This window comes from Monodon monoceros, unplaced genomic scaffold (assembly GCF_005190385.1).
Source record: "Monodon monoceros isolate NGI ecotype Baffin Bay Population unplaced genomic scaffold, NGI_Narwhal_1 Super_Scaffold_20, whole genome shotgun sequence".
NCBI classification, from domain to species: domain Eukaryota; kingdom Metazoa; phylum Chordata; class Mammalia; order Artiodactyla; family Monodontidae; genus Monodon; species Monodon monoceros.
The window spans coordinates 63,776,081-63,848,169 of NW_021703777.1; the positions used below are offsets into that span (position 1 = coordinate 63,776,081).

Below are 72,089 nucleotides of genomic sequence, written 5' to 3' on the forward strand. Positions count from 1 at the left end.
GCAGCAAGAGAAGCCACCGCAATGAGAAGCCTGTGCACCACAATGAAGAGTAGCCCCTGCTCAATTCAACTAGAGAAAGCCCGCGCACAACAACAAAGACCCAATGCAGCCAAAAATAAATAAATAAAATACATAAATTTAAAAAAAAGTGCTAATCATCAGTGTGGATTGAGAAGATTAACTTCTTTTTGGGAATTATACCTATGAGTAAAGACTAAGTAAGACATTTTATTTGTTTTCCCAGAGAACCAAGAAATTTGAATTTCTCCAGACAATTTAAAATGCTCCTGATGCAATTTAAAATTCTTCCTCTCACCTAGGAAGATGGTACTCATGGCTGACACCAAACATTTCTGCTCTTAAGGCCATGTTCTCTAATACCACATCTACCCTATCCAAATATTAATAAATTAGGCTCTAGAACATACAAAATCATATGTTAGTTTTATTGTCCCTATCACTCTTCTTAGATAGTAACAGAGATAGAGTAATAAGAAGAAAAATAGCTGGGGCTTCCCTGGTGGCGCAGTGGTTAAGCATACGCCTGCCAATGCAGGGGACATGGATTCCAGCCCTGGTCCAGGAAGATCCCACATGCCGCGGAGCAACTAAGCCCGTGCACCACAACTACTGAGCCCGTGTGACACAACTACTGAAGCCTGCGTGCCTGGAGCCTGTGCTCCGTAAGCCACCGCAATGAGAAGCCCCCTGCAACTAGAGAAAGCCCGTGCACAGCCACGGAAGACACAACGCAGCCAATAAATAAATAAATAAATAAAATCTATTTAAAAAAGAAAAGAAAAATAGCTAACATCTTCTGTGAGGTTCCAGGCACTGTATGCTAGATCCCAACCCATTTGCCTTTTTTGAAAATCATATGCTAGAAATGATTCCTCCCTCAACTAATGTCTTAGGTCAGCCATTCCTGTATTACAAGTTTGGTGTAAATTTGGATATGGCAGTTAAGCAAGGTGTAGGCCTGGGCCTTTGATTTTTCACCAGAGATCTTTATCTCCTCAGCCCAGAATTCCATGAGAAAAGTTTTCCATGTTGCTTCCTTTGCCCATGGGCAGAGTTTTTCTGGTTTCTGTCTTGCTGCCCTTCCTTGTTAGATGCCATGGTCCTGCCTTGAACCTGCCCAGGGCCAGGTCTCCTATCACAGCATATTGAAACTCCTACCTTTAGCTGCTGGGACCTGCTTCTGGTCCAGTAATTCCCCCTAACCCTTCCCCTCCCAGCCCCATGATGTAGTCTGTGAGTCTATCACTCAAGCTTAAAGCTTCATCTTTGCTTCTGGCACTAAAAAGCTTTCTCTGTCTCTCTTTTAAATTCAGTATTTACTATATTACTAATTTTTAAAACTTAGGCTTTATTTTTTAAGAGATGTTTTAGACTTTAAGGAAAATTGAGAAGATAATACAGAATGTTCCCTACACTACTGCATGCAAATTTTCTCTGTTATTAACATGTTACAGTATGTTTGCTAAAATTAATGAACCAACATCGATACATTATTATTAATGAAAGTCCACAGTTTATTCAGATTTTCTTAGTTTTTACCTAAGTTCCGTTTTCTGTTCCAAAATCCCATCCAGGATGCCACATTACCTTTAGCTGTTATGTCTTCTTAGGCTCCTCTTGGCTGTGACAGTTTCTCAGAGTTTCCTTGTTCTTGATGACCTAGGCAGTCTTCAGGAGTACTGTTAAGGTATTTTGTAGGATGCATCACTACTGGAATTTGTCTAATGTTTTTCTTATGATTAGAATGGGCTTATGGGTTTTGGGGAGGAAGATCAGAAAGGTTAAGTGCCATTGTCATCATATCATAACAAAGGTACATACTATCAACATAATTTATGGTCAGCATGATGTTGACTTTGATTAGCTGGCTGCAGTGTTTGTCAGGTGTCACCACTGTAAAGTTAGTCTTCCCCCCTTTGCTTTGGAAGGAAGTCTCTATGTATGGTCCACACTTAAGGAGTGGGGAGTTATGCTCCCCTTTATTACTGTTTTTTTTTAATGGTTATATTTAATCAAGGGGTTCTGTGTTGTCTCTATCAAATTGCTGGTTGTAGAAATTGAGTCCTTCCTCAGGATTTGCTGTTCTCCTTAATACAGTGGACACTGGTTTCTTACATTATCTCTGCAGCATCTCACATGAGCAGCTACTACCTCCTTCTTTTACTTTTTCTCTCCCTTTACTTGTAACACCACACTCTCTGAGTTTGCCTCTCACCACTTTGACTAGTTTCTCTCAATTTCCTTTTTCAGTCCTTCCTCCTGTCTCCATCTCTACTCACTGTAATTCCTTCACCCTACATCGTCTTATCTTCTCACTCTCTCCCGGGGACCTCACCTCTTGGCTTTTGAGCCATCTAGGGCACTTCTATGGCTACCTTTACCATCTATGAGTTGATGGGTCCCAAATGTTTTTATTTCCTGCCAAGACTTATCTTTTGAGCCTCTCCCTCTCCTTATTCTCTCTTCTCCCTGTCTTATCTATTTATTCATTCATCTACCCACATATCTATCCATCTGTCTGTCTAATATCCCTGTCTATCTAACTATGTTCTACTGGGCATCTCCACTGGGTGTCCACTAAATCCATTATTCTCTCCTACAAACCAGGGAAATTTTTAGGGGTAGCTGAACTCAGGGGACTCAGGACATGGTCATCAGGAAAAGTCATGTCTGCTTCATTCCTTGGTTCTGCTTCCCCCAGTGTTGGCATCATTCTTAGACTGTTTCTACTACTGTAAGAGCAACATGGTTCCTAGTAGATTCATAGAAAAAGAGATCCCTCTCTTCCCAATAGTTATGTTAAAAGTTCTGGTATTGAATCTCATTGGTTCTGTCTGAATCATGTATCTGTTCAAACCAATCACTCTGCCCCAAGGTATCCCATGCTCTCTGACTTGACACCCTAGGTCATATGCACACTCTTGGAATTGGGGATGTGTCCAGCTTAACCCAATCATCTGTACTGAGAGTAGGGGAGATATGGTTTACCACAAACTGTCCAGGGAGGGAAGGATGAGTGCTGTTTCCAAAAGAAGTAGGGTATACATGCTGGGTAAGTTGGACTACTGGTCTCCCATTTGTGGATTTTAAAATGCACATCTGATAATGTCATGGCTTGGCTTCACATCCTCAGTGTATCTTCCTTACTTTTAGGATGAACTTCTGGCTCTTTATCAAGGCCTTCAAGTTTCTCTCAACCTCTTTTATCCCATTGCATTTTGGCTCTGCCTTCCTTGCTATGGTTCAACCACACTTTGGTTTTTACCTGATTTGGGTCATGTGCTTTTCTGCCTCAGAGTCTTTAAGTATTGCTATAGACGGAATGTTTGTGTTCTCCTCAAATTCCTATGTTGAAATCTTACCCCCCAATGTGATGGTATCAGGAGGTGGGGCCTTTGGTAGACGATTAGGTCATGAGGGCGGATGAATAAATCTCTGTTGTTCATAAGCCACCTAGTCTGTGGTATTCTGTGACAGCAGCCCAAACTAAGACAAACATGCCATTTTCACTGCCTTAGAACTTTCTCCTCTTTTCTATTTCCCCACCCTCATACTTTTGCTTAGCTCATTATCTTAAATGTCATTTCCCCAGAGGAGAATTCCTGATTTCTCAGGATAAGTTAGGTCCATTAGCTCCCATGGTCCCCTGTACTTCTCCACAGGATTGATCACAACTCTGATAGTTAATTATTTTTATAGTTGTCTGTCACCCTTCCCCCATGGACTTTATGCTTCATGAAGGCAGGGACTGTGTTTCATTCACTACCTTATTGCTAAATCCTAGTTCCTGGTGCAGAGTATGGCACACGGGAGTAATTCAGTGCATATTTGTTTAATGAATGAATGAGTGAACAAATGAGGGTTTACATGCTCTCTTAGCTCGGGCTGCTGTAACAAAATACCATAGACTGGTTGGCTTAAACAACAGAAATGTATTTCTCACAAGTTCTGGAGACACTGGAAGTCTGCAGAAAGATCAAAGTGCTCGCCAGTTTGGTTCCTGGTGAGAACCAGCTGCCTGGCTTGCAGGTGGAAGTCTTCCTTCTGTGTCCTCACACCAAGGCAAGGGTGGTGGGGAGAGTAAGCTCTCTGGTGACTTCTTACAAGGACACTAATCCTGTCCTGAGGACCCCAGCCTCATGATCTCATCTAAACCTAATTACCTCCCAAAGACCCTATCTCCAAATACCGTCCCCTTGGGGGTTAGGGCTTCTGTATATAAATTTTGGGGAGACACGATTCACCTCATAGCACATGCATTATCTCATTTGACCCTTGATAACCCCATGACATAGGTCCCATTTCAGGATGAAGAAAAGGAAGCTTAGAAAGTTGAAACTACCCAAGGCCACTCAGCTAGGTAATGACAGAACTTGGAAGTTTTCAAATCTAGGGATATTTGCCTTAAAAGCAACTGTAGATTTGCTGCCTCATGAGGCCTCTGAGGCATCTTCCTGTTTGGTTTTGAGCCTTTTGGTGTGAGGGTACATGTGAAAGTGTGTGAAGCAGGAATGTAAAGGGGAGCTCAAATGGAGGGGAGTCCATACTGCAGAGCGCAGGAGGGCACCTGAAAGCTGAGGGAAAAGATACTGAGAAGGGAGATTTGTCCCCAGGAAGAGACTGGAAAAGGAGTGTGACAGAAAGCTGGACCCTGGAGGGCTGGAAATGGAGTTTGGGATTATGATGTCAACCATCATCAGGGAAATGTTCGACTCATCTTCCCTTTACCCTCTCGGCCTTGTTCCCAGGTCCTACACCCTTTTGCTGGCTGTGACAGGGTTTTCAGAACAGGAAAAAGAAGCGTGAAATAGGAGGAGCAAAAATAAGGTAGCCCCCGCCTTACACTGAGGCAGTGGGAGTTACAAAGTTCTCTCTGTCGGATAGATCTTAGAATAAGAACATTTCTCCCACACAGAACCAGTGTTAAGATAAGGGTGAGATTCGCACAGTCCTCAAAAGCCTAATTAACTCATGATGTTCTGGAAATAGCACCAGTAACAATATATCTCAATTCAGAAAGCATTTATTGAGCTCCTTCTCTGAAGCAGGAGCTATGGAAAGTGCTGGAGATTTAAAGGGCCGTGGGTGACTTCCCCTGCCCTTGTGTGATGATTTAGAAACTTTGGGGCACCAGCCCCTTATCTTTGCCATTATTTCTACAGAAAGGTGAATTCTCAGTCACGGCACACAGGGTGTGGGCCATGTCTGGAACATACTGACCTCTCTTCCTCTGGTTCCCTTTTCTCACCCTCCCATCTGCAGCCATTCCTTTAACTGAGCGCAGCCACTTGGCCTCCTAGTTCCTGCCAAGAAAGAAATTCAGGAGCTTGGCCTACCCAGTGCACTGAATTGAAGCCCTGTGTTTGACTCTTAGATAGCCATTTGGCTGTAGGGCGGTCACATAGCATCTCTGAAACTCAGGAATCAATTACATCCTAGATTACCTCACAGAGTTCTTGGGGAATATTAAATGATATGTATGTGCTTCATAAACAGTAAAGCATTACATAATGCAAAACAGTTGTGCTGATCCTCATAGAGTTGATTAGTCGGATGGGGCCTTAGAGATCTCCTATTGCCACTCAATATTTACTGTGTGCCAGGCTTTCTTCTACGCACTTCACATGTAGTAGTCTGTTTAATCTGCAGAGCAGCTCAGTGGGGTAGTACTATTATTATCCTCAACTTACACATGAGGAACAGAGAAGTTAAATGACTTGTCCAGTGTCACATTGTAAGTAGCAGAGCTGAGATTCAAAGACAGGCCGTCAGGCAGGCAGTTAATCACCAAACCAAGCTGCCTCCTGTGTGCTCTATTACCGCCCTCTGATACTCCTCTGGGAGCACTCGACAGGATTATGATTGCTTGCCTTAGTGATAAATAAGCTACTGGAAGGCAGGAACTGTACCTCATTACACACACACACACACACACACACACACACACACACACACACACACCCCACAGTGCCTGCCACATGGTTGGAGCTCAGTAAATGTTTGTCGAATGCATAAATGTACTCAGGAGAGATACATAGCAAGTCTGATACTATCTACTATGTTTTTCCTTCATCTTTTCTTGGCTAACTATGCTCATTTTCTTCAGCCATTACCAGTAGGAGGTTCTTTGGCATTTCTCACTCACTGTCCTAATTGCCCTCCCCTGCACTTTCTCAACTTGAACAATGACCCACCTAAACTGGTAGAAGTGAACACTGTACTTGGAGAATATTCTCACCGGCACTGGGTATGACTACCCTTTCCTGCCCGCACAGTGTATGTTCCTTGTCCTGGACTCTCTCAGGAGCCTACTCCTGCCCCTGAACTATTTGCCTGGGCAGGTTCTTGACCATGAAGCCAAGTGCCCAATGTGAACCTTAAGCCTTTACTGGTAGTCTAGACTGGTAAGGGGAATCCATTAAACGGTACCTCCCCTCTCCTTCCTTCACTTTTCCTTTCCTGGGAGGAGCTTAAGAACTTAGGGATTTCCTAAGTTCTTAAGGGAGAAAAGAGGTTATAGCTGGTGAGGAAGCTGGGGCAGGAAAATGCTTCTTCTAATCTGGAATCCAGAGAATTTGTCAATTTTGCTTCATGGCATGACTAAAATGAGTTTTCTTGTAGGAAAAAAAAATCAGCATAATTGACCTCATCTACTGGACTATATTTAAAGGGATAATGGGAAAAGATGTTTGATTTTAGATATGTTTTGAAAAATCCTGTATTGTAGTGGACAAAAAATATTTGCAGTGTGTCTGTTGGGTTCCTCAAATTGGAAAAGTACAGACTCTGGTTCTCATCACAGACTAAAAAAACTGACGAAAAGTGAGATTCGATTGTTAGATAAACTGGCAACCACATACACAATAATTCTCTATTCCAACCAGGGTTTTTATTTTTTGTTGTTTCGGTTAGACATTACTCTGGGGAACTAAGTGCCCCACTGGACACTCAGAGATCTGTTCTTTGAGTCGGGTCAACGCCACCAGCTCCCAGAGACACTCCCCTCTGTGGGTCCGCGACCCCTCTGCTGGGGGGCGGTGCCGCGCCTGCGGGATCGCGCGTCCGAGGAGCCGTCGGCGAGTGGAAGTGGAGGAACGAAAGCGACCTGGGGGAGCTAGCGAGGCCTCACGTGCGCGCTCCCGCCATCCAGCCCGCGTGCTCGCGCGCCCGCTCGCCCGCCCGCCCTCCCGGGAAGTCTCGCGATGCCGTAGCCCGGTGCTCCCGCTGCAGGAGGCGCAGGCTGTTGCTGTGGTTGCCTGAGTTGCTGCTGCGGCGGCGGCGACGGCGGCGGAGGCGGTGGCGGCGGCGGCGCTGGTGGAGGTGTCGGCTCTTGGGCGGATGTTGACATTGTGTTGTTATTGCTGACGGTAATGGCGGCGGCGATGGCCGGGACCCCATCTCCTCTGTAGCCGACGCCGAGACAGCCCGGAGTGAACTCCGCGGCCTCGGAGCCCGCGGCAGCGACTCCCTTCAGCCTCCGCCGCCTTGCCAGCCCGTATCCCGGCCTCAGCCCCTGGACAGGCCCCTTCGGGCAGGGGGCCTCGGAGGCTCAGGATGGCGGATTTCGACGAGATCTATGAGGAGGAGGAGGACGAGGAGCGGGCCTTGGAGGAGCAGCTGCTCAAGTACTCGCCGGACCCGGTGGTGGTCCGCGGCTCCGGTCACGTCACCGTGTAAGGCCCGGAGGAGGGCGAGGGCGAGGACGGGAGGTGCAGGGCTGGGGCGGGCCCCTTACTCCGCGGGGGCCCTCTCGCCCCGCTGTGCGTCTGGTGTCGGAGGCCTGCGGGAGGAGTAGGCGACCAGGAAGTGAAAACTTGCTTTATTTTCATTGGTTTCGGTCTCTGAAGTGGGGACAGACGCTGCCCTCCCTCCCCCCGCACCCCTCTTAGTAGGCCCTTCGGGCCTGGGCGCCTTGACGGATCCCAGAAGGAAGGTTATTCTTCAGGGTCTGCCCTTCCGGCCACCCCTTCAGCTTTGGGGTGGAAATACGCATTTCTGAGGTGTCTCCCCCTGTTTTCTCATCCAGTTACCCTGTGCTTCTGTCTCCTCGTCTGTGCCTTTGAGCCTAGTGACATATGGCTCAGAGGCCAGATCAGGGCCGGGTGAGATCCCAGTGACGATCGGTAATGAGTGGTTCTCTGTCCTTGTGTATTTCACACACCCACAGGTCTTCCCAGTTTCTTGCAGAGTCAGTTTCTGCGGAACTAGTGCAAGTTCCTGTAATTGTATATGATAAAAAGTATAGATGAACATATATATTTAAGATGCAGAACGATGTATGCTTACACATAATTAAAAAAAAAAATCTATGTGGTGGGCACACACCGCTCAGGTTACTGAGGGTTCTCAGTAATCTAAGTCCCTCCTTTGGGCATGAACTCTGGGATGGCTTCTTCATTTGATAAGGGTTCCTGTAAGTCCAACTGGCAACATTTTAAAAGCGCAATATTATTCAAACAATAAGGAAGGAGAGCTTTCTGAAAGGTCATGACTAATAAAGGAATGTGAAGACTTGAACCAAATAATGAGCTGTCCGGAAGCAGGAAGTTTTGTAATGTTTCTCTGAGAAGTCCAGAGTTTTGTACAACTTGAAGTATTTATACTGTTTTTCATTTTAGATCTCTGTTCAAATCCTAGGTCAAACTTCATGCTTGTCAGATATCTCCCCACTTCACCCTTTTAGTAAAATAGAAGGGCCAGCAAGCCTGAGACTGTCTGGAACACTTTTCATTATATTTTTGGTTTAGGGTGAGTGGGTCTTGCAGTGAATAACTTTCAGTGAAACAGTAAGACTTTTCATATAAGATCGTCAGCAAAACCCTTTCATTTCTCAATACATGATGTGACCAGCCATATTGTTGTTTGGGTGTGCTTATGTAATGCTTTGATTTCTTTAGCACCTGTTAGTTTATATTCAGGTGACTTAACTAGGGTGAAAACGCTGCCTAAGTGCTGTCACAGTGCCATGAGAAGACAATGGAATTTATCACCACAATGACAGTTACTTAGTATTTTAACTGTTATCACCAGCAGAATTAAGGAATATAACCAAATATAGTGGGATATTAAATCTTTTTTTTAACACATATCACAGAAATTTTTAAATCTTCAGAGCCTGCCATTTAAGTTTTGTTTGACTATTAGGACCTTTTTACATTCTTTTAAACCTAAGGAGTGCTTAAAGAAGAGTTTTCAAACTTTATCATGTTGTCTGCCCACCCTGCCCCTTACATTCCTCTTGTCAAAAAAAAAAGCTGGCAATATTTTATTTAAAAAGGTGCAACTATAGTTATAATGTTTCCTCTTAAAAGGAAAGAAAAGCTAAGTACTTTCTTGGGCATGATGGAAAATATAATAGGCGAAGTGCTCAGAACCAAATAGGTGATTAGTAAATTTGATTTTAGTTGGCTGCTTAGAGAGGTTAACAGAGTGGAGAGAATTAGTAGTGGTTCTCAACGTTAGTTGCCCATTAGAATCACCTGGGGAGCTTTAAAAAAAAAAAGCCTTGTCTTTGCCCCAGTTGAAAGCCAGTTATCTGAGTGAGTGTCCCAGGCTTGCATAGCTTGTTTAAAAAGTTGCACAGGTGATTCAAATATGTACCCAGGATTGAAAACCACTATTCCAGAGTATAAGAGGAACTATATGCCACCAGTAAACAGTATGCCTTTCTACGAGGGGAGTTAATTTTTCTGTGGTCTCCCTCAGCAACTTCCCTTTCTTTCCTGTTACCTTGGTTCCAGGCTCTGGGTTCAGATCTATCCTCTGCCATTTTTTGGGTAAATTATTTACATCTAAGACTCTTCATTTAAGATGGGGATAGTTATAGTCCCTCACTGTTAAAATTATTAAGGATTAATTGAGAAAATACATGCAAAGAATTCATCACATTGTATGGTAATGTGCTCAATAGATATTAGCCTTTATTATCAGTCACACACACAGTGTTCCACTTTGAGAAACATAGGAGTAAAGCACAGTACTAAGAAATCCGAACTGCCGTTTTCAAACCTAATAGTGATTCACTTTAGTCTTGTTTTTCCATTTCTAGACAATTTGTATGAGGTTAAATTATTGTGTGAAATATTTCAGTGAGGATTAATAAGAATCTTTCTGCATTGAAAACCTAATCCTGTTTTGTGGTGCCATATATAAATATAGTAACAGTAATGCAAAACTTTTTTTACATGACTCTGTCATATATAATTCACAGGCTTACTGTGCCAATAGGAACCCAGTTGACACCTATAAAGGTTTCTGAAATTGGTGTTTATGGGTTGCTATACCTGTTGAGCATATTCAGTTTTTCTTGCCTTTAAGTACAAATGGGGGGACTTCTCTGGCGGTCCAGTGGTTAAGACTTCGCCGTCCAATGCAGGGGGTGTGGGTTCGATCCCTGGTTGGGGAGCTAAGATCCTATATGCCTTGCGGCCAAAAAACCAAAATATAAAATAGAAGCAATATTGTGACAAATTCAATAAAGACTTGAACAATGGTCCACATCAAAAAAAAAATCTTAAGTATAAATGGGAAGAGCTATTAAAATAGTTATAATAAGACTGGTTAAGCTTATCACTGCAGCTGCCCTACCCCCTACCCATTTATTTAAACTAAGGAACTGTTCAGAGCCCTTTTCCCTTGAAAGGCAATTATAGTGTAATGTATAGAATCATCTGTAATACAGATCAATCTGAAAAGATATAGAGCCATCCATATGTGTTTTTCACAGATTTCACTTTTGAGTAGACCCTTATAGTTGAATATTTCTACTCTTTTTTCCCCCTATGATTTACTACATCGTATTATAATATTACTCTCATTTTAGACATCACTATATTCTCATATGATGTAATTTGGCACGTCATTATAGTGACGTGAGAATTTAAGTCACCTTCCATTTTCTACTACACAGGCAGGTCTTGGTTAGTTTTGTGGCATAATCAGATTTTGGGAACATAAGTATTTAAAATGTATAATTTGCCTAAACAAAGCCGCTTTAATGTAGTTTCTAATAAAATATTTTCATGTTGACCCCAAATCAGGCTTAAACTGTGTACCTCCATTAAGATCAGTATTCTTTCTTGATATTCTTCTACATGAGTATAATAATTTCCTTCATTTTTGGATTTGCATGTAGCAATATGAAACAGGGTGGCAGCTCCAACAGGAAGAAATCTTGTGCAGAAGCATATTTTGAGGAAAGTGGCATTTGAAGGAAGAGAGGGAAATGATAAGTTCCTGTTATTGCATAATGTTTATGTACATGTAATTTAAAAGGCTTGAACTCCCACTTCAATTAAAAGTAGATTTCCTGTGTGTGTGTGTGTATGTGTGTTTGTGTGTGTGTGTGTGTGTGTGTATTATTATGTAATGAAGGTGAGGGGAAAAAACTGATTAACTTATTAGGTGGTATTGGCCAAATTTGTTAATATTTTAAAATTATGGCGTTCTTTGCCCCTTAGAATAAATTTGTGTAAAATATAATGATCATTTGTTGAAGAGTTTGATTTTTCACAATGATGATAGTGATGTGTTAATATAAAAATTAGAATTTAAAACTGGTTTTAGGCCAGTATTTCCTATCTAAACTATTATTATAACTGACATTAGTTCCTGTCTCATTTCATGCCCTCCCATATCAGAATCAAACTTGGAGCTTTCATAGGGCATGTATAGTCTTTGACTTCTAACATAAGCCCAGTCATAGAGCCAACTTATTTTACTGGGGTTTGTTTCTAATTTCACTAAATTATTGTGTCTTCGGGTACTTTCTTCTGAGATATAATCTTCCTGTCATGTCCACAAATAATTCCTCATCCTTTACCAGTTTTTATCAATGGCTGTGGGACATCACTCTCTTTGTCTTCATCTCAGTTAAGCTGTGAAAATTGAAAGATTTAGAAATGTGACTTGAAAAAATATGGGAACACTTTGGGATACAATAGGATCTTTGCATAGGAGACATCACAGGAACGCTTTAGTGTATACTGACCTTTCAGATGGTAGAGTTAAAAAAAAAATTGTCTTGAAATGTATTGGACCAAGACTGCTTCTAGATGCTGTGGTTAGCAACAAGAGACCTGAACATGATTTGCCCAAATAACAGATTCACTTTAGTTTAACAGTTTGTTTTAAACTTTATAACTCCCACCTCCTTTCTTCCACCCGACATAATTATTCCATTTTTAAAGATTAAATTTTTTGTTTGGAGATTTTTGAAGATCTTATTGATATTTCTGCACAAAGCTGGATAGTTCTTTGAGGGCAGGAATTATGCTTCTTGGTTTTTATTTCTCCATTGCTTCATATAGTGTCTGGAATGTTATAGGTCCTGAAATGTTCTCTAAATAAATGAGGTGATTGCATACATCTTTGGATCTTGTTAGAATTGTCAAAGGAATAACTGTTTTCTTCTTCTTTCTGTACCTACCAATGAAGGCAAACAATATTTTACAATAGAACTCTTATGAAATCACATTTATAAGATAAGTGGCCAGTCTTATTTCATTGATTTATTTATTGGCCGTGCTGTGCGGCTTGCAGGAGCTTAGTTCCCTGACCAGGGATTGAACCCGTGCCCTCGGCAGTGAAAGCACAGAGTCTTAACCACTGGACCGCCAGGAAATTCTCTGGCTTCTGTTTTTTTTTTTTTTGTAATGTATATATTCGTTTATTAAAAATCCATGCACAAACATATTCATTTTTGTAAAAACACATACAAATGAAAAGATGCATGTTAAATACATTTAATTGATTGCCTAAGAGGAGAGGAAGAAAATACAAGCAATGTAAATAGGAATAAAAGGAAATTAATTCCCATGTCATATACCTATCATTTTAAAATAACAATAAAATAAGAATGCCAGGGAATTGAGAAGCCAGGATACCAAAGGCAGAGAAGAATAGGGGTTGATGCCCAAGTCTGGGCTTCTATTTGCTCCACATGATTCACAGGGCAGGCTGATTCTTTTCTTAAAAAACAAAGTTTGGTGAATGTGAGGAAATTGTCAACTTAAAGTAGATACTTTTTTCCTAGAGAATTTTCTTACTCCGTATAATTTGAGAGGAAATTAGTTTGATTTAGAACATAGCATTGAATGTATCTCTGATAATATGAAGAAAAAAAAATGCTAAATGTTTTAACTGGATTAACTGCCAAAAATTCTCAATGGGTAAACTTTCTTGAAGAAATGAGAAATATGGTAGTAAACTGAAGTTTCAAAATTTTACTGTATTTGAATTTGAAATTCACATGATATTCCAATCCAAACAGTTCAATGTGGAATTTCTGCCTGCCAACAGATGTGAAATTAACCAGTACTTAAGATTTTATGTGTCTAGCTAAGTGGAATATAGGAACTAAATGGTGGGACATAAATGATATGAAATTATTTACGATGGTATGATTATTCTAAATAACATTACTCTAAAAATGTTATATGAGAGCTGCTCTTGAATTCCAACTTGAGTTTATATTCCTAGCAGGTTAAACACCTAGCATATTAGACTAACTATATACTCAGAAGGGAATCTTTTAAGTCTCTCTAGTATCTATGTCTGGCTTAGCTTTCAAATCTGTTATAAAGCTACTTAAGATTTCATTCACAATAAAATTAAGCTTTAAAATATAACAGCAACAGATGCTGTTAGGTATCCTTACTCCAGTACCTTCTGTGTAAGATTTGTTGGTGACTTTTCATAATTTGTTTCAGAATCCACTTGTAAAATCAGATCTTTTATCAGTGTTTCCGTGTTCATACAGTCTAGCTTAATCCCAGTACAATATTTTTTAAACTTGCCTGATTATCAGAATTACTAAGGACATTTAAAAAAATATACATTTTGAGTTCTTACCCAAGACATCCCCAATCAGAATCTTTAGGGGAAGACTAGGAATTTTTATTTTTAATAAGACCTTGGGTGATTCTTATATCAGATGCATTTGGAAAACAATAGATGGTACTGTGGAAAGAGTGTGGTCTTGGATGTCAGGCAGATTGATTTCAGTTCTCAGAAACTTCCTAACTGTAACCATTAACCTTTCTGAACTTTAGTTTTCTCATCTGCAAAAGGGATATCTACCTCAGAGATGAGGTGTGACAGTCAGAAATAATTTATCTGATTACCTGGACCCATAGTAGGCATTCAGCAAATGGTCACCATATATTTTGATATTTATCCCTTCATGCATATTTTTTGGTTAATCTTTACCGTTTTCTTGGAAATCAGTCTAAAATGTGACATATGCTTTCCTGCTTTAAAGCAAGATCCTGAGCATAAATCAGAATTATCTGATTGAGTAGGGGAAACATTTAATCAAAAGAAGATACTAACAGATTGGTACACAGTGATGTTCTTCGAGGCTGTTGAGGTATTTTGGGGTTTGAGGATCTTCTCTAAATGGCACTTTCTTTTGAATTTCACATGTGAGAGATTTTGCTTTCTGTTTACATTCTTCTTTTCTTTCTAATTGATCAGCTGTAGGTTGGAAATGAGACAACCAACCTTATTAGAGCTATGTGTAAAAGTAAGAGAAGTTGGTTCTGAGTGCTAGACTTAGATGCTTGAATTTTAATACTTGGGTTTTAAGATACTTGTTTGCTCAGAGTATTTTTGACTAATCATTATCAACTGTCTTATTGAGGTTTCCTGATAAGTAATTTAACAAGTATTTATTAAATTTTATGCTAAATGTCATGTGAGGCTCTGGGTATATAGTTACGAATGAAACATGCATAGTTCCTCTGCCCTCCTGGAGCTTACAACTAATAGACAAATTATGTCTGAGAAAATTGCTGTGAAGGAGACCATTAGAGTCTCTGATAGAAAATAATGTGATTAGGGAGAACCCCTCTGAGAAGGAAACATTTAGGAAGGGTGAAAGAGTCCTGTGAAGAGCATTGCAAGTCTGGAGAACAGCAAAATAAGTTCAGCTTCCCTGAGGAACTGAAAGGATACTACTGTATTGTGGCTCGAATGTAGGAAACAAAGGAGATAGTGCCTTGAAATGAGATTGGCGAGCTCAGGTAGGGGCCAGAAAGGATTGCAGAGAGATTAGAGTGAAACTAGGAAGAGTAGTTAGGAGCTCTTGGAACAGTAAAGATGAAATGATAGTGGCCTGGTCTAGGGTGATGGACTTTAGATAAAGGAGGTATTTCAGTTCTAACTGTAAACCATCAAATTTAGCAACTTTCCTATGAGGTATGGCAGAACTCGCATTGGCCACTTTTGCCATCTCATTCCCCAATTGTGGTATTTTTTGTTTTGTTTTTGGTTTTTGTTCTGGCTTTGTGGAGGGTGAGGTCAAAGAACTGTGGCTGCCCTTACTGTTGACTGGAGACTGTCTTGATGACATACCTACATTTCCTGTTCTGCTGCCACATGGCAGCTAGTATGCCAAGAGAACAGCATGTTGCAGAAGTGGAGAGGGGCTTTCCCACAAGATCGTTGGTTTTGAAGCTACAAGATGTGTGATGTTTGACAATGATCTGTTCATTAGGAGGAAAACACTGTGCTTTTTACATGCTTACACTTAAAACTGAATTGTCTACATAAGGATTGAAATTTTCTCAAAGATCTGGAAAAATGATTTTCTTCTTCTTGAGCTTTTTTCCATCCTACATCTAGTAAGTGAAGTTTACTTAGGGTAGAGTTGGTTGGACTTTGTGTTAACTTACCTTTGTTCTTTTGATTGATAAGAAGTGAATGTTTATGTGTATCTCTGTTTGTCTGTCTTGTCTGTCTGTATGCTTCCTGCAAGAGCATCTTGTTTTATTCTCTTTGATCTTGCATTGTATTGATAATTACAATGGAGTCCTTGATTAGTGCAGTGAAGGAGTTCCTGTGTATCCAGCCTTCTTTCTCTGCCCTTTCTAAACTATTCAATTATAAATGTTACTTGAAATTGATATGTTGGTAGTCTGTACTATAAATCAATTCAACTATTTATTATTTCTTAAATGAACATAATTTATCATTGTATTGCTCATAGTATTTATATAAATATGAAGAATATTCTACAATATATATAAATTAGATATATAAGGTCTTTTTTCCTTGGTCTGGTACAGGTAATGTAAAGTAGTTGAGTTGGATTAGTTGAATCTCTAAATCATCAGACGTTAATACCATGAAGTTTAATCAGTATACATTTACATAACTTTATTGCTTTATATGTAATCGTCTCTTAATACTTGAAAATACCTTAATAATTGAAAATTAGTAAAATTCTAATGCTAGAATATTATAGAACTGTGTATAATTATGAGGTTATGATAGACTGATTGTAATACATGATTTAAATAAATTTTTGATTTCACTAGTTTATGGATGAGATTATACTTTCACAGAGCTGGTTGAACCCAAATGTACAGAATTTGGTCACACAGTTAAAATTTTTAGAGTTATATTATGAGACCATATATATGTCTCCAACTCCAGGGGTTCTGTATCTTCTGGGTAAATATAGTACACTTTCAGTTCTGTCCTTCCATGAGCCACATTGATATTCAGATGTGTATTAAGGCAGCCAGATGAATTTAAACTGTGATTTTTATGCATTGAAATCTGTTAATTTCTTCTATGGTTATGGCTTCATCTCCCAAAATAGCGAAAAAGCTGATTCCATTGAGCTCAGAGTTCAGCATTAGGAAATAAGTGTTGTCTTCACTTGCCATTTGCATAACCCATGTGTTCAGGTTGAATCTGAAATTTCTAGTTCATATGTGTTGTCATATCGACAGGAAGATAAAATTCTCTTAGTCTATAGATTTGTACAGGTCAAGTGTCTCAGAGTTCAAAATATCCAAAACTGAATTTATAATCTTCCCCCCAAATCAGCTTCAAGTGCAGCCTTCCCATTTTCAGTTGATGACAGACCTGGCATCCTATTTGCTTAGACTAAAAAATCTGTGACACATTCTTGATGTCCCCGTTTCTCTTTCACTGCCTCTAATCTGTCAAGAAATCAATCTCTTGGCTCCGTCTTCAAAATATATCCAAAATCTGACCACTTTTTACCATCTGTACTGCTGCTGTGAGTTATCATTTTCTCTCTTCTGCCTTGTACTCAATACTTTTCTTCCCCCTGCTCCCACCTTTGCCTCTCAACCTTTACAGTCTCTTTGGTACATCTGCCACAGTGATTCTTTTAAAACATAAGTCAGATCACATCTCTTTTCTGTATCAAGACTCCCTGAAGCTCCCCATCTTCAGAATTAAAGTTCCTTTTAATGGCCTGTAAGACCCTACCTGATCTGGCCCATTTCTCTGCCTTCTACCATTCTTTCACTTGTTTACCCCAGTCTAGGCACACAAGCCTCCTTTCCATTCCCCGAGTTATTCTAGGCACACTTCTGGTTAGGGCTTTGCACTGGCTGGTTCCACTTTCTGGAATATTCCCCTCCAGATACCCAAATGGCTAATTCCTTCACCTTCAGATCTTTCACAATTATCTTAATGCATCCTACCCTACTTTCTACTTAACATTAAAACTCCTCTACTTCCTCTTACTCTGTGCTTTCTCTTTTTTCATAGTGCTTCCTCTGTCAGAACGTGAGGTGAGCCAGGCTTGATAGAGTACAAACTTCAGACAACCTTCTCTTGCAAAGAGGAAAACTCTCAAACTTTTTTGACAAGAATAAATGTTTAAAACTTTCTTGCTTTTTTACAGCAGCTGTTCCACCTATAAAATGTGAACCTAGAAAATATTGCCTTTTTTTTTTTTTTTCTTCAAAACTTTGAGACTGCATTTGACTTTTGGGCCATAAATGATCCTCAGAAGCATGTTGTCTTACCTGAGGCAAATAAAACCAAAAGGTAGATTTGCTTTGTTGAGATAATATACCTAGTTCATACCTGAACCAGGGTTAGAATTCAGGCATTCTGTCTCTCCATTGTGTTGCTCTTATATTTTCACCACAGTAACTTCTTTGTGCTTTTCAAACTTTGTCTTACCTGCCTGGATTCCTGGCCTCATGCTTGCCCATGATGGCTACAACTGTTTAATTTTGCCTGGCTTTCCTGAACCCAGCACCTCTCTATGTACCCTGTTTCCTCCACATTACCCCTGACCTTGAAGAGGTTGGCAGAAAGTTGGAATATCTTTGACAGTTAACAGTAGCCAGTTTTATCATCAGCTATTCTATTTGCTAAGCTATTTGAAGAGGATATTTGTGAAGTCATTGAGATCTGGACATTCTCTAATTTAGTGTTATCTGTAGTGGACATTAAATGATAATATTGTCAACTTTATTAGAAGGATGATAACCATAATAAAAACTAAGCATACATTTACATTGTTTTATAATAATGAAAGCAGTTAAACATACAGAGTTTATACTGTGCACTGTTGGTGCTTTATGTATATGAACTCATTTAATGAGTTAGGGGTGATTATTATCCCTGGTATATAAATAGGGAAACTGAGGCTCAGAAAAGGTAAACTTGCTCAAAGTGACACATCTAGAAAAGGCAGTATCAAGATTTCTATCAAGGCAGTCTGGCTCCAGGGTACTGTTTACTTAATTGCTTTTATTTTATTGAACCAGAGCAACAAACTTAAGCATTCTCTATATTATTCATCAACAGAAACACTTATAACAAAATCCTATACATTTTGGGATTTTAGATACAAATGTGAAAAGCTCAAAAACAGATTTTTTCCCCTAGATCCGTATGAGAATTTTAACATTTGTTATGTGTTAGTTTTATAATTTCTGTTTGATGGAAAAAGTTTTTTCCCTCCAATTCTCAAATAATTTCTCAATTTAGAGTTTCCAGTTCAAGGAGATAAACATTTTCTATGCTTACAGAGAAAGTTATTAGAGGCATTGTCCTGTAGTAGAAATTGCCCCGGGCTTGGGTTCAGGAGAATAAGGCTCTAGCCTAGATCCTACGTATTAATTAGCTATGAGACCCAAGCTGTTTGCCTTTTATGCATCAATTTCTTCATCTGTAAAATTAAATGTTTGGATAAATGATAGTTGTGGTCCTTTCTAGCTCTCAGATTCTGAGATTCTGTTGTGGAATTAGGAATTATTTTTTTCTATTTAATTTTAAAATTCTTTACAGTATACTTAATATATATTTAAATATACTTTAAAAATCCTTAAAATATACTCTAAAATATACAACTAGTAGAATTATCTTGAAATCTAGGCATGTCAATTGCACATATATTTCCTTAGGCTGAGTTAAAAGTAAAAACAAAACTCCTTTAATCATCTACTTTTTCTTCAGGTTTAATGCTTTTTCTAATTATAATGAAAAACATAAAGATTATTAAAAATTGGAAAGTAGTACTTCCCAGTGAAGCAGAAAATAAACCATCTGTAATCACCAAGAGGAAAAGGTCATTTAATATTTTGGTGTGTTTGTTCCTAGTCCTTATTAAAATATTTTGTTTAGTTTAAAATACTAATATATGTAATTTTTGAAAATTTGGAAAACATGAAATTATGAAAATGAAATGTCACCCGTAATATTTTTGCCTAGGGTTAGCCACTATTAATATTTTGATGGATAAACTTTTTCTGTTTTTCTGTGTATATATAAATATTTTTATTAAAAATTGAGACCATACTTATAAAGTATTTTGTACTCTGCATTTTTTCATTTAACATATTGGGAACATTTGCCAATATTATTACAGGTTCTTACATAGTCTGAAACATTAGGCTCTGTTAGATTTCGAAGAACAGAACCACCCAGGGGGCCTTAAGCAGTGCACGTTTTTTGTAAGAATGCATGGAGACTAAAGAAGACAGGAAACTTTGCCATTGTATAGCCAGACTTCAAGGAGACTGGAATATTACTATTTTGGATAATTGAGTGCAGCTCTGGCGATGAAGTTATTCTGTTATTTTTCTCAGCAGCAAGTGTCCTTTGGTCTAGTGGTCTGTCACAGCGACTTACCTTCTTTCAGTTCTAGCTTCTGCTGTTGCAGTCGTGAACTGGCAGACTCCTTTTTGCCTCTGTCTCATAGTTTCTGCTTACTGTTGGCTTCAGCTTATTCTTTTTTTTTTAAATTCTTTTTAACCTCTACTTATTCATGACTTTACTATATCTCCGCTTCCGCTTAAGCTTCATGTTACCAGCTATTGTCTCTTATTCAGATACCTCAAGAAAGAGGATCACATTGAGTTAATGTTGTCCAAGTTGGGTAGGCCCTGCCATCCCGTATGCTGCTAGCCAGCCCAGGAATTAGCTGTTCTTAAAGCAGATGCCTGTTTGTGGTCTAATTCACCAGAGCTTAGGGAGCTCCTAGTCAGGCACGCAGAGTAACAGGCTACTCTCTAGTGTACATGGTTTTGAGCTGTGTAGTATCTTTCAAATTGGTATATCATAATTAATTTCATACAGTTTTAGTCTTTCTATTGTTTTAAAACGTTCACTGTTAAAAATAGCACTGCAACTCAGAAACAAGGAAAATAAACATAGCACAAAACAAAGTTGAAGAAATCAGGTTCTTGTACTTCTGTATTTAAAAGACAAAATTCGAAATAACAATGCGTTAGTGAATTCTGAGAGACATTAATATGAGGAGATACAAGGAACACAGAAAAATTAAAAATCGAAGTTAAAAAAAAAAGGTCTGGGGATTACGTAGACTAGAACTACAGAAAAGGTTGAAATGCATTCAGGAAAGCTATTGATTAGTGAACCCCAAACTTGTTTACTTATGATAACATACCTAGTTAATGCCAAATAAAAGATTCAAGTAGAAAAAAAATTATATTGATGTTATTGTATATTATAAAATGTGTTTGCATAGCAATTACTGTACATCTGAAAAACAGTCCTATTTTAACAAACAACAAATGAAACAAAATGTCTTTAATACTCCCTCACCAAAATAGCACTGCAGAATACTTGATTATTCGTGAACATATCTGTGCCACTGTAATTATTTTCTTCTAATACATTTCTAGAAGTAGAATTATTAGGTCAAAAGGTATGAACTTTTGTTAAGACTCTTTTTACATACTATCAAATTGTGCGCTTGAAGGGTCTTTCATTTTATAAGTTTTTTTCCTTTACCTTCTAGATCATATGTTACATGTATGTTTTTGTATTTTCTTTTTATTTAACAGTATATTATATGTACTTTCCATGTTATTAGTTTGCAAACTTCATTTTTAATAGTTGTCTAATATTCTGTTATGCTGAGATACTGTAATTTACTTAACATTCCCATTATTTTATTCTTCTCTATTATGAATAAAGTTTCAGGGAGCTTGTTTATGCATATATTTTTATTCACATTTCAGATTATTTTTTAGGCAGGATCCCTAAAGGAGAAATTACTGTGACAAAGGTATAAATATTTTTAATGCCAAATTGATTTCTGGAATGGTTGTAATAATTTATAGTTCCACCGACAGTACATGATATTTTCCATCTTAAGACCTTCTTGCCAACATAAAGTGTTTTTTTTAAAATTTCATTTATTAGTCTTTGTAGATAACTAAGATGCCACCCGTCTTGAATTATATCTTTTAAAATTATTAAGTGCTACTTCTAGTTTTTTGGGTTAACAGAATGTTAGGTTATTAGGTTTGAAGGGAGTTCAGCTTCCTACCCATTACTCTTCTTTCCAGCATATCGAATTATTATTTTAAGAAATTTGGCCTTTCCATTACTGTCCAGGGCCAACTGTACTTTGACTTAGAATAAACTAAATTATTATTATTATATTTTAAAACTTTAAACTTGAAGGAACATAATGGATAAAAGGAGTAATTTATAATGCTGTCCAGTTAAACTGAAACATACCTCTCATTTTCATTGCTAACAAACCCCACCTCCCGCCAAACTTAAAAAAGCAAAACCAGCACCACCACCCCCCAAACCGGAACTAAGGTAGTATCAAAATTAAGTAACTTATGTCACATCAAAACCATCAAAGATGATATTTTGTAGTTATATTAACAAACATGAAGTGTGTGGCTTTTCTTATCCATTTAATAAAAAAGGATGGTTTTGTTAAAACTTTATCTGACAGTATTGTTTGGTTGGCACAGCAAAGGAGGTATTTGCTGTAGCCAATAACAAGTAAAAGATTTGCCACTCTGGTACTAAAGCTCTTTGCTAGGAGAAAGCATGCTATATTAAGTGGGACTCACTGAAGAGAGTGTTTTCAGCTGTTCTGTTGAGAGCAGTCTCATCTGTAAAGAAATGTGAATTAAACCCTGGATTGTAGTGGTTTGAATAATGAATGGGAGGTGAGATAAAGAGGTGAATGTGGAAGACTCTTTCAAGACACTGGATGAGGAAGGAGAAGAGATGGATGCCATCATACCTTGAGGGAGAAGAAAATAGGTGTTCAGATTCTCAGGCTGGGTAGACTTATGCAGGATTGTAAGCTATGTGTAAGGAGCCAGAGAGAGGGAGAAACGAGTGGATTGCAGAGGAGACGGAAGGAGATGCAACCAGGAGCAAATGATTAGTTTGCCTCCATTGAGAAAGATGGTAAAGATACTGAAAACATAGGTAAATCTAAAAATGAAAGGGAGAGAAGGCAAAGCAGTTTATGGTCTTGATCTTTTTTCCTCTGGTTGGAGGAACCATGGTTATCTGCAAAAAAGTGGGTTGGGAGGATAAGGCTGAGCACATAGAGGAGCAGTTGTGAAGTATGGAAAAGGGAGTTAATTAGGAATGAATAAAGATTGCTATAGCATTAATCTAACTGAAGTTAGAAATAATTTGTATGATTTTTTTCTATTGTAGCTCCAGGCAGTGGGAATTGAAGTGAAGAAAGTAAACATTTCAATTAAATTGGATTGACAAGAGACACTCTAGAGGTGCAGAAAATAAAGGGTTTTGTTGGAGTATGGTTAAATGATTGATTGTGTAGTTCTGGCAGATAAAGGAGGAAGTGGAGTCATAGGGAGCAGATTTGGAGTAGAAAAGCAAGGAGGAGTGGTAAGGAGTAGGTTACAACCAGAGACAAAAAAGCAAATTTGATAAGGGTGGGAGAAATGAAATGATTGATGGTAGTGGTAAGAGGAGAAATTTACAGTTCAGAATTTCAGAGGAGATACAGTTCCAGATGATGGCGTGGGTTGCTGAATTAGAGGTGAATTTCCTCAGAATAGGTGAGGTCAGTTAATCAGTTAGGTTTTGGTGCTGAGTACTGAATTATTTGGGATGAAGACAAGAGTTCTTGTAGAAAGAAAAAACTGTGATGTGAATGTCTGTGTCATTAGAGAGTGTGAAGTTGTGCCAAAAAGAGCACAGCAGACTTGAGACTGCTATCCTTAAAAAGCCTTGCTTGCTGTGTCGGCTTTTGGTTGGTTGTCTGAGAACTTGGACTTTGGAAGCATTCCCAGTATGCCCAGAATTGATAAGAATGGCTCACTGTGCCTAAACTGTTTGTACAAACAGTATGGTGTATACTGAACACCTGCTTTCCTTCTGGGAGTCTGGAATTTTGGTACATGCTAAGTAGAGGGGGCCTACGTGACTAGTCCATGGTAAAAGCTTTGGCACTGACTCTGTAATGACCTTTCCTGGTAGAAAACATTATACACATGTTGTGAAAACTAGTTGCAGGAGGAATTAAGCACATCCTGTGTTCTTCACTGAGAAGAGACTCTTGCACGCTTGCTTCTGGTTTCCTCTGGATTTCACCCCATATGCCTTATCCCATTGCTGATTTTGCTTTGTATCCTTTTGCTGTAGTAAATCTAGCTGTGAGTATAGATTTACACTCACAGGACTGTATGCTGAGCCCTGTGAGTCCTCCTAATGAATCATCAAACCTGAGGGTGGCCTTGGGGACACCAGCACAGAGGGAGCGACCTGGAAGGCTGAAAATGACGGTTGGGCTTGGAACAATGTGGAAATCATGTGCATCAGAGGAAGAGAGAGCAGTGGTGTGGAATTTTGCAATGAGGAGGTAGTGGAATGTAGACATTTCTTCTTGCTTGGAAATTATTTAGCAAATATTTCATGAATATTTATCAGGCATTGGACCAGACATTTAGGATATAAAGATTATTAAGATATCGTGCCTACCTATAACCAACTCATTGACTATCAGGGTAGGGAGTTAGGCTTGTGACATAATTTATAATGAGATATGATAAGGACTGTGCAAGAGAGAATATAGTCAAGTATTAGGAGGACATGGAAGATGGAGTCTGGAAGATGAACTCCAGGGAATGAGCTATAGTTGAGAATTTCTAAGGAAAGAGTGTCATTTCAACAGGATTTTTGGTTAAAGTGAAGAAAAAAAAATTTTTTTTAAAGAGAAGATATAAATAGGTATCCAGGTAGCAGATCAATAAATCAGGGGTTCCAAAGTTAAATATTAAAAGAGGTTTGGAAGGGGAAGAATCTATCAGGAAAGGGAAGTTCTGAATTAGATGAAGACGAGAGTGCAGGGTAACAGATTAGTTTACTCTTTGAATTTTGGCTATAGATTTAGGAACGAGGCGACAGTGAAATGGAAGTAAGTGAGTAAAACAAGCCTATTTCAAGATTCCATTTAGATTTAGGTGTAAAGTTGCAGTCCCTTTGCTGAGCTTTACCGGTGTAAGAGCTTTGAAAATTACCTCAATTTATATAAAAGTAAAAATTGGGGGAGTTCCCTGGCGGTCCAGTGGTTAGCACTCTGCACTTTCACTGCTGAGGGCCCATGTTCAGTCCCCGGTCGGCAAACTAAGATCTCGCAAAAAAAAAAAAAAAAAAAGTAAAAATTGGCCTCTTACCTGCTTGCTTCCTTTCTTTTTCTTGTTTTTTTTTTTGCCGCACTGTGTGGCATGCGGGATCCTAATTCCCTGACCAGGGATTGAACCCGTGCCCCCTGCATTGGGAGCGTGGAGTCTTAACCACTGGACTGCCAGGGAAGTCCCATGCTTTCTTTCTTAAAAAAATTTTTTTAAAGCTGTATAAGCCTTCTGTTGTAGGACTTTGTGATCATGAAATGTTACATAGAAGGTGCTCAGTAGTTTGATTTGAATGAATTTCTCTTTTTCTCCAAGTACTAGTAGACTTGTAATAGGTAAAATAGGTCGTTTAATGTGTTTTATCTTCTTGTCATATATGTCATTCTTTGAAAATAGTTTAAATCGTTTATCACTTCTAAAGCCGTATTTTAAAGAGTGATTAAGGACAAGGTCTTTCATAGGAATAGATGTAGATGTAGTACATGTCTACATTTTTCAGGCATCTAATGGACTGACAGTTAATAGGTATTGAATGGTAGATAAGACAGTTGTTGGTAACACTTTGCCAATGCTCACTTTCTTCTTCATTTCTTCTCTCCCTCTTTCCTTCTACTTCCCCTTCCAACTTTTCCCTGTATTTTTCCTTCTCCTGCTTTTATTGCTTATGCATACCAAGGACACCTATTAAAATCCACAGCCATTGCCTATCTCCATTAGTAACATTCAAAGCTAGGAAAAAAAGTCATCTATTTTTTTTAAATTTTATTTTATTGAAGTATAGTTGATTTACAATGTTTTGTTAATTTCTGCTATACAGCAAAGAGATTCAGTTATACATATATATACATTCTTTTTCATATTTTTTCCATTATGGTTTATCACAGGATATTGAATATAATTCCCTTTGCTATACAGTAGGACCTTGTTGTTTATCCATTCTATATATTAAAATAATATGCTTTGAAGTTAGTTTTAAGGTATAGGTGGTAGCTCAAATTAACCATTTTTTTTGTTTTGTTGGTTAGTTATCATTCAGCCTCTTATTTTTTTTAAGTAAAGCAAGACTATCACTTCAAGTAAAACAACTGATAGCATTTGTTGTCAATAATTCCAGCTTTCAGATGAAAATTGGAATTTGGGAAAACTTACATCTGCCTCTGTGAGCTTGACAGCTTCTCAATACTTACGATGAGATCAGTGGTCATATTAATGTGATGATTCTGATATCACACGGTGAAGTGTGTCAACGTTTGGAAATCTGCATAACTCAATCTACCAGTATTTTCCAAGGGACAAATATATGAAGTTATAAAATCAGGTATGGGTAAGAAAAAAAAATCCATTTAAAATGCAAGATATACAGTGGATTTTAATTGAACAGAGTATTCAAAGTTCATTGATAAAGCTTGTTTCCTCCTTACAAGAAATCCTTAATAAGGTAGCACTTACGAAGTTTTGTTATAGTATCAAAGAATATATACAATTTTCCAACTACATATCTGGTGAAACTCAATTTTCTTTATAAACATTAACCAAACACTACAGATTGAATGCAGAAAGAGATGTGAGAATTCAGCTGTCTTCCATTGTCTGACATTAAAGAGATGTGAGAAAATCTCACTAAAGTTTTTTGTTTTGAAAAATATTTCTCATAAAAACATTTTTGTTAGCGTAAAAATGAGCATTTTGGGCTCATTTATGAATAAAAATTTTAAATGTTTTAGATGTCTCTGTTCTAATGTATAATCTGAAATAGTGATAAATCTAAATCACATAAGCTTAAGCTCACTGAGGTCCTCAAGGATTTAAGAGACCAAAGAAGTCCTGACACCAAATGTTTGAACACCCCTTGTTCACCCAAATGTTTGAATATAGTAGAGTACTATATTCCAAATGGAAATGAGGAAAGGGTGCCTGGGTATCATGGCTCAATCTGCCTGTAATCATGAAGTACTTGATTTGAATATTAAATGTCTTTAAACATTTTTAAAGTGAAAGCAGATTGCAGTTGGGGGTTTACTCCTGTGGGCTGGGGAGACTCCAAGGCCTTCAACAGCAGCATCTTCTTGCCCCTCTTTACAGGTAGTCTTGTTGAGCAGGTGGGAAAGAAAAGTGAGGGGAAATGGGGCTTCCTTGGTGGCGCAGTGGTTAAGAATCCACCTGCCAATGCAGGGGACACAGGTTTGAGCCCTGGTCTGGGAAGAGCCCACGTGCCGTGGAGCAGATGAGCCCGTGCGCCACAACTACTGAGGCTGTGCTCTAGAGCCCGCGAGCCACAAGTACTGAAGCCCGCACAGCTAGAGCCCATGCTCCACAACAAGAGAAGCCACCGCAGTGAGACACCCTCGCACCGCAACAAAGAGTAGCCCCCGCTCGCCGCAACTAAAGAAAGCCCCCGCACAGCACCGAAGACCCAACGCAGCCATAAATAAAGGAAGGGAGAAAGGAGGGAAGAAGGGAAGGCTGGTGGCAAAGCTAAGCTCTCCCATCTATTGTGAACCATGTCATTCTTTTGGGGGTGAGATGAAGAAAGAGAAGGGATTACTGTCTGTTGTTAAGACACAACAAAATTATGACTGAAGAGGAGAGTGCCTAAAGAATGTCCTTGGAACTGCTAGTTCTTACTCAGAAGAATAACTACTAGCCTGACTTACAAGGAGCCCTGGCTTGCAGGAACAGCAGGGCAATTAGCTGGTAGTGCTCCCTGGGCAAAGCATCAACACTCAGCCTTATTATAAGGAAGTATCCAGGCTTGGAAAAGAAAGGAAATTAAGGTTTATACTCATACTGGATTGCTCCCTCTAAATTAGCATATTACTGGCAAACTATAGGTATTTGATAAAATAATCTGTTCCAGATATTTAATGGCTGAAGGTGGAAGGGGAAGATACTTATCTCTAGGAGACTTGGAGGTATCTGGTTGTTGCTTTTCTAAAAAAATTTGAGGACCAGTTGGAAGGAGATGGTTAATTGCAATAATAAACATGGTTGAAATGAAACCTGTTGCTTGAAGGAGAAGATCTTCAGACCAAGGGAGATAACACAAGAGATGGAAGTGTATAATCTAGAAGGTCCAGTATTCTATAAAGATTTGTTGAATGGTATCTCCTCTAAGGCAAATAGATGAAAAGGGAGTCCATTATCTAGAGACCTCATAGAACTGTCAGCGAGTACTGCATACCTCTTCCTCATGCTAGGGCCTTTACAGTTGTAGGTGAGTTATCTGTAGGGGCATTTTCAAGTAGAACCACATTGCTCTGAGGCCCCCACAGAAAAAACAGGTTTAGCTCAGCGTCTTAGAAAGAGAATATCACCAATGCCAGAATTATATTAAACAGTAATGGTTGCCAATTTACGTTTAGTGTCAAAACTTTTTTCATAAATAGTATTCATTGTTTATAAAGACATATTGATGTTATTTCAATGCTGCTATTAAGTAATTTTTGAAAGTACTTTAAGATGATGACAAAATGGTCTCAGGTGCCACCATCTACATGTTGTAAGGAAGTCTAGATCATGATGCAAACGACAACCTGACCCACAGAAGTGTTGTGATTGACTTGCACAATATTATAAAGGGAAATTTTGCAGAGAAATCTGGTTTTCCATCTCAGAAGAAGAAAAATACAACCTGTCAAAGGTGGGTGTGCATTCTAGTGTGACAGTAATCAGCTGGATCTGACTCATTACATTCACACACACACAAATTGTATCCTCTGCTTGGCTGGTCTCCACCACTCCTTATTGACTGCACACAGCCTACCTTATTTGATTTCTCTCTCTAGCTCCACTGATGGTTGAGTTAGAAACCCTTGACCTGGCCAGCTGTTTCATACAGAGTATCTTAGGGGATCCCTTGCCAGCTACCCAAGATGCAGTACTGTGTATTCAAGTGTTGCTAAGAGAGTGAATTTTAAGCATTTTCTTCACAGGAAAAAAAAAATGTAACAGTGAGGTGATGGATGTGAACTAAACTTACTGTGGTAATCATTTCACAATGCATGCATGTGTCAGATCATTAGGTTGTACACCTTAAATTAATGCAGTGTTAAATGTCAAGTATATCCCAATAAAACCAGAAAGAAAATTTGGCTCCAGGGTCCACTAAAAGTCATCATATGTAAGCATCTCAATTTTATTTCCAGGGTGCTGTCTGCTATTACCAATGTTGTCTATGAATGTTTTATTCTTTCCCACTAACTTATGCAAAGAAATAGTCAAGTGCCCAGTCAATCCTCATGATCTTTAAAGACACTTAAAAGCTTAAAGATGTTAAAATGCACTACCTTGGTTTCATTTCTTTGGGGGTATGTGTAGCAAATGTCTTGGTATTTGAAAGTTGAAGTAGCTGTTTTGTTCCAGGTGTTTTTGACATTCTGTAGCTGTAATAGCAGTGTAGATATGCTGATCTCAGAAAATGTAATTTGCGTTCTTAGACATGTTATCCCCTTTTTGAGAGTTAACAAAATGCTCTTGACCTAAAGAGTAATTAATAGCAGAGATTTTAGCTTCCTGTTACTTAATTGGAAGAATCTTAGTAATTTTGACAGAATTGGACAGTTGTGTTGTTTTCCACAGTACTATTTGGCTCACAGAGATAGCTCCAAAGAAGTCATGTCTTTGTATATTCTCAGCCTCTTGTATAAAAGTTTTGATTCAGCTGCTAAAATTGCTTGTTACATTTCATAAATTGCTGATGACAGTGTGTCTCAAACTTCCATTGTTATTCTGTGTATAAAGTTGCACTCTATTTACTTGACATTTGATTAAGTTAAATGGTGTATTTGTTGCAACAATGACATGTAATAACATATTTTTCTTTTTTTAAAAAATAGATTTGGACTGAGCAACAAATTTGAATCAGAATTCCCATCTTCATTAACTGGAAAAGTGAGTGTCAATTATTTAGGTATTATTTATATGCCTAAAAACTAAAGTCTTTTCCTAACAAATTAGAAAAATTTATGCTAATGAGACATGTTTATTGACGTTAATACTGCAGTGTTGTTATTTCTTAAAATTTTTCTTTAGGTAGCTCCTGAAGAATTTAAAGCCAGCATCAACAGAGTTAACAGTTGTCTTAAGAAGAACCTTCCTGTTAATGTACGTTGGCTACTTTGTGGCTGCCTTTGTTGCTGCTGCACACTAGGCTGCAGTATGTGGCCAGTTATTTGCCTCAGTAAAAGAGTAAGTTGAATTATATATTTTAATTTAAATATAGGAGTTGACAAGCCAAATCTTGCATTTACCTAGTTTTTATTTTTGTATTGAATGCGTCACACTATTCTGAATACTATACAGAAATAACTTGATCCAGTAGAGGAGTGATTAAGTTACGTCCACATGCTGTTATATTAAATAGCAATCTGAAAATTATAATTTTTATGACATAGGACATTACGTTAGGGTAGAATATAGCGTTCTTTATGTATACATTCATGGTGGTAATTGAAAATTTGGGTTCAGGTCTGCCACTTATCTCTGACCTTCTAGGCATGTTTCCTAACCTGTTTATTTATTTATTTGTTTGTTTGTTTATTTATTGCTGCATTGGGTCTTTGTGGCTGTGTGCAGGCTTTCTCTAGTCGTGGTGAGCTGGGGCTACTCTTTGTTGTGAAGCTCGGGCTTCTCATTGTGGTGGCTTTCTCTTGTTGCAGAGCATGGGCTCTAGCCAGCATCTGAAGCGTGCAGGCTTCAGTAGTTGTGGCGCACGGGCTCTAGAGCGCAGGCTCAGTAGTTGTGGCGCACGGGCTTAGTTGCTCTGTGGCATGCGGGATCTTCCCGGACCAGGGCTCGAACCCATGTCCCCTGCATTAGGTGGATTCTTAACCACTGCGCCACCAGGAAAGTCCCTTCCTAACCTCTTTAAACTGTAGTTGACATATTTGTAAAATGGCAATATTTACCTCCCTACTTGAATAGGACTGTTGTAAGGATAAAATAAAATAGTGTTTGTAAAGCTTTTAGTTGAATAGCTCAGAGCAAGAGTCTAATATATGTTGATTAATAGCATTATTACTGAAATGTAAGATAGTACCCATAGAAGAAATAAAATGGTAATAGTGCTTATTTTTATTTGGTGAAATTATGGGGAATTCTGTTTTCTTTTTTTATTCAAAGAAATTTTTTTTGTTATTTTACAAGTTTCCTGTGATGAGTACATAGTAATCCTGTAACCTGAAAAACTGATCTAAAGTGTAATAATTTTGACCGCTTATAATGAAAAATTTCCAAGATGTGGGTAGAGATAAGGCAAATTAGTATAGATTGAATGTGTTATATTTTTGTTAAAACGCTTTAAAAAATTGTGGTAATTAAATGTATAAAAATGAAATACCATTACATTGAAATTGAATGTATAGTTTTGTGTGGCTACATTTCATTTTGTCATCAAATGATAGGAAATATGGAAGAGCAAATTTTATTTGTCCTTTTTTGTTTTACATAATAAGATGTATATTTCTACTGGAAAAATATTTGACTAGTGCATTTTATTAATAGGAAGATATTGCCTTCATAATAAAATTACTATTGTAATATTTACTTTTTTATATTCCAAGAATTTTTCTTTTTTCCCCCCCCCCATAGTTCTCACCAGATCATCTTCCTACCATAGATTAAAAGGAAAAAAAAATACAGTTGTACCTGCATCCACAGTTGAATTTGTAGCTCTTACAGTTTAGAGCCTCTCACTCCCTCCTACTGTTTGGGCATTTCCATTGTTTAAGTGACTGCTATATCTTACTTGGTTGGCCATTTGCTGTTATTTAACCCAAGGAATCAGAGTTTTATTACTGTAGAAACCTTTGTGACCTAGTTATTTTTATTTTTTTGAGGTTTTGAGATTCTGTTTTAAATGAGTAAACAAGACATTGCAATGTGCACACAGTGTAGGATTTAGAAAACAAAAGTAAACTTCCTACCCTTCTCCATGAATTCTTAGTAAGAAGATCATATTTCAGATGCTTTCATTAAATTCCTTCTTATTTGAGACATAAGGTAGATTGACTTTTTTAGGTTATTTCAGTCTGTAGTTTCAGAAAGTACACTTCATTCAACTGTGTATTATTACGTATAAGGTCTTTCTTGTATTTATATGATTTAATTTTTTATGGACTCTACTGTCCAGTGGGCATAAAAAATTTGACTACTGCTTAAAAAACTGTGCATTTCCCTGTCGAGGGTTTAAAATATTATATAATTGGAGAGAGGGACCCTTCATGCATGTATGAAGAGTATTAGAGGCCCTGAAAAAAGGGGTGCTTTGTAAAATAGGGGCAGGATGATTTGGAGCAGGGATTTTTAACCTTTTATTTATCATAGACCCCTTTGATAGTCTGGGGAAGCCTATGAACCCTTTCTTAGAATAATGTTTTATTTGTGTTTGGAAAGGTTTAATGTATCTTAAATGTGTTTTCAAATACATTGGATTATTCAGGAAACCAATTACATAGTTATTCAAATACTGAAACCCCTCAAATGTGTGATTTATAAATATTTATTAATGCATGCAAAATAAGATAGCAGGGGACTCATGGTAGTATGATGTTATAGGAAAAACCTGTGATTTCTATGAGTGATAAATATACAGGTCCTATTTAAACTACCACAGTTAGTTGCATGCATTCATAGCCTAAGGAAATATACTACATTTCAGTTAGAGGTTAGTGAAATTAAAGATGAATTTTTGTTCTGTCCACTTTCACAGACTGCTGGAATTCTATCTAGGTATTCTATGTTAAGAACCCTTGATTTAGAGGTACTAGTATAAATAAAAGCTAAAACCCAGCCTGATTGCCAGCCTCTGAACCCCTCTGAACCTCTGCTTTGTCCTCGTTTGTGATGTGGAATCGTCTTATACGGTTAGAATTGTCTCACTCTAAGGCAAATCAGGACCAAAGGCATACTCCATATGCAGCTTAGCGTTTTCACCTTCCTAACATTCCTTAATAGTTTGAATAACTAGATTTCTGCCTTGTCTTTGAAACCCATCCCCAAATGAGTGATCCTTTTTATGACCTGGCCATGTTCCAGAGACCTGGTTTTTAATCTGTCCTATCGTTATTATTTTTAGATCTTCCAAATTGCCTTTTCCTTTTAATTTTTTTAAAAATTTATTTTATTTTTGGCTGCGTTGGGTCTTCGTTGCCGTGTGTAGGCTTTCTCTAGTTGCAGCTAGCGGGGGCTACTCTTCGTTGTGGTGCACGGACTTCTCGTTGCGGTGGCTTCTCTTGTTGCAGAGCATGGGCTCTAAGTGTGTGGGCTCAGTAGTTGTGGCTCGCGGGCTCTGTAGTGTAGGCTCAGTAGTTGTAGTGCACGGGCTTAGTTTCTCCGGGGCATGTGGGATCTTCCTGGACCAGAGCTTGAACCCGTGTCCCCTGCACTGGCAGGCGGATTCTCAACCAGTGTGCCACCAGGGAAGTCTGCCTTTTCCTTTTAAAAAAATTACTTTAGCCTATTTTTGAAAATTATTTAATATACAGTAAAATTTTCTCTTTTTGATGTACAGTTCTATGATTTTTGACAAATGCATAGAGTTGTGTAACTACTGCCACAATCAAGATACATTACAGTTCTTTCACTTCAAAAAACTTCCTTTTTCTGTCCCACTGCAGTCACACCCTCTTCAGTTTTTAAACCCTGGCAACACTGATCTGTTCTCTTTCCCTATGGTTCTGCCTTTTCTAGAATATTGTATGAATGGAAGTATACAGTGTATATAGCCACTTGAATCTGGCTTCTTTCATTCAGGTAGTGCATTTTAGAGTCATCTATTTTGTTTCATGTATCAATAGTTTATTCTTTTTTATTGCTGAGTAGCATTCTATTGTATGGATGTATCACAATTTGTTTATCCATTCACCAATTGAAGGACATCCCTTGTCAGATATATAACTTGCAAATATATTTTTGCAGTCTGTAATTGTCTTTTCATTCTCTTATTGTCTTTGGCAGAGCAAAAGTTTTTTATTTTACTTAAGTCCAATTTGTTAATTTTTAAAAAATTGATTGTGCATTTGGTGTCGTATCTAAGAATTCTTTGCCTAAATTAGGGTCACAACATTTTTCTCCTGTGATCTCTTCTGCATTTTACTTTTAGGTCTGTCACCCATTTTGAGTCAGTATTTGTACAGGTGTGAGTAGATCAAAGTTCATTTTTTGCATATGACTTCAAGTTTTCCAGGATGATTTGTTGAAAAGACTATCCTTTTTCCATTAAATTGCCATTGTATGGGTACATTGTCAAAAGTCAATCAACCATATTTATGTGGATCTATTTCTGGACTCTGTTCTATTGACTTCTATGTGTCCATCTTGATTTCAATACCATGTGGTCTTATTTATAATATTTTATAGCTATATAGTATATATATATGCTATAGTACTATAGTACCTACTATAAAACTATAAAGTACTATATACAAGATACATCTATATATATGTATATATAGTATCTATTGTGTGTGTATGTATATATACATATATATATGTGTGTGTGTGTGTGTGTGTGTATATATATATATGTATAGTTTAGTACCTTATAGCTTCATAGTAAGTGTGGAAATCAGGTAGGGCAAGTCTTCCAAACTTCATTCTTCTTTTTCAGGATTGTTTTGGCTATTCTGATTTCTTTCATTTTTCATATATGTTTTAGAATCAGATTGTTGTGTCTAAAAAAATATGCTGGGATTTTGATGGATTGAAATTATAGATCAATATGGAGAAAATAGACATCTTAACAACAAGTCTTCTAAACCATTAATGTGGCATACCTCTCTATTTATTTAGGTCTTCTTTGATTCCTTTTTCATCAGTATTTTGTAATTTTTTGCATAGCATACAGATCACGCACATATTTTGTTAGCTTTATATGTACTTGTTTCTTTGGTTTTGGTGCTATTAATGGTATTTTAAAATTTTTGATTTCCAGTTGTTCATTGCTGGTACATAAAAAATACAATTGATTTTTGTATATTGACACTGTGTCCTGTGATATTATTATATTCCAGGAATGTTTTTGTACATTCTATGGGATTTTCTACATGGATAACCATGTTGTTTTATTTCTTGATTTCTAATCTGTATACCTTTTACTTCTTTCTCTCTTTTTTCACTGAGTAGGATTTCCAGTAAAATGTTGAATAGGAGTGATGAGAGTGAACTCCTTTAGGCCTGATTTTCTCTATTTTTCTGTTTTCAATTTCACTGCTTTTTGCTCTTATTTTTACTATTTCTTCTCCTTGCTTTGGATTTAATTTGTTTATTTATTTCTAACTGCACTGACTAGAATCTCCAGAAAAACACTGATTAGAAGCAGTGAGAACATATGTCCTTGTCTTGTTCCTGATATTAGGGGGAATGCATTCTCACTTTCATCATTCCATATCATATTAATGACAGGGATTTGTAGATGTCCTTTATCATCTGAGTAAGTTTTATTCTACTAGTTTGTGGAGAGTTTTTATCAGGAATAGATGGTGGATTTTGTCAGATACCTTTTCTGCTTCTTTAGAGTGGTTATATGGTTTTTCGTTTTTCGTTTAGAAATATGTGGAATTGATTGGATTTTTGGATGTTAAACCAACCTTGCATTCCTGGAATGAACCTCACTTGGTCATGTCTGTTTTTCTTTTAATATTTTTGTTGGATTTGATAGACTATAAGTTTGTTTAGAAGTCTTATATCTGTGTTCATGAGGGATATTTTTCTGTAGTCTTTTCTCGTAATGTCTGATTTTGGCATTGGGGTAGTGATAGCCTCACAAAATGAGCTGGGAAGTGTTCCCTCCTCCTCAGTTTTCTGGATGAGTTTGTGCAGAATATGCATTATTTCTTCCTTAAATGTTAGGAGCACTCATCAAGGTTCCTCTGTGTTGTAATGTGTATCAATTCTCCATTCTTTTTTATGGTTGAATAATATCCCATTATGCATATATATCACAGTTTGTGCTTAACTTCTCGAGGAACCAGAGCAGTGTTTAGTCTAGGGCTGAGCACTCGTGAGGCAAGACCTTCCTGGTTACTTTACTCAGTAGCTTGTTAATTGTGATGTTCTCTAGTCTGGCTCATGGAAAGAGGCTTTGTGCTGGATATTTGTCAGTTTGGGATACTCTTCCTGTAATCCTTTCTAGTAGTTCCTTGCTCTGCCTTTGGTAGTTTCCTTACCCACATGTGCTGCTCAGCACTCACCTTAATACTCAGTAGAGACTATCTGCAGATCTTTGGAGTTCTTTGCAGCACTTTCCTCTCTGGTACTCTGTTCTGTGGCTTCCAGCCTTGGTTTCCTCGGATTCTCAGCTCAGTCTCCTTAACTCGGAGTTGCCAGGCTTTGTCTGGGCTCTCCCTCCATTCACTGTGGCCTGGAAGCTCTCTGACATCAGTAATCATGGGAAAGCATAGGGCCTTTCTCATTTGTCTCTGTCTCCCGGGAATTCTGGTCTTTCCTTGTCTGTTGTCCATTGTCTTGAAAACAGTTTCATATGCTTTGAGGGGTATTTTGGGTTTTTGTTTGTTTGTTTTGGTGGTTTCAGGCCAGAGGGTAAATCTGGTGCCTATTGCTGCATCGTCGCTGAAAATGGAAGTCTGAATGTCCTCTTTTTATGGAAGTGTTTTGACAAATAACTACTGTGCTGCGGATTGAAAGATTTATATTAACGCTATACTCAAAGAGCATGTAGTCTATTTGGAGAATTGGCTAGATGAGTGCAGAGATAGTTTAAGTTTGTAAGTACTTGTCATGTTTTTCATGAAGTAGCTCTAATAACAAAAGACAATAAATATATGTCCTTAGGGTCTAGAAATATGAAGTAGCCACCTGTAATCACAAAATATGTTTGAAGTCTTGTGTTACATCTCAGACACTCATCTGAATTTTACATTCTATTACATAACATATATTTGTTTTAATAGAAAATGTTTAAAATGACTTATTGAATAAAGTTGATAGAATATAAGCATATGTGTCTTATGAAATTGCTGGTTTTAGCTACCACTTCTTTATGCTGCTAGTATGCCATTCTCTGGAAGTTACTTATTATTAATTCAATTAATATTTCTAAAGCTGCACTGTGGGCTTGGTACTGTTTAAGATGCTGTTTAGATACTGTTTAGAGGTTATATGTTTCCTCTTGTAGACTTAAAAAGTAGACAGAAAGCAATGAGGTAATTACAGATAGTGATAAGTGCTTGGAAGACAATAAAGCAGAAGACCTCAGCCTTTTGCTGTTCTTTGTAAGAGCTTGAGGAGCTTACAGGCAAATAAAATGCTTCAGCTTCATTAAATAGATCTTATGACCTTTACTTTGCAAAAGCTTATTTTCGTTGATACTTGTGATTATACTTTGCTTTTTGATTGTGCCTTAATTGTAATATTATAGTTTTGAAAATTGATGTCTAAGTAAATGAACTCTTTATGACTTGTTTTTCTTTCAGCCTGGCTTATTTATTGAGGAAACAAGTTTCATAATTTTACTGTACATTGTGTTACAGTATTTTTTGTTTTAGCTTGTTTTCCATCCTAAAGTAACTATTAGTTTCAGTCTTCTAAGATTTTGCATATATATATAAAATATCCCACATTTAGTGGTTTTATAGACTTTGTTTATATATGCTCTCAGCCATTATCCTTTCTGACTGAAGAACTCTTTAAGTTTTAGAATGTTTATACACCAATTTCTTAATCTTATGAGTTGTCTTACCTCCTTTTTTTAGTGCTTTAATCTCTCTCTTACATATGATGACCAAAATTGTGTGGCTTTCTAAAAGTGCTCTCTGTATGGATTTGTTGTAAATAGTGTATATTTCCATTCCCTTTATACTTTTATTTGTATGTCGTCCTGTATCAGGGAATCATTTCTTTAGGAATAGGGAAATAGGCTGCAACATGTGGTAGCTGGGACCTGCACTTTGGTGCTAGAGGAACTGGTTTGGAAAGTGGTACTTACTCAGAATGACTGATCAGTTCACTCTCTCTAAACCTCAGTTTTTACCTCTCTAAGATGGCGTTAATCTCTTCTTTGCAGTGTTGTTTTAAAAATTAGAGCAAGTGCATGTAGAGTACTTAGTATAGTATTTTGGCTATAGTGTGTGCTTAGTTAACGGCAGTTGCTATTAATATCATTTTATTATTCTTCCCAGTGTCTGTCTTGCTAACTACTATATCCCCAGTGCTTCTCACAGTGCCTCTCGTCTACTTTATGTTCAATAAGTATTTGCTGAATGAATGTACCTTTTGGCTTTTGAAATTCTTGAGTAGTAAGAACGTAACATTTCAGAAGATATAGTCCTCACTATTCAAAATAAGATTCCTAAGTAAATAAAAGCATCTTGTCTTTTAGAGTAAATAACATTTTTTTTTTTTCCTGCAGGAGCAGTGTGATAAAGTATAAACAATAGTAAATCAGTGTTTGAAGCTGAGTGACTTTGAGAGAGTCGCTTAAAACCTCTCTGAGACTGGACTTTCACCACCATCCCCCCCACATCTTCTTCTTCTTTTAATCTCAGAAGAAGAGAGGCTGACTGATCTCTCTAGGTGCTCTCCAGCCCTAAAAATCTGTAATCCTTTGAAAATTGAGCTGTGTAGGTCTACAAAACATTGCTGTTTCCAAGCTCTAAGTAAAGAAGTTCTCAATATTGATTTTTATTTCAAATCTAAAGATTTAACATTTTAGTAAAATATTTTCTTTCTTTTTTTTTTTTTTTTTTTTTAGTTTTCCTTTTACTTTTTTGGCTTCTCTGAGTTTTTTTGGATAATTGCTATTTAGTTTTGAAACTTTGATTAAAAAAAAAAAGGCCTGTATCTCATTTAACTGTATTTCTTTTACTTTAAGTTGTATTATGCTTAGATTTACTTCTAGATATCTTTTCTCTCAACCTCAAGTTTAGTTATCCAATAATTGTGAGTTACTTTGGTTGGGGTATAGAAGGGGTGGAAAATCCAAATGGAAGAGGTCAAGAGTAGAGGGTTTTGAGTGAGAATGCAGCCTTGTAAGACTTAAAAAAATTCAAGGGAAAGTGAACCTAGGACAGTCATAACCAAAGAGCTGCAAATATTTGTATATGAGAGGAATTTGAAGTATACTTACTCAGTTATACTAACAGTATTAAAAGTTACCCAAAACTTTTAGAACTCTAATTTACTCTGTTTGGGATTTGAGCATTTGTATTCAGTAACTCTGAATCATAAGATGAGAATGTCAGTGAACATTTGGATGAAGAATTAGATAAAGAAAAATGCTAACATGTTTCAGGTAATGAAAGCAAAACAAACTTAAAAACATCATAATGAAATTTTAGTGAAGGGCGATCTTGAAAAGTTTCTGGTAAACAAAAGAGATGATGAGTTAAATGTAGTCTTATGACAATCATTATTATTAATTGAAAGTATAGGAAAACCAGTGCTAACTTTTTTTAACGAATGCTATCCAATTGCTTTATTTCTATAAATATAACATATTTATAAGGGCTTTCATATGTTCAAGATAAGTATACATCTGTGAAACCAACATTATAAGCGGTGCTGTAAACCCAACCATCACCTCTAATAATTGACTCCTTTCCTCCCTCTTTTTTTGTGTGTGTAGGTGTGACAAGAACATTTAATGTAAGATCTACCCCATGTATTCTTCCCCCACCCCCAGCTTTACTGAGATGTAATTGACACATAACATTGCATAAGTTTAAAGTGTACAACATGATGATCTGATACACATATATATTGCAAAACCCAAACGTCCTCTTCTAATCTTGAGTGTTCACTTTATGCCAGGGTCACTGAGTTAATCAATTTACTTGTACTGTGTCATTCAATCTTCCCCAAATTCCAAGAGTAGGCATTCATATTATTCCTATTTTAAGGATGAGAAAACTGAGGCTCAGAAGTTAAGTAATCTGTTTGAGATCCCACAGTCTACAAAGCTAGGCCATAATTTGAACCCCAGGCTTAAAGCCTCAGATATGCTTTTTTTTCACTCTTTGATAAGGATACAAAATCAAGCTGTTTTTTATTACTAATCATAATTTAATTTTATACCTGGAAGCAGGGGGATTTTAGAGGTTTGGAAGAAACTTAAAAGATCATTATTTCACAAGATAGGAGATTCAGGCCCATTGAGTGTTATAAGTTTATCCAGTTGATTTATAAATGGTAACAGTGTTCAAGCATTTTATATTAGCTTTTGCAGTACTTTAGTTTCTCAGCAGATTTAGCTTTCCAATTATTTTTTCCCTAATATTTAAACAAATTTGTATTTCTTTTTTTTTTTTTTTTTTGTGGTACGTGGGCCTCTCACTGCTGTGGCCTCTCCCGTTGCGGAGCACAGGCTCCGGATGCGCAGGCTCAGCGGCCATGGCTCATGGGCCCAGCCGCTCCGCGGCATGTGGGATCTTCCCGGACCGGGCCACGAACCCGTGTCCCCTGCATCGGCAGGCGGACTCCCAACCACTGCACCACCAGGGAAGCCCATAAACAAATTTGTATTTCTTGAAAATACAAACAGTAAAGGAAGGAGGCCATAAAGGAGGTAAAGATGCAGGAAAACAGTATATTTTAATCAGATTTTATACAAAGTTCCAGTTGGACAACTAAGAGTTGATATATTGCTTTTGCTTCTATTTTACTTTTATAAAAACAAAAATCAACATCCCTGTCTTTGAAAAATTATCAGGGTCTCACTCCCTATATAATAAGTACACATTATTTCTGGTAAAGTTTTTTCTTTTTATAATATTACACCCTTCCTTAAAACTTGTGTATTTACTCTTAGAGAGACTGAGAATGTCACGTAAGGAGTTAATGCAAAGTAGGGGGGACAGGGACTCGCACTGAAGGTAGAGTCGGGTATTCTAACACCCATCTATCCTTAAGTGTTCAGTTTGCAGTTTCTTGCCTCTTCTTTAGTATCTCCCACATTATAAGGATAAATAGGTTTAACCTCTTTCAAATCTTACTTCAATTGCTGTGGAAAAGGGATCTCATGTAAAAAATTTCTTAGGACCAGAAGAATATATTTATTGCTGTTTCATTTTAAAGAATACTTTAGGCGTGAAACTTAGAAAACTGATTCTTACATAAACTAAATAAATTACTTCCGTTAGTGTGAATGGCACTGATGATTTGTTTTTAGCTGGAGTAGAAACATGTTACTAAATTAAATTCTCATTATGAAAGAAGATATGCAAGAAAGAAGTGTAAACTTTGAGTCTTAAATGTGCAGAGATGGCACTGGGACTTTAAAGATGTGTTAGACTCCTTTAAAATGTGTTTTGCCTAGAGCTGGCTGACATTCAGTTCCCTCTGAATATTTAGTACATAGTATTGGTGTGGTGGTTTATAGAAAGATTTGCTCACCTTCTTCAGTGTCCAGTCTGCTGTTACCCCATGCCATGAGTTCTTAATTTCAGATAGTGTATTTTTCAGTTCTAGAAGGTCCATTTGATGTTTTTATAGAGGCTAGTCCTCTTTTGAAATTCTTCATCTTTTCACCCATTTTGTCCATCTTTTCCCTCTATTTAATTGAACGTACTAATCATAGTTAATTTAAATTCCTGTCAGCTAATACCAATACTTGGATTATCTGTGGATCTGTTTCTGTGGGTTTTTTCTTTTGATTATTGGTCATTTTTTCCTGACTCTTAAAGTTTTAAATTTTATGCTAGATGTTATAAACAGAATGAAGTAGAAACTCCAGAAAAAATCTTCCAAAATCAAGGGTCCCATCTGTTCTGTATTAGGCAGATAGCTTGAGGAGAACGATCACTTTGATCTAATGAGAGATTGAGGTGGGTTGGGCTGGGTTGCAATTTTAGTAGATTCAGTCCATCGCTGGTTTTCTATTTCTTGGGTATGACCCTTTCAGACTTTTGATTGAGGCCTGGCAGGTCTTTGTCTCCTCTCCTCAGGAGGTTGTATCCTTTGGATATTTTGAGTTTAACTTTCCATCTTATGCAGGTTCAGGTGTTTTGAGGGGGAGACCAATCATGAGTTTGTTGCAGATCCTCCTCCATCTAGCAGAATTTTGTCTCCTAAATACTAGGAGACTATGAGTAATTTTTCTCTGCCTTTTTGTCTTGGTCCCCCATCCTTCCATGCTGCCCCAGAATTCAGTAGTGTCTCTAGGGAAAACTGGCTTTGCATTTTAGGGTACATCTAATTTCCAGTCCATTGGGCCAGGCTGTACAACCTACAAAAACTGTTGATTTCCCTTTTCCCTAGTAGAGTCCCACTGGTGCCAAGCCTAATCCTCAGCTGACCTCTCTAATCAACAAAGAAAGAAAATGGCCAGTACATAATCATCAAATGATTTAGAAAGGGCTCTTTCCTTCTCTGGATTTTATTTCATCTAGTCCTTGTTGCTTCCAGAATTTTCTGATGTTTTAAAAATAATGGGTTTGTTTTCTTCTTCAGTTTATCCATTTCCGTTTCTGATGGGAGTGTTGGCTTGAGTTTGACATCCTACACAGAAATATAAGTCTCTAGTTACCTTGATTTTACATAAAGATTATGCTGTTCTTTGCATGTTGGGAAGGAAAGAATGGTGTGATTATCACTATCTTGTTTTTTAACATTTTGTTTGAAATTTCTTCGTGTTTGGAATCGAAATCGTATTTTAAGGACATTGTATTCATTTTATGTTTCTGCCTTGATTGGGAGGATTTATAAATTGATGTCTCTTAATTCAGTTGCAAGTAAAAATAGTTATGCTTGCTGATCCCAAGTAAAAAGAATGTTGGGTTTAAAGTTTAGAGATCTGAGTTTGAATCCTGTCATTACCCTTACTGGTTGTGTGACCTTGGGCAAACTATTTAACTTCTTTAAGCCTGTGTACTTAATCTATAAAATAATAATATACCTCAATTCATGTTTTGTTGCACAAAGCAAGATATAAACAAAAACAAAATACATTTTGGATAAATCTCATTGAGACTTAAGAATAAAGTAGAATGAGTACTTCTAGACCTTAGAGCTGGAGAAAATTTAGTTTTAGATTAAGTTGGCTGTTCAAGGCCGATAGCCTAGTTAGTGGCTTAAGATACCTTGCATGTCATAGACATGTTATTCAACAAGTTACAAATTCTTTACAAATTCATAGTTCGTTGAATAATGGAGAGAGCGTGATGTTGAAAGCCATACAATCCTGGTTTCAAATCGCAGCTCCACCATTTCCTAGGGTAGCTTTAAGTTTCTAAACCCCACTAAGACACAGTTTTCATATGTAAAATAAAAGTTATACAAGCTGCCTTCTAGGTTTATTGTGAAGATTAAATAAGGTAACAAAGGGAAGACACATGGCATGGGGTCACATCCAAAGTGAGGATCAACAAATACTATTCCTTACTCCTTTTTGTTTCTGTTTCTCCAGTTGTCCATTATAATTAATCAGTAATTTTTTTTTAACCCCACCTGTTGGTTCTAGCCAGTGATTCTTCCTTGTGTAGTTATATAGATTTTAAAAATCCCTGATAGTAATACATTTGACTCTATTAGCTTAGTGAAATTCATTTGTCTTATGAATAATTTTTCTAATTTTCTGCTGTCAATTGAAACTCAGTTTTAGTTTTTTGATGTTATCAGTATTTTCTGAAAAGTTATCAGAGGTTTGTGGATAACCCCTTAAAATTGTGTGCAACATTTTACATATTGGTGCATAAATGCTTTTTTCATCATTCACAAGGTAGTCAGAGTAACCTTAAAAAGTTAAGAACCACAAGCCTAGTCATACACTCTTTTTTAAAATATAAATTTATTTATTTATTTTTGGCTGTGTTGGGTCTTCTTGCTGCACACGGGCTTTCTCTAGTTGCGGCGAGTGGGGGCTACTCTTCATTGGGGTGTGAGGGCTTCTCACTGCGGTGGCTTCTCTTGTTGTGGAGCACGGGCTGTAGGCTCTCGGGCTTCAGTAGTTGTGGCTCGTGGGCTCTAGAGCGCAGGCTCGGTAGTTGTGGTGCACGGGCTTAGTTGCTCCCAGGCATGTGGGCTTAGTTGCTCCAAGGCATGTGGGATCTTCCCGGACCAGGGCTCGAACCCGTGTCCCCTGCATTGGCAGGTGGATTCTTAACCACTGTGCCACCAGGGAAGCCCTAGTCATATACTCTTGATTAAATTGTATTTAAGCATACCTTGTTTTAAGATTAGTACCTGTAAGTCACTGCTCAGTACTAAGTTAAAAGGGCATTTTTGATACACAAAATATTTGCAGTTGTTTAGTTTATCTTCATCTAAAAATAGTACTTTTAACAAACAGTATGAAAAGGATTGTTCTGAATATACTTTAGTGGATATTTAGTTTATCTAGGTTACTTAAAAGTTAATATTCACATAAAATTTTAAAAAGCAGCCTTTAAGTACAGGAAGGGAATTTGTTTAAAACTCCTTTTGAGGAACCTAATCATATTCTAGTTTGTCTTTTGGCGAATATAGAGTTTTCATGTATCATAATACTGAGATATGCCATTTAATTTTCTGCACATAACTGCAGTATAAGATTTATATTAATCCAGAACAGACAGAGGTGAATCAAGTAATTTTCTCTTAAGTTAAAATAATTATTTAAAATTTTGTATGGTTTCTTTCTAATGACTTATAACTAAGAACATTTTTGTTTCACTTATTTTAATGATTTGAATTTGCACAGATGTCAAAAGATAAGTATAGTTTTTATTTGAAAATACTTAAAAGTTTAAAAAATTATGAATACATTCAAAGCATTATTCTAGCTAAAGCTTAATTAATGCATTATAAACTTAGGAGTTTAAAACTTGTTTTAAATAAGACATTGAACATTGTGATGTTATGAATAAATCCTGTTCAAATAAGCTTTAATTTTAAGTAGTTGAACTTTTACAAATAGTTATTAGTGAGCTACCCTATTTATACATTTTGTTAACATATCTTAGCATCTTATGTTCTAAAGACTGATAAGAATGCCATTTCTTTGAGAAAAATTCAGAGAAATTTTGTTACAGCTTCCACATTAAACGTTTTTCCTTTGGTTTTAAGTACTTTAAAATCTATGAAATTTCTATTGATTTTATTAGCAAGTTCTAGAAAACTACTTCTTTGAAAAACCGTTTTTTCAAACGATTGTGAGTAAATGAATCGTTGGTAATGAGTATGCTGTTAAGTAATAGTGGTAACAAAGTAGAGAAGTAATACACTGAAGATTTTCTAAATGATTTCTTGCTGTCCTGAAAGACTTATTTATATCTAGTGGCACATAATTTGTTTATAGGGAATAATAACATATTCCTTAGAAAGTATGATATTAGAAAAAAAATTACAAAAATGTTTCTTCTAATAATAAGTCAAATTTGAATTTTCAGGAAATTCTGATTTTCAATTGCAGTAACTTAACTTTATCTAGGTGTTTCATATGTATTTTTCTATTGTAAGCTTACTCTAGATGCTTCTTTGGAAATTGATAAGGCTATATCATACCTAATATTAATTGTTGATACATCATTATTTAATTAGCCTTTTATGTGAATTATCCAGGCTATTTTACCTCTTTTGCAGTTGGCATGTTTTGACTTATTTCCACAATTCTGCCAAAAATGTAAAGGAACCAAAGGAGTAGAAGCCAAAATTTCTATCCTCCTGTTTTACTACTTACTACTCAAGTTGAGTCTATTTAATAAATAAGTCTATTTATAATTGTAATGATATTTTTAAACCTCTATTATTTTTTACTTTAACATTGCTGAACAGCTATATTAGAACTAGTTCACCAGTGAGAAAAATATAATTAGCAAGGTGCTGAAATGAGGAAATGTGTAAAAAAAAAAGTTAAAGTGAGAGAGGAGTCCAGAGGCTTGGAGCAGTCCTTTTTCCAACCAGGTTAGTTGACATGTTATTCTCATAAAAAACTTGTTTTGATTACATGGTATGAGTTGATGGTCTTGGTCCTTTTAATTAAGGATAAGAATCCATGATAAAATTAGATTTCTTATTGATCATCTTATGCAGAAGGACTGAGGATTCATTGGTTAAGAACCACTAACCTGTCCTCTCGCCCCCAGGGTGTGAGCACTGAAAAGGATTAAGGCCCACTGTAGGGAAGCTTGCACTGAAGCCTGCACTGCCCTTTCCCCTGTTCTTTCAGTTAAATAGAAGATTTTTAGTTCCCATGACTGTCAGTCTGGTGCTTTTCACAAGCACCAAATTCTTTTAAGAAAATTAAGATGACTTATTTTTAGATCCACTGGCCTAGAATACCGAAAGATGATATTTTTTTTTGGTACTTCATGTTGACAGACCTTATACATACTGTTTTTTTTCTGATGCATATTAGTTTGCTTTAATTTATGTTGAATTTGGTGATCGATACAAACTTTTAAAAATCAAGGACAGATTTTTATATGGTTAAGTTTGTTCGTCCAGTAGTAATTACAGAGTTTGGCAATGTTAAATCTTATATTTCATTAGAAATAGCTATCTGACCACCCTGTGGACATAAACTCTTTAACTTTTATTTCTAGATTACTGCAATAATAAGGTACTTTCTTTTCATGTTTAAAGGCTTTAAATAGCTTTTATAAATGCTGAAGTGTCATATTTTTTCAATATCTGCCAAATTGGTGTTGTATTTAATTGTGAAAATATATTTTGATTTTGTTAACTAAAATAATTGCAAAGTATTAAACATTCTCAGTAGTTAAAGCTTTTTTTTTCCCCATTTAATTTGAGCTTTTGTTGTTACTAACAAATAATTTGTGGCACAGTTTCTTTTCTTTCTTTTCTTTCTTTTTTTTTAAATGACTGTTACAATCTATATACTTGTCACCTTAGTGTGCTAGAAATGTTCCACTCAGATGAAGGGTTCCTTTCTGGTTTTGTATGTTCTCACCTGCTCCTCACTGTAAATCATTGAGATGTCAAGTGCAATGATTAATTAAGCTGCACGTGCAAGTGCTTTTTTTTCACCTGTCAAGCAGGAAAGAAGTCTCATAGCAAGATTAGATGGTGCTAATTCACAGCTATTACTCCAGACTGTGAAGTGTGTAAAAATATTTTATATTTAGATGCTTACTTAGAATATGGCATACCACCGTTTGTTTGGTTTAGAATTCTTAAATATTGTAAGATATAATTATTATATCATCAAACCTTGTCATTAAACTTCCAATTAGAGGCAAAGGATAAATTCAGAATTCCTACATGAATATTTTGGAATTTAAGGTTCATACTTTATAATTACCTTTTATTCAAATACTGGTAGTTGATTTATTTAAAGTAAATATTTAAGTTTCTAAATTTATGTGTGTGTGTATGTATCATATACACCATGAGATCCATTCATAATGAGATTTGTTCTTGTTGTAATATAGTATGGGTTTAAATTTGTGATGAAATGATGATTGTGGTAACTACCCTTTTTTCTGTGAGTAATGAATATTTGCAGATTGTAATGTCAAACTTTTAATTTTTATACATTAATATGAAACAAGAGACTTGGAAAGCTTGTTCTCCCCACCTTACTTCTTTCATACCCCCTGCCCCCTTTTTAAACCATCAGTAAAAAGTAAAACCTCAAATTGTATAGTAATCTTAATCTATTATTAAAAGGTCCTAGAAAGGAAGATTACAAGGTAGATTCAGGTTTTGAATCGGTTTTGCCATTGGTTTAGCAGCGGGTGGGCAGGCAGATGCCTGCTCAGAGTAGAACCTATTGCCATTTTTCACCATTGATAGAGTAGCCTTTCAGAGTCAATGAGCTCTGTCAATGTGAGCTTGTCAAGGCTACAACTTCATAGACCTGAGAGGCGGTTTGAGAGGTCAGCCCTTTTCAGGTTCGCTGTGATGCAAATGAACTTTAATGCTTAAACAACTATTGGAATTTTTATGTCTGCTCCTTGTTCTTTTTTCTTCACAAAGTCATTGACGAGACATTCAGTGCTTTTTAAATTGGAAGTTGCATTGTGCTAAAGACCTAGTACAGATTTACGGAGGGCTGAAAGCAGTTAGATCATGTTCTTTTCATGGTGCGATTAGAATCAAATCGATTTCCCTACAGCCTTCAGCATTCAGATGGCAATTTTAACAAAGCTTGGGGGCTAGACAAGGGACAAAACGACTGAACTGAATGTTAATTACACTCTGCAGCCTTATTTTCTTTTGATTTGGGGCTGACTGGCAACTAAATTAACAAAAAGTGTGACCATAACTGCTGCCCTATTTTCATTTAAAAGGAGAGCTGCCTCTAAAAGGCTATCTTTACAAAGAAACAAGTGAGGTTTGCTGATCATTGTTAACAAGGGCACTTTTTTCCTTTAAAATTCTTGCCAAAAAACTGTTCAAAAAAAGTAATGTAATAAATTAGTCATTGGCATATTATTATCCAGGGAGTTAGTTGATTTTCTGATTTTTATGACATAAGCTTAGAAAATGTAAGGCAGTAAGTAGTAGTTATGAATTATAATTGGCACCTCTGTGACTGTGGTGTGTCTTTAGCATGTTTAACATGCTAAGAGGTAATATGGTAACTAGATTATAGTAGGTACTTTAAATATTAAACATTTTATTATGTAACATTCAAGTATTCAAAACCAGCTTGATCCTAACAGTTTTTCACCTAGCTCATCCTTGTTTGACATGAAGATTTTCATATTTGATGATTAGTACTTATTTAGTTGTGCCACATTAATGGAGCTGTCTGCTTTTTTCCTTTCCTTGCAAGGAAGCTGCAGCTGCAGCAAGTTGCAGTTGCTTCTTGTGGCAGCACTGTCCTGTTTGCACCTGCAGCTGTGTCAGTCTCATCCTAACACCTGGCACCATGAATTATCCTCCCCTTTATTCCTCCCAAGCAAGAAACATTTCATGCTGCATAGTATATATTGCAAAAATCAAGTGATCTTAAATATAAATTTCTTAGTTGATTCCTTTAACAGTAGTATTGAATAGTTTGATTTTCAAGTAAAACCAGTTTTGTTTGAAAACCAACAAAAATGATTGGTTTAAATGCAGTTTTGCCTCTGTTGGAAAATCTTTATCTGTGGAATAATAAACTAGCTTTTAAATTTGGACATTATGTATAAGTATGAGGTAAAAATTAGTTTGATTTGTTAGCAAATTGATTTTTTTATTAACCTTTAATTATTTCCTTTTTAAATTTACTATAAAGGCCCTTTTCGTTAACTAATGTGTAAATAACCTTTGTTTTAAAATACATATATTAAGGTATTCTTGTTTTACTACTTAAGTATTACAATATTTTTGAAAGAAATGGGGATTTAAATTTGTGTCATTTGGTAGATAACATTAGCTGTTTAGACTTTGATAGTTTTAATCAGAGGCTAGTAAGTTCGAAACAGTTAAAAAATACAATGTCAAAAACCAAAACCATATCTTTATCAAAACAAAGTACTATTTCTGTTCAGGCTGCAATTTAGTGCTTGAATATTGATAGTGTTATAGACCACCCTATACTCAGTCACTGTCTTATACCTCTTTCCTTTTCACACAAAAAGCAGCTGCAAAACAAAGTTTTTCTAAAACCAGTCAAGAGTAAACTTTTTTCTCATTTGTCTTCCAGACACGAAGATCGATTGAGAAGTTATTAGAATGGGAAAACAATAGGTTATACCACAAGGTGAGTACCACAGGGAGCAGCTTCGTACCGTTGGGGTCTGAATTGCACAGTATGGAAACAGATGCTTTTGTTGAACTAAAAATATGAAAGGTGGACAAATGGGTTAGTCTGTGTGCTGCAATAAAATAGAGCTCATTTTTCTTCTTTTACTCTCCTTCTTGTCTAGCTGTGCTTGCACTGGAGACTGAGCAAAAGGAAATGTGAAACGAATAACATGATGGAATATGTAAGTTAAAGGGCTGTTTTGTGAGTTTCTCTATTAAATGATCATTTATTTTGCTTCTGATCTTATTATTTCCATGATTATTAATCAGCAAAGGTGTCAGGAGCTTAATCTCCTGAGTGCAAGGATTTTCTACGGTTCACAGATGCATGGTTTCATGTGCAAGACTGATTTATAAAGTTATGAATGACTTGAAAACAAGGCTTCACTGTGTTCTGAAAAATAATAAATTAATTGCCAAGATAAAATAGGCTGAACATGTGTTGATGGAGTGTGAAATTTTAGATGCTGTATAAAGAATAACCACAACTTTGGTTACGCAGCAAGTCAGATATGGCTTTTTTATATAATGCTAATCAGATTTCCAAGTATGGAAGAAAACCTTTCAGTCAAGCCGCTGGAGCTTAAGAAACCTTTAGCCTTTATAGATTTTAACTGCCCATACCTCAGTGGCCTTTAAAGAGTCTTTTAAAGTGTTATTGGAATATTATTTTGTAAAAATTATCTTAAAAGTAAACAGGAGATGAGATGTTGCTCATCCTGTGTTTATTCTTTAAACGATGTCTAATGGGCATGTATATACAATGAATTTTAGAGCTTAGAATGGGATTTAATTTACTGACTGCTTGATTTACTTGAACAGTTTTTCTCCTTTTGAAAAGTTCAGAATACTATAGAAAATTATGAATCTTTATTCTCCCTCGAGCTTGGGTGTTTTATTTTAAATATGGAAAGGTAATATACAAAAATGAAAAGATCTGAGGAAGAGTTAACTATCTGACACATCATTTCTGACAAATTTTGTCTATTCTTTGAAACAGTATAGACATCATAGATTTTGTGTGTGTGTGTGTGTGTGTGTGTGTGTGTATGTGTGTATAAAAGATTGATGAAAACAGTGCTTAGATACTGGAAATAGTTGGAAATTATCATAAAAATTTTTTCTCTGTAGCATTTTCTCTTTCATTAGCACACAGTCAAATCCCATTTCTAGCCTTGAACATAAAAGATATTTTTAAAATGTCTCTTCTTTCATAGAATATCTCTATTCAGTGAACCAAATAATGTAGATTTTATCATTATCTATTATATTAAGCATGTTAATTTATGATGATAAAAAGGCACTCGATACTTCTTTATAATAATAAAAGCACATTCAAATAACTTGTTTTGAGATTGACCTATGAATATGCTAGTCTTATATTTTCATCATAGATGGTGAGAGAGTTTATGTATTTTGCGAGGAGGGATGGATATGTAAGAGATTTAAAGGATTTTGTGAAAAGAATATTTGCTATATTTATAAACCCAAACACTAAGCTTAAAATGGAGCTTTTTATTTATTTATTTTGCACATTTCTAAATTTACTTTGGAAAGCAAAACATAAAAGTTATTCCCAATACTGTTATTTCCAGATAGAACTATAAGAATGTCTGTCATTCATAAAATATGCGTATTATATTCATGTTTATTTTTATGATCTATTATTAATTAAAACAAAATAATTTAATTTAACCTTCCAAAACATTCTGAACTTATGTGCTGTGTTTGTAAAATAGTTCCCTTTAATTATCATAAATTTTTAGATAAACACTCTACTAAGAAGAGTAGTTTTTAAAAAATTGCTTAAAAAATGTATTTTAAAGTTTTCTTGGAGAGAGAGAGTGTGTGTGTATATGTGTATGTATATGTATATGTTTGTGATAGTTGAATGGGGGAAAAACATAATTTAAAAAACCCCCTAAAAATAGTTTTGAAAAGTTAAGATAGTGAATAATCTACCATATGTATCTATTTGACCTCAGATTTTATTTAACTTACAGAAATTTCATTTGTTAGTTAAAGGGAAGTAATTCTCCTCGATTATATTTTGAATATTGGAGTAAATCTATGAAAAATACCAACTTGTACCAACTTTTTTTTATTGAGATATGGCAGAGCAGTATGATCTAGAAGAAACGAGACGAGTGGTTAATTTTTATGTGTGGCTTCTGAAGGGAAAAGTTTGTAAGATATATTCTTTAAAAACTAGTAATAATTCAAGTATAGTCAAAAATAGCTTTTATTATTCATTATGTAGTATATACTGTAAAATGTAATTTAATCATCAAATTTTAGAGCTACAAAGAATCTTGTCATCTCTCCAATCCCTTTATTTTATAGATGAGGAAACTGAGAAACAGAGGAATCTAGCTCAAATAAAGAAGCTGGATAGGAAGCTAATAAACATTTTGTAGGCAAGTAACAGGTCAGGAGAGTGGCCCAGGGGGCACCAAAGGATAAGTCAACTAGGAGAGGAATGTTTTGGAGCCACGTATAGAAATACCTTCTTTATTGAGACAGATCAAAAGCCAGAACTGAAGAGTGAAAATGAAGGTTTCTGGCCCAGATGGCTAAATGTAGAAAAGTATCCAAACCTGGAGGTCGTATCAAGACACAGTTTCTGAAAAAGAGTGAGGAGTTCATCATTTAGCATCTATTCCATATAGAGTTGGAACAAGAGGAAGAATTGATTGTAATTTAAGACAGTTCCAAGTTTAGAATAAAAATCAGCTCTGGTCAACTTGTGTCTTTCTGTGTTACTGTGTTTTGTATTTGTTGATTTTCCTTTAGTTTTCTTGTAAAAAGTCTTTTGGAACAAATTTTAACCTTTAATTTTGCTAACCTAAAAAGAAAAGACTGTTTTTAAAAAATTAAGAGAAAGACGACCAGCTCTTTTTCTAGAGATCACATATCCTGGTACAATAAAATGAGAACAACTCTAGGTAAAAGGGAGAAGGCCCGAGGAAATGAATATTGGGTCAGCTACAGCCACCATAGGGCAGTAGAAAGGGCAAGGCTTTGGAGTTAAGACAGTCCTTTGTTCAAATACTGACTCCACAATCCATGGTGTTACACTTCTCGGATCATCAGTTTTCTCATCTATAAAATGAGTATGACAATACTTGCCTCACAGAAAACTGTTGGGATTAAATAGATCCATATAGTGTGAAACATTTGGTATGTAGTTAGTTCTCAGTAAATGGTAGCTTCCTTTTCTCATTCATTCATGCATGCACTCTCCTTCTGTCTGTCAGAGGCACTATCAAAATCATTTTAAGTGATGGAATATAACTGAAGTTTTTTTAAGATAAAATTTTTTTAAAATCTTTTTAAAACTTTTTTTTCTCCTTCTACAGGTCATCCTCATAGAATTTTTACCAAAGACACCGATTTTTCGACCAGATTAGCATTTACTTTATTTATAGAGACTTTCCAAGTATGTTGTCTTTCCAATGGTGCCTTGCTTGGTGCTCTCCTGGTGGTGACATAACATTGGTTCTACAGAGTCGTGTGGTGTTTTTTTCCGTTTTTGTTTTTTTAAATAACCGCATGTTCTAAGTGTGCATTTTTGTCAGACTTTGCAACAGTTATTTCATACAGATGTTTAATACTTAAGTTATTGTGCTTTTATGTTATGTATTCTGATTTTCAAGGATTACTTTTTTGTATTATCAAAAAAATACATTTGAACTTAGCATAAAAAGTGGCCAGCCTTTTTTATTTTACCACCAAGGTACACACAGTCCTTTATTTATTAATTCCTTAATATAGAAAAAGACCTTTGTAAGGCTCTACTTATCTGTTCTAGCAAGCACCCTCTTTGTATTATTTTTCTTGCTTTTTAAATTTATTGTCATTATTTTAAAATAGTAAATTTTCTTTCATAGCTTTTTGAACCCTAACATATTTTCTCATACAATTCCTAATGCTCTGTTTACAGCAGAAATATCTGTAACATTATGAAAACGTATCAAAAAGTTTTGAAGGTACTTCTGTCTTCAAAAGTAGTAAGGCAGGATTAAATTATTTTCATTAGAATAGACAAATCCCTGAATGGTATGCATGCATCTAATGGTTACTAGAGCTCAGGATCACAAAATATAGTAGCATTACAATCTGTATATTTTTGATCAAGATATTAATAATGGCCTTATTTGGGTTATTTTTTATTGTTTATCAAATCTTGTATACAAAAGTATAGAAATACTCCTTTAAAAAATTTCTAAGGAAAATATTTGTCCCAGTCTAACACAATTGTAGAATGGATATGTGTTTCTGAAAAGTTTTTGAAAGAAAGCAAAAGTTGTAGAATTAAAGTAAGCTGGTGTTTAATACCCCATTAATATTTAAAACAGATTATTACTAAGAAATGAAGGGCATATTTAGTACCGTTTTAGTCCACTAGTTTGCTTTCAGTCCAGTTATGTATACTTTTTTGATTGGGAGTGTGACATACAAGTTTGAGTCAGATCAGTTTGTTTCTTTCAAATATGTACAGACATACATTTTTTTCACCTTTTGGTTGTACATATCTCCATGCATTTTAAAACTTTCTAAATTTCTAAATGGCCTATGTATAAATTTTTGTTTTTATAAACCTGAAATTATACAAATTTTGTGTGTGTCAAGAACTTGTTCCGTACAACTGTGGTATCGAGCAATAATGTGAATAACTTTTGAAATTATATAAACTATGCTTAATTTGTATTAAGAATTGGTACCACTATATAATACTTTTTTTCCTTGTATTAAATCTTTTAAATACCAGTTTCATTAATTTATATACCTGTATTTTTAAAAAGTATTTATTTATATTTCTCCAAAGTACTACTATTCTATGTAAATTTGGATAGTTGAATGCCAGTATCTTATATCCTATATTGGACATTAGGAACTGTCTTAAAAACTAGGATTTTTTTTTTTTTTTTTGGTCTGAGATTTATTTGTTTCCTTTGCCTCCCAAAACACCAACTTGAATTTATATAACACTTTTCCTATGAAAAGCTCAAAGTACAAGGATTCATACACTTCTCACTTTATTTACCTTGTGTCTTGGGTGTGTCCTATCACCTTAAAGTAGTGCAGATTAAAAGGTAATGCTGTTCGGAAACTCTAGTATTCCTCTGTGGTTTCCCTGTGACAGATTATTGTATGGAGAATGCTAATTCTGCCTCAGGATTCCGAAAGAGCAGAAAAATATGATGACTGTGTAGACTATGCAACACAGTTTTCCAAATCTAAAATTTTGTAAATTTGTAAAGCACCATATTAATCAGCTTTATAGGAAGAACTATACCTATTTAGGCATAATTTTTTCTCCTATTATTCTTCTATAAATTGTAATTTTGACATTATTATATTCCCATAAGAATATTGTTAACAGTAAGATAGTTTTCATACTTGATAATGTTAAGTATAGGATTTTTTTAAACTTTCCTAATTTTATTGAGAAGTATCAACATGTCAGTTGCTTAAGGATTGCCTAGAAATGGGCACTCATGCTTCTAATGAATATATAGAAAAGAGCTGTCAATGCTTAGTTTGTGGCATTACCATAAGCCAGTGATGCTTTGAGGAGTTAGATTTTCACGCTTGGGTTTTCGTTAGTACCCCCCAGTGTAAGCCCTCTGGTTTACCTTTTCTTGAATCGTGATTTAAGTGCCCATGTTACTGGAAATTAGGAATGTCAGAGATGCCTGTGTTATATGAACATTAGTCCAAAGAAAGTGTTTTAAATGATGATCTTTAGTGTCTGTTTTCTGACTTAAGGTTTGTGAGACATGAACCATAGTACTTGTAAAACTGGCCAAGGAAAGGTATTAGCAGAAAATCTAATGTTTAGATTTTACTTATGATCTTTGTTCATGTATTACTGGCATTTTACAATTAGTCCAGTATCCCTTTGTAGAAACATTCCTTTATCAAATAATGTACTTTGCAAACTTTATTATATTTTAGTACATGACTTTTATATACCTAAGTTAAAATATATAGTCCAAAACGTAATGACTGTAGTAAAACTGAAGTGACACATTTAGCTTTTAAGGTATATATGCCCCTCTCTCACAACTTCACCTATATCAAATGGTCATCAGATGATTTTTTAAGACTTTTTAATGACTAGGTTTCATCCATTTAAAATATAAACATGTAATTTTGGCCTGAAATCAACAAGTGTTCAAGCTTGAATACTAGTAAACAATGATATCCTTTTCTTACTAGAGAAACTAGTTTTGTAACAACTTTCTCCATGGTTGTATTTTCAGTGTTGTATGTAGAGAGCTTCTGATTGCTTCTTTATGTTAATAGACACAGGCTAACCGTATATAAAATCTTGACAGCATTCCATATCAATCTTGGTTATAAAAAATGATATTAAATAGTAACATGTACAGTTGGATTCATAGTTGCATGAGTTCAGACTACACTGGTTTAATATTTTGTATATAGACTGTTTCAAGTTTTATGGTATTTGCTTCACAGTTATAACCATTAGCTACTTGCCTGATGTTTCACTGTAAATATTTGCTTTGGCTCAGCTCTTGGTCAGTAGTACTAAATCATAAGTACCTTGTGTTTGAAACTGTCTTTGACTGAATTCCAGCATCTAGTCCTGGACTCTCTTTCCTTCTCCTATCCCACTGAAGTACTGTGGTACTTTTTGCTGCCCTCCTGATGTCCAGAGTCTTCACCCAGGCATGGACATAGTTCAGAATTGCCTTTCTATCTTCCTTCCCCAAAGCTCCCCAGTAAGACTGTTATTTTTTTTGCACTCTTAGCTAGGTGTTTAGAAAGCCAGTTAAAGTGAGTCAGTCACATTAAGTGATGAATGGCTGACACACTGAATTCTGCTAAAGTGGTACTTGCATTTTTAAAAGGGAATTTTTTAACTTAAATTTCCAATTCGTGCAGTGGTACAATTGGTGTTTTCCTTTTCAATAGACCCTATCAATCCGGACTTTCCAGGAAGGGAGTAATAGAATGGTTGCATATGGGGCTTCTCAAACCACTATTTCTGAAGAAAGCTGATTTATGTTAGTATTAAGGTGGAAAGAATAGGCTCAAGACCAATCCCAAACCAAACTATTGGTTATCCCATAATAATTTGCGTTTAAATAAATACCCTTTTTAAAAGAAATAAAACAACTCTTAATTTTCCATGGATATAATAACCAACTTTATGTTGTTTTTAGGATCATACCTTTTATATAAGTTGAGATTTGAAGGAGATTTGTCTTTAAATCTTGAGTTACCTTGTCTGTACTTTTACAGAGATTTTTAGATAGTAATTTAGGAGAAACTTAAATATTGTTTACATTATTAGTCATAATTTTGTGTACTTCTTTCTGTTCGAGGGAGCAATAGCCCCCCTACCCCTGCCACCTCCCCATGGTAAATTGAAACAACAGAGGTTGTTTGTAGCCTTAATAGACAGTAATGAAAACGGAAATTCAGATTGCTGATCCTGATTTTGAATTGATTTCTGATGTTCTGCAAGATCATCAAGTTACTTGGCATCTTTGCTTTTCATTTCCACAAAAGGAGGATACTATGACTACCTCATATTTTTTAATCATTTATTTTGCTGTTATTAAGTCCTATATAGAAGTTAAGTAGCTAGATGTTTAATAGTAATGGCTGAGTAGCTTTTCTGACTTATTTACAGTATCGGCAGAAACTTGAGTTACTATCAAATTTTGCTTTTAAAATGAAAGAGAGTGAGTACTTTCTATATATACTTATAGTAATGCTTTGCTTGTTTAAAAAGTCAGGTAAACATTAAGTATAATATTTGAGAAAAGTTTCTAATAAGACCTTTTAAAATATAGTTACACCTCCAATATTAAAGTAAAATTACGCCTTTCTTCTGGTTTGTTTTTTAACATTTACTTCATAAACATGGTGCTCTGAATTTGAGAATTGACTTTTTTCTCCTCATGAAAAATAGACAGTATATTGCTTTCTTAGCTCTTTATCTCAGAAATAGTTCAGTGAACTAACTATACCAGGTAATACTTAATTTTGGCAGATAAGCTATCTATTCCTTTTTTTTTTTTTAAAGAACCATAATGTCAGCCAGCCTTCAAGAGAAGATAAGTAACAGGTTGGTGTTCTGGCTGCTCTCCTCTACTGGACCATGATGTACCCTCAAACTGCAGATTTTTCTCTCTCATTATTTTTCCTACTGGTTCTTAATTTAGTAAAACTGGTTCCAGTTCTTCTCAATATAAATGCTATATCGATTTAAAATGTTTTAGAAGAAAAGCACATTCTAGTTCCTCAAGAAGCCTTTTGTACTAAATAAAAGACCACCATCTCTTCCTTTTTTTCCAATAGCAGTTTGTTTAACTAGGTAATTACTACAATCTCATTGCATTACCATGAAGTCTTCATAAACAGGAGTTTGTTTTAACTGAAGTTATTGAAGCCCTTTAAAGTCACTTTCTTTTTACATTTGTTAGAGCTAGTGACATTTTGACCTCTCAGAAGAGTTAAGCATTGTAAAACTGGCAGTGGAAAACAAGGTAGACATGATTTGGAAAGCAATATGCTGAAATCTACTGTTGGAGGGAAATAACTGCATTGTTATCCTACAGTTTGGTTTACAAAGGGGAAAGTTATGCAATGGTCAAGAACTGCACACAGCTTTCTTTATGTATTACAATGGAAATTATTTTTTAAAAGAAAAATATTGTTCTAGATAGAGTTTTCCTCTGCTATATAATGTCCTTTGAGAAGATAGGAGGCTACCTTGAATACAGTATTCTTCTATTTAGTTTTTATAATTTAAGTGTGACAATTTAAAAAAGTACCAAATAAAGGATTTTAGGAATTTGTTCCTATGTCCTTGATAAGCATGGAATAGTTTACAAATAAAATATCAATAATTCAGAAATTTTTGATGGGTGAGCAGTTATGCAGACCCAAGAGGTCCCTATTAATTATGCTTTCAGGTAATTCTAATTACATTCAGCTAAGTCTAGTAACATTAAAATAAAATGAATACAATTTTGGTAAAATACGCAGTTGAATTTTAAAGGTGTGTATTATATTTTTCTTTCATTATTGAGAAATTAAAGCCATTGTCAAACGAATATCATCTGTTAAGATGAGATTTTTCTTACGGTCAGATAAAAATTTGTTGGCTTTTATAATTGTGAGGAAATCTGTATTTAAGGTGGCTTAGTTTTTGTTCCAGTGTAGGTTGCAGTATATTTAGTCTTGCAAAATTAAACCTTCACTGACATGGTTTTTCTAGTAAACAAATGGAGACCTAATTTGAGCTACAGGATTTTTTGTTTTGTTTTGTTTTTAACTTTTACTTTGCTTGCTTGCTTTGCCTAGTTGAGTTTTTATTGTCGTTAAGTGAGTCTGTTGTAACACATGACTTCAACACATGATTACATGCTCAAAACTGAAATATGGGCTAATTCACAGTATTTGGTCTCTAAAGACTATAATATGTCAAATAAAATTTTAAGCCAATTTAGGTAAAGTTGGAAAAGGGAGTCTGGAATTTAGAGATCAAATCACTTTAAAAGAAATTGACCAAACTTAATAATGTCTGTTGAAATGACCATGTGAGTGAATATACATACACATATTTCTTCTGTAGACATGACCTTTACAAATATCTGGGAATAAAATATTTAACATTATGAATATGAGTTTAGGAACTATGAGCAATAAACTTATTAAAGAAAATTTTATATTGTGTTCATGAACTTGCTTTAGAGTTGGAACAAAGAAGAGGAAAAAATACAACTTACATATTACCTTTTTTTTCCTCCAAAGATCTTATTTAAGTTGTCCCTAAATTTTTAAAGCCAATACAGCTATTAAGGTTTAGCATTGGTTTTTCAGTTTTTAGGGGGAGGCAGATAATTCTAATCACTATTCCTGTAAATATACACATTTAGCATTTAGCTAAAGTTTATCTGTTGCATTGTATCAAATGACTATTTGTCGTACAGACTTTTATTTTTTTCATGTTACTTGATTGACCCAGGTTCCAGTGCAAACCTTTAAAAAAAACAGTTCCATATATATGGAAAAAAGTGTATGTGTGTGCATATATACACACACAATTCTAAGATAAAGTAATTATAACTAAGACATTATAACTAAGAAATTCACTAAGACATTTCTGCAGTAGGCAGTAGAGATGCTTTTAACACTAAGACATTTCTGCAGTAGGCAGTAGAGATGCTTTTAACACTAAGACATTTCTACAGTAGGCAATAGAGATGTTTTTAAAACTCCATCACCTGGATTGTTATAGTTAAAATGCAAAATGACAATTGAGTCTATTTGAAACATTTAAAAACTAAGGGAAATTTTGTGTTTGTGGATAATTTTTTTTTGTTTCCTTGAATCATCTCAATATTGTAGTTTTAAAAGAATTGATTTCTTATTTTCTGAGTTTTTATTCCTTTACTTATTTTTCTTTTCATCCTGACCAGAAAAATGCAAGGGTTCTCAGAAGCAAATTAAGTTTCCCTTTTCACAGGTGGAGACCTAAGGAAAAATGCCATTACTGCTTGCAGTATCTTAGAATCCATCACAGAAAGCCCAAAAGATAGCCCAACCTTTTGTACCTACAGTCTTAGATATTGTTAGATAACCATTCAGTTTTCTTTACATTGTGTGTGAGATGAATATTTCTTGAGACTTTTTTGTTTGCTTTACTAAAGAAATCAACGAAGGAAAAAAAAAAGTCCAAAAAACAAAACAAACAAAAAACACCCTGTAACTCATGTGAAGCATGCATGGTGTTGTAATTTCAGTTTGCAAAGTGGTGTGATACAATGTTGCTGAGCCAAAAGCACATGATAGATTTAATGTAGCCAATTGTGTACTTTTGAAAAAAAGAGTAACTGTTCCCTGTGAGTTAATTTTGGATTTTTTCAAAATCTCTCTTTTAGGCTTTGTGCTGGATTCTTCCAGACAAATGCGTATTCCATGTGGGCCACTGTTCTGCTAAATGCTCTCAGTTCTCCTTTTGCAATCAAGATTATGTTGCTAAGGAGATTTTGCTTTTATTGGTGCCATTGATTTGTGTTAATACGTTTTGAATACCTCTCCGTATTCTTCCATAGACAAGGCCAAAAGAAAAACTTCCCCGAGTTTCCCAATTTACATTACAAATGGAGCGGTGGTGTAATGAAGCCGATATAAAGTGGGCAGTTGAAAGGGAACTAAAGAAGGGCACTCAAGTGAGAAATGAAGAAATGTGCTGAGTGTAGTCTGTGGGCTGCCTTTGGTCCAGCTGCAGGAACTGGCTCCGGCCATAGGTAGAGTGAGTGAGCACCTCCCTCTGCAAAGACCACCCACTTTTTGGAGCCCAAGCTGGCATACCATAGATTACCTCATTGACTAATATAGGGCCATTTAAAAAGTGAGAAACTCTTCTGAGGTGGCAAAGAGATTATTCTGTCTCACCCTCAAATCTCTCTTTGAGCCCTTCCTAGAGCATGACTGAGGCTAGACTTCCTATACATTATGACCTTAAGTTATCCTTTAAAGGAAGCCTTATCGATGATTGTGAGGACCAGCATATTCAAGTATTGTTGGTATGTCTCTAGGTGAGAAGGATGTTAACTAGATTAAATTTAAGGTTTTAGTTATATGCTTCTTACTTTGTATCATATTCTAGACTCCAAAGACCGTCTTCTTAAAAAACTCAAATGTTCTGCTGTGAATGGAAGGAGAATCCAACTTGATGTGTCTTGACTCAGTGATTTACTTACAGTGTAGTATCTGAAGGTGCCAAAGAATACCTTTGTGGCACAGTCATACCTTTTAGTGGTTTACATTGTTCAGTCTGGTGTTAACCCATATGGTTTTGTTCTGTTGGTCTTTTAATTCAAAGCACAAATACTGCACGGATATAACCTGAAGAATTTTTAGACATTTTAAATTAGAAATGTCAATATATTCGAAACTATGAAAAAAATTGCTACACAAGTCTGAAGAAATTAAGAATTGATCACAAGGAAAGCATCTCAAGTGTTAAAAGAACAAGCCTGCATTATTTAGAGGTGAAAAATGACTTGTTTCTGTCAAAATAATTTAATTACTTCAGCAAAATAAAAGTCTAAATTATCAGTCCTTTAATGTTGTATGATCTGGTCAAAAAGCATAAATTGCAGAGGCATTCTGCTACCAGTGGGAAATGAGAAATTTATAAAAACATCTGAAAAGGAAATCTTTAATTTCTATATTTATAGTGTCTCCTCAGTAGGTTTTTTTCTCCAAAAGATACTTGTCAGCTACTGTGCTTCATGGTTAAAATCCCAGTTTTCAGACTAAATGTGGTAAGAATTTTTGTCATCTATCCCCAAATCTTCGTGTACTGTACTTCTGGGGTTTTTTTCCCTGTAACTTTTTTAAAGCTTTTAAGATTAACTACAGCTTAAAGACTAAACTTGAAAAATATAGGGATGAATTTATATTTTCAACCTGGTATTTTTGGCTGTATTTGTCAATTTCTATATTAATGATACCATTCTTCCATGGTATAATCTTAAATTTAAGAATTGTATTATAGGTAAAAGGTAATGAGACAAGTAACACAAATATTTCTGTACTATATATTGAGAGCTTTTTTTTTTTTTCCAAATTGGAATTTAATCTATTGAAACTGACTTAAATTACTTCAAGCTTATGCTTGGAAAGACTGACCTGACGAGGTAGGCAAACCTGTTTGTGTACATAAAGCATAAGCAGTATAATTTTACTCTGAGCATCAAACATGTAACAAAAACTAATGAAGCTATTTTGCAAAGATAGGTAAAGTTTACCAGAGGCATTCTAAGATTTATGAACTCTGAAAAACCAGCTCTTCATAGTTTTCTGTTTATAACATTCTATACCTGCTGGAAGGTATTTTTGTAAAAGAATGTAAGTGTAAGAAGTCAACCATTCTGCCCAGATTGACCAATATTTCTTATATCTACTGTTTAGAGCAAAGATGAGTTAGATGATCTATAAATACATGGTGAGTGTTTAAATACTATCAAACCCATCGACAATCTGCACTAGGAGAGCCTTGCAGAAAGTATGTGTGTAGGAAAGCACTAACTTCTTTTCCAATTCTGTCAGCACAGGGTCTTGCTCTTTAGTTATAGAGACCACATACATTTTTAAAAAGATAGAATCTCAGAGCTGGAAGAAACCCCAGTGGTACCCAATGGGGATGTGCCTTGGAATCAACTGGGAAGTTTTTTTGTTTTGTTTTTTTCAAATACACTTGTCTGTACTGTCCCACCCCCTACCACCCCCATTAGAATTGGGAGGAAAGTAGAATATGTATATTTTGAAAGATTTTTCTCAATTATGATGACATCGTTCTTCCCCATTCTAACCTTATAATGACCTAAGGAGTTTGTCATTTATCTGTGCTCACAGATTGTTAGTGACAGAGCTTATGTGTGTGTGGCGGGGGGGGGGGAGTCTTTCCTGCATTAAATACTATAAATAGAATCTTGCTTTTTGCAAACTTAGCAATTTTTTAAAAATCCTAAAAGCTGTCATTTGAAATCCAGAAAGTGTTATCAAGATTGATTCTTTGCAACTGAAAGACTATCACCTATGTCTAGAGCACCTAAAGGCAAATTGTTGAAGAGAAACAACCCAAAATTGCTTATCTCGCTAAGTGGTGAAATTCTAGCTCTATCTACTGTCCAACCTGAGAACTGTGACTTAAACATTTAATTATTTATCGCTGGTCCGTGTGAAAACATTTAGAATGGCTGGCTGGCAGCCTACCAGACCCTGAGTTAAACATTCTACAGCCTGACTAGACTGCTGGGTAGCCAACTTCACATCAGATTAAGCACATTCTCTTCATGATGAATAGCTTGGAACCCAAAAACTTGATTTCCTTACAAAAAAATGCAAGGGGTGTGTTGTTTTCTAAGTTAAAATTATTTTATGTTTTACTGCCACCGTTCTATTTGTGATTGTCAGAAGTATTTTCCTTGGTGGTGGTGAGATAGAAGAGAAGTGGACAATGACGGGCTTTTGGTACTAATAAAATTCAAAAAGGACTCCAGCAAGGTTGGACACAATGCAGCCTAGAGGTGAACATTCATGCATTTTGCACAGAAAAAATTTACATTTCATTAACATTTTAAATTACAAAGGCAGGTCTACAAATACCGATTTGTGTGCATGTGTGTTCTCATTGCATTTTCCAAGCAAATGGTGAATAATGTAATGTTAACTATATTCTGTTTCCTTACCATTAATTTCCCTTTTTATTTTAAAGTGTAAGCTAACTGTAATGTGTAGTAACATTAATTTCAGTGAGCCGTACTTTACGTTATCTACGGATCTGTGCACGTAAGCCCTGTGTAATGTTCCCTTATGTAATAAATGCTTCTTTGGGATAATGAAGGGTACTCTGAGCATCATTGCTCAGCTATGTAGTAAACCAGTTCTCCACAGACTTGCCATTCTAGTTCTGCATCCACATGAATAGAAATCAATTCTCTTGATAGTGAATGACAATATGAAAACGTAATATTTGATGATGAACTTTCACTAGATAGGATAGAGTTCAACTCCAGTTGCCATTCTTTCAAATATGTTTTTGGGAAATTTATGCTTTGGGAAAGTGTGAAATTACAAAGAATCTGAAAGGATTACAGAGGAAATGGTGGCTAACTATGTAATGAATTGAAATGTTGGAACTAAGAACTGTGCTCAAGGGAGCTGTCTGTCCAGCAGGCTGCCAGTTGAAAGTAATTGACAAGCAGGTGCCTGAAAAAACGACAGGAAAGGCCTATTTTTAGTTATTGGCATCAATAATAATGACATTATGGCTTTAGGCCATGATTGAAGAAGATTATTTTCTGAGAGTAAAGTAGTGTATCATGAATTTAAAGTGTGTTAGCTGTTCAACTGCAGGAAGTTACAATGTCTAAAATTTTTTAATGACTGAAAGCCCTTCGACCAGAATCTCATTTAAGAACGTGTTCTTGCGCAGTTTGAAATTTTTAGCAGCTTAAAAACAAAATTAGCTTTAGATATATTTTTGATAAAGGAAAATTGTAAAATATACTTTAAAAATCACAAAATGTTTACTACTTTTATGAATGTGTTTTTTCATTTATTGAACGTTTGGAGCACTCTCAGAAACTTACGTAGTTTTGGAGTTCTCAAGGAACCAGCCATTTGTGAAGAATATTGATATTGCAGGATTACTGAACTCTTGACAGTTAACTTTTCTTACACTTCTTCTAGCAGTATGGAGTCCCTATAACTATGCTGCAAATGTGCTATTATTTTTAAATGCCACATTTTCAAACATGAACGTGTAACTATGAACAATTTCTTGGTTATCTCCTTTGTTTCCCCATTGAACTACCCTGATTTACTCATCAAAATTGCATTCTTGAAATGAATTTGTATCAAGATAACAAATGAAATTTATTAAACCATTCACAATCAACTGGAGAATGTTTTTAATTAAATAAGATGAAGTACAGGAGTTAGCAATGTTGAAACCTAGATTCTTAAATAGTATGTTAAAATTTAAGTATGCTTTTGGGGTAATATTTAAATAGCTTAAAACAAAAGGAATAAAAGAAAAATGTTTGCTTTTAAATAATTCAAAGTATTGGCCAGAGATAGAAAGTCAGTGGTAGTTCTGCCTTGAAATAATGCTTAGATTTCAAAATTTGAGTTTAATTTTTTTTTTATTTTTTACAAAAAGGTTATTTTGCTTTCTTCACAAGAGAGTGTTTAAGACTTTGAACTTCTTGAAACTTCTAGATGTAATAAGTTTTTAAAACAAATACTGTAGAAATAAAGAGAATGTCAAATATATTTCAAACAAGATAGAATTTACTATTATAGCAAATCTGTTTACTCACAAAATGGCATTTCAAAGATATCTCTTAAAAACAAAAGGGGAAAACAAATTTTTAAAATTTATTGTCATTTTAGTGCCACTTTAAGCATATGTTTTGACCCCAATTTTATTCTTTACAATTTAAGAATAGATGATGGTAATCTTTTTCCCTTCAATAAAACGGAATCCAGCTCAACTTTTAAAATCTACGTTTATAAGCTGCCCTGTTAATACACACTTTTCTTCATAGGATTGTCCATCACATTTAAGTAGATAAATAACTTGCCTCTTAATTATTTCATACTAGCTATATGACTTTATTTTCATTACTTTCAACAATTACAACTTTAGCTTTAAAGAATACTTTTATCAATTTTTTTGCATCAATTCAAAATTCAGAAGGTACAAAAGACAGTGGTAGCTAGTTTTTTTTTTTTTTACATCTTTATTGGAGTATAATTGCTTTACAATGGGGTGTTACTTTTTGCTTTATAACGAAATGATTCAGTTATACATATGTTCCCATATCTCTTCCCTCTTGCGTCTCCTTCCCTCCCACCCTCCCGATCCCACCCCTCTAGGTGGTCACAAAGCACCGAGCTGATCTCCCTGTGCTGTGCGGCTGCTTCCCACTAGCTAGCTGTTTTACGTTTGGTAGTGTATATATGTCGATGACACTCTCTCACTTTGTCACAGCTTACCCTTCCCCCTCCCCATATCCTCAAGTCCATTCTCCAGTAGGTCTGTGTCTTTATTCCTGTCTTACCCCTAGGTTCTTCATGACATTTTTTTTTCTTAAATTCCATATATATGTGTTAGCATACGGTATTTGTCTTTCTCTTTCTGACATACTTCACTCTATATGACAGACTCTAGGTCTATCCACCTCATTACAAATAGCTCAATTGCGTTTCTTTTTATGGCTGAGTGATATTCCATTGTATATATGTGCCATATCTTCTTTATCCAGTCATCCAATGTTGGACACTTAGGTTGTTTCCATCTCCGGGCTATTGTAAATAGAGCTGCAATGAACATTTTGGTACATGACTCTTTTTGAACTATGGTTTTCTCAGGGTATATGCCCAGTAGTGGGATTGCTGGGTCGTATGGTAGTTCTATTTGTAGTTGTTTAAGGAAACTCCATACTGTTCTCCATAGTGGCTGTACCAATTCACATTCCCACCAGCAGTGCAAGAGTGTTCCCTTTTCTCCACACCCTCTCCAGCATTTATTGTTTCTAGTTTTGTTGATGACGGCCATTCTGACTGCTTGTGAGATGATATCTCATTGTAGTTCTGATTTGCATTTCTCTAATGATTAATGATGTTGAGCATTCTTTAATGTGTTTGTTGGCAGTCTGTATATCTTCTTTGGAGAAATGTCTATTTAGGTCTTCTGCCCATTTTTGGATTGGGTGGTTTGTTTCTTTGTTATTGAGCTGCATGAGCTGCTTATAAATTTTGGAGATTAATCCTTTGTCAGTTGCTTCATTTGCAAATATTTTCTCCCATTCTGAGGGTTGTCTTTTGGTCTTTTTTATGGTTTCCTTTGCTGTGCAAAAGCTTTGAAGTTTCATTAGGTCCCGTTTGTTTATTTTTGCTTTTATTTCCATTTCTCTAGGAGGTGGGTCAAAAAGGATCTTGCTGTGATTTATGTCATAGAGTGTTCTGCCTATGGTTTCCTCCAAGAGTTTGATAGTTTCTGGCCTTACATTTAGGTCTTCAATCCATTTTGAACTTATTTTTGTGTATGGTGTTAGGGAGTGATCTAATCTCATACTTTTACATGTACCTGTCCAGTTTTCCCAGCACCACTTATTGAAGAGGCTGTCCTTTCTCCACTGAGTGGTAGCTAGTTTCTATTCTCTCCAGTTGGCTTCCACAAAGTGACTGTTCTGTGGTGAGTCTTTTTGGTTTTATTTTTGTTAGTATTTATTTTCCTTTTAGTTATCAAAGAGATTTATTTCTGCACTATGTTCCCAAATCATGTTGACTGCTAATCCTGGAATAGCAGATGAAAACTTCTATAAAAAATATATGTTTAGTTCCAAGAGATGACGCTGCTGTAACGTAACCTAAAGACCTGTTGAACTTCTGTTCCTGGGTGAGAAAAATAATCCAGTTAATATCTTCCAGTCCACAATAGATCTAAGAAAATAGTCTGAATACCAGTTGTCCACCATCATGGGTAATGTGCAGATTACTAAATCATTAATGTAGATTTCTTTAGTGCCAGATAACAGAGTTAAACATATGTTACTAATGAAATTGGAGACATTTGACTTGTTCTCCTTAATAGTGCCATACTCTAAATTGGTTTGGTTAGGGAAGGGTGTAAAGAATATGTGTTAAGCTTGGCCTGTTTCTCGGCATTATGCCAAGTACAAAGGCTATCAAGGGAAATAATATCACTCTACTTCTGAAGAGTTTAGGCTGGAGAAATAAACATGTAATGTGGTATAATACGTGCCAGTGATCAAGGGAATTACGTGGTATGGTGGGGCTACAAAGAAGCAATAAATTTTATATTGGGTGAGAAGGTCAATGAAGTCCTCAGGAGATAGTCACGATGATTTTGAAGGATCAGTTGAAAATGGACAGGTGCAAAGGCAGAGAGGGATATAAATAAGTTGCATTAAAAAATGGGTTCTGCATGACTGGAAAATAGGGAAAGGCTATCTGGTATGTAGTAATTATCTCTTAAGTTAATGAATTATGGGAAAACATCAAGAGATAAGGCCAGAAAAGGGAGAAAGGGCATGTGTACCATGCTGAAATTTTTTACTCTAACCTGAAGCTATTGAAGGATTTTTAGAAGGTGTTTGGACCCGATCAGATCTCTCATTGAAGAACTCACTATTTTAACAATAAGACCAAATAATAGGTAAGATGAAAGGAATAAAGGTGTAGAAAAACAGAATTGACTTTTGTTTAACAGAAAGACTAACCTTCTGACAATTCTGGATAATTACCTGGGACATTATCAAGGAATCTCTGGAGTCAAACCTGGACTGTAATTCTGGCTCTGCCACTTTCTGGCTATTTGACCTTGGAAATATTACTCAACAGTTTTTTTGTGCCTCTGTTTTCTCATTTGTAAAATAGACTTATAATAGCACCTGTTTCAAGAAATGGCTGTGAGGATTAAATAATGTAATGCATATATTCTATTGACAATGCTACCCAACCTAAGATTACCAGGAACACGTGAGAAGTTGAACAAAATTGGGTTAATTGTTGAAACTAGAGCACACACAGTGGCGTATCAGTGGAGCTGTTACAATCAGAGGGTGCTGAAAAGACCTTATAAGATTTGGGCTCGTGTTTGGTGATTTGGAAGAGTTCAAGGAAGCAAGAGTTTGGTCTGGATTGCATCCTCTCAGGAAGTGGGATCATTTTATGATTGGGTATCTTAATGCATCTTGTTTAGATGGTGGGAAGAATGAAGGGAAGTTAAAGCTGTAATTGGTAAAGAAGCAGCCTGCAGTCACCTAGTTTTATTTTAGGTGGAAGGGGGGATGTTTGGTATTTTGTGCTTTGCACTGTGACGTGGCTTTTTATCTGTGCTTAGACAAAATTATGAAGAGGTCTTGCCTGTTTGTCTTATTTCATCAGGGTCACAGAGTGACCTTGCCTGATATTGATGTTCTGTGAGATTAAATTTATATTCAACAAGAGAATACCAAGACCTGGCTGATAGTAACAAGCCAGTTCCCAGATGCCAGGGGGCTGCTTTCCTCTTCTCATCACTCAGCATAATGCCTATCATAAACTTAAAGCTTAAAAACTATTTCCTAAGGAATTGTAATATTGAACCCAACTCTCAAATGCATTCTGACCCAGTAGTCACTCCTTTATGTTACTCTGAAGCATTTAGTGGACCCTAGTTTAGTTTGGTCTATTTTCGACCTACCCTATTGGCCTGCTCCTTTTCTATGTGAGTAGACTTTTCTTATGTTTTAGATTTTTACTTTGAGTTAGTATTTTTCATACTCAAAAAGTATAGATCAGAATGTTAAACTTTTTTAAAAATTTATTTTGGGCTGCGTTGGGTCTTCGTTGCTGTGCACGGGCTTTCTCTAGTTGCGGCGAGAGGGGCTACTCTAAGAATGTGGTTTGCAGTCTTCTCATTGTGGTGGCTTCTCTTGTTGCGGAGCACGGGCTCTAGGCACGTGGGCTTCAGTAGTTGTGGCACGTGGGCTTCAGTAGTTGTGGCACGCGGGCTCAGTAGTTGTAGCTCACGGGCGCTAGAGTGCAGGCTCAGTAGTTGTGGTGCATGGTCTTCGTTGCTCCGTGGCATGTGGGGTCTTCCCAGACCAGGGATCAACCTGTGTCCCCTGCATTGGCAGGTGGATTCTTAACTACTGCACCTCCAGGGAAGTCCCCAGAATGTTAAACTTCTAACAACAGATTCTCTGAACTTTTTTTTTTTTTTTTTGTGGTACGCGGGCCTCTCACTTTTGTGGCCTCTCCCGTTGCGGAGCACAGGCTCCGGACGCGCAGGCTCAGCGGCCATGGCTCATGGGCCCAGCCGCTCTGCGGCATGTGGGATCTTCCCGGACCGGGGCACGAACCCGCGTCCCCTGCATCGGCAGGCGGACTCTCAACCACTGCTCTACCAGGGAAGCCCTCTGAACATTTTTATAAAGGTTTAAAAATTTAAAAATATAACCATTCTAATATCTCCATTTTATGTAAGTATAACACTGGCTAACCTTTATAGTGTTTCTCATGGCTGAACTTTATTTACCAAGTGTAGTTATTTGTATAATACCTGTGTTCCATTATATACCATGAAACCTGTTAGTCTTGTTGTCTTATCTCTAGCACTAAGTGCAATGCCTGGCACACAGTAAGTGTTGAAGAAATGGTTGTTGAATAACTGAAGGAGGAGGAGAAAAGAAATTGTGTTTGGGAAGCAGAACTGAAACTAGAATATATTGAGCGGTTACTCAATGCCAGGTCCTATTTTAGGCACGTTGCAAAAGTTATAAGGAAATTGTGGACATAAAGGTTAGTATGTCTATTCTGCAAAGGAAACTTAAGCTGAAGATAAGTAACTTGTTCTTCTAGAAAGTGATAAATAAAGCTTGATTCCAGACCTGTGTCATACATCAAACATTTAATAAACACTCATCTTGTATTGCACTGGGAATTGAATTTATCAAAGCCTATCATTAGCGATTGCTGCTTTGTAATTACATCAACTCCTTCAGCTCCTCTCCCTCTGTCACAGTCAGCTGGGAGTCTCAACTTGTTTTAAACACAGCTATCCCCCTACTCTGTGCTTGCACCTAACAACTGAATGGGGCTGGAGAAAAACCTACCACCAGTGCTAATTTCATTTTCAGTTCATTATCACAAATGTCAAATAGTCACCACCCAAATATCTTACCATACTTCACATATATGTTTGTTCTCTTACTCTCCAAAATTACTTTGTCATACCTTCACTTCCCACTTCAAATGTTCAACACCAACCTTCTCTTACTACTGGATCTTTCCATCAGCATATGAACATTCTCTTTTACCTCCTATCTTTAAACAAAATAATACCCTCCCTGGACCTCATATTTCCTTCTGCCATGTCTCTCACACCTCACAGAAAGCTTCTCAAAAGTTTCCTCACATTTCAGCTTACCTCTACTGACCCTTACTAGGTTTTGGTTACCCACTCCCCTGAAGCTGCTCTTGTCAAGATTACCACACACTTCAACTTTGCCAAATCAGTAGTCACTCCTCTATGTAAAAGCATTTACTCAGGGCTTCCCTGGTGGCGCAGTGGTTGAGAGTCCGCCTGCCGAAGCAGGGGACACGGGTTCGTGCCCCGGTCCGGGAAGATCTCACATGTCGCAGAGCGGCTGGGCCCGTGAGCCATGGCTGCTGAGCCTGCGCGTCCGGAGCCTGTGCTCTGCAATGGGAGAGGCCACAACAGTGAGAGGCCCGCGTACCGCAAAAAAAAAAAAGCATGTACTCAGTTGACCACTGCATCCTCTTCATACGCCCCCTCCTCTTGTCTTCCCTGACAGCATGCTCCCCCAGGTTTTTGCTCCTTGTTCCATCCATTGGCTTCAGCTCCTCCTCTTCACCTTTAAATGTTGGAGTGCTCCAGGGCTCAGGTCCAGGACTTAACTTTAGCTCTTCTCCTTTTCTACCCAGTCTCATCTAATCCCATGCTTTATATACCATCTGTAGGCAAATTTATGTTGCCAGCTCTGACCTTTCCACTGAGCTATAAATTTAGATATCTAGATGCCGACTTTATACTTCTCTCCTTGAATGACAAATGGGCATTTCACACTTCTTGGTTTTCTCCCTGTGAAAACTTATTTTTTCATTCTTCCTAACCTCAGTATATGGCCCCTCCTTTCACTCAGGTATTCAAGACAAGAACCCAGCCATTGTCCTTTTCCCTCCATTTCCCATACTCTCCATACTCTACCTTAAGAATACATCCTCAGTACATTTCTCTCTGTATCCATTGCTTTCACATGTGTCTAAGCTTCCATTATCTTCTGTCAGTTCTTATCTGAATTATTATGATACACTTTTTTTTTTTTTTTTTTTTGGCGATATGCGGGCCTCTCACTGCTGTGGCCTCTCCCGTTGCGGAGCACAGGCTCTGGACGCGCACGCTCAGCGGCCGTGGCTCACGGGAGCAGCCGCTCCGCGGCATGTGGGATCTTCCCGGACCAGGGCACAAACCCGCATCCCCTGCATCGGCAGGCGGACTCTCAACCACTGCGCCACCAGGGAAGCCCTATGATACACTCTTAACTATTCTTTAGCTTCCTTCCTAATCTGGCTCTTGCCTACCTTTTGACATTTCCTACCACCCAGCACCCAGTCTCACCCACTGCAATCCCACTGCTGAACGGTCTTACTCAAAAGGACGAAGTGTAGTCCTCC

General features: G+C 36.2%; 1 protein-coding gene across 1 annotated transcript; it reads left to right on the plus strand.

Moving 5' to 3' along the window:
- The first annotated feature begins 7,201 nt into the window (after window positions 1-7,201).
- On the plus strand, window positions 7,202-53,928 carry CHIC2 (cysteine rich hydrophobic domain 2). Its single transcript, XM_029235282.1, has 6 exons — window positions 7,202-7,694; window positions 29,525-29,579; window positions 29,721-29,876; window positions 49,216-49,272; window positions 49,439-49,498; window positions 52,676-53,928. Exons 1-6 carry the CDS (start codon window positions 7,576-7,578, stop codon window positions 52,724-52,726), a joined length of 498 nt encoding a protein of 165 aa, XP_029091115.1. The 5' UTR covers window positions 7,202-7,575; the 3' UTR covers window positions 52,727-53,928.
- Window positions 53,929-72,089: the final 18,161 nt, after the last annotated feature.

What these genes read in the sequence shown, in the direction of transcription:
- CHIC2 (XM_029235282.1), top strand. Translation starts at nt 7,576, where the DNA reads ATGGCGGATTTCGACGAGATCTATGAGGAGGAGGAGGACGAGGAGCGG. An exon ending in GGCTCCGGTCACGTCACCGT is followed by an intron (nt 7,695 to 29,524) that starts GTAAGGCCCGGA and finishes TTTAAAAAATAG; the next exon opens with ATTTGGACTGAGCAACAAAT. An exon ending in CATCTTCATTAACTGGAAAA is followed by an intron (nt 29,580 to 29,720) that starts GTGAGTGTCAAT and finishes ATTTTTCTTTAG; the next exon opens with GTAGCTCCTGAAGAATTTAA.